The sequence below is a fragment of the Megalobrama amblycephala genome, linkage group LG1 (assembly GCF_018812025.1).
Source record: "Megalobrama amblycephala isolate DHTTF-2021 linkage group LG1, ASM1881202v1, whole genome shotgun sequence".
Taxonomy (NCBI): Eukaryota; Metazoa; Chordata; class Actinopteri; order Cypriniformes; family Xenocyprididae; genus Megalobrama; species Megalobrama amblycephala.
In genome coordinates this window covers 16230943-16291890 of record NC_063044.1, presented here as the reverse complement: position 1 = coordinate 16291890, position 60948 = coordinate 16230943, and the positions used below count along the sequence as shown (strand labels likewise).

The 60948-nt window shown below is 40.6% G+C and overlaps 1 protein-coding gene and 1 long non-coding RNA gene across 2 annotated transcripts; both read left to right on the top strand.

Moving 5' to 3' along the window:
- Positions 1–19495: 19495 nt before the first annotated feature.
- Positions 19496–27311, top strand: LOC125277500 (up-regulator of cell proliferation-like). Its single transcript, XM_048206247.1, has 2 exons — positions 19496–19595; positions 21602–27311. The coding sequence occupies exons 1-2, from the start codon at positions 19496–19498 to the stop codon at positions 26242–26244; spliced, it is 4743 nt and encodes a 1580-aa protein (XP_048062204.1). The 3' UTR covers positions 26245–27311.
- Positions 27312–30676: 3365 nt separating this feature from the next.
- On the top strand, positions 30677–32082 carry LOC125264435. Its single transcript, XR_007184081.1, has 4 exons — positions 30677–30864; positions 31028–31056; positions 31390–31462; positions 31556–32082. It is a non-coding gene; the product is annotated as an uncharacterized LOC125264435 (long non-coding RNA).
- Positions 32083–60948: the final 28866 nt, after the last annotated feature.

Genomic DNA, 60948 nt, shown 5'->3' with positions numbered 1-60948 from the left:
TGCGCGTACTCCACCCAAGGAAGCTGCTGACTCCAGGAGGAAGGATTCTGAGCAACCCGACATCGCAACATTCTCTCCAAATCCTGGTTGGCTCTCTCAGCTTGCCCGTTCGTCTGGGGATGGAACCCAGATGACAAACTAACCGTCGCCCCCAGTAAACGACAAAACTCCTTCCAGAATTTGGAGGTAAATTGGGATCCCCTGTCAGAAACCACGTCTACCGGGAGGCCATGGATACGGAAGACGTGATTAATGACAGTAACCGCTGTCTCCTTGGCAGTGGGTAATTTGGGCAAGGGGATGAAATGCGCCGCCTTCGAGAACCGGTCCACTACGGTCAAAATCACCGTATTGCCCTGTGAAGGAGGGAGGCCTGTGACGAAATCTAGCGCTATGTGGGACCAGGGTCTTGAAGGGACAGACAGCGGCTGAAGGAGTCCCTCAGGGGGACGATTAGAAGTCTTACCACGAGCGCAGACAGAGCAAGCCAAAACAAAATTGTGAACATCGCGAGCCATGCAGGGCCACCAAAATCGTTGTTTGACCAAAAAATTGGTGCGACTAACCCCTGGATGACAAGCCAGATTGGAATCGTGGCCCCATCGGATAACGTCTGAACGCAACCCCTCTGGCACAAATAACCGACTCGGTGGGCACCCGGGCGGAGGCGTTACCCCTTCTAAGGCCGTGCGGACCTTCGACTCGACCTCCCATGTGAGTGAAGAGACAATGAGTCTCTCAGGAAGAATACACTCGGGAGTGGACGGGCGCTCGGAGCGATCAAAAACGCGAGAAAGTGCATCGGGCTTGATGTTTTTGGACCCGGGACGGTAAGATAGGGAAAAATCAAAACGACCGAAAAAAAGAGCCCACCGAGCCTGCCTAGAGTTAAGTCGTTTAGCGGATCTAATATACTCAAGGTTCTTATGATCAGTCCAGACTATGAAAGTCCAACCAGTGACGCCACTCTTCCAAAGCTAATTTGACCGCCAGCAGCTCCCTGTTACCAATGTCGTAATTACGTTCGGCAGCAGTTAAACGGTGTGAAAAAACGCGCAAGGATGCATCTTATCGTCCGCTGCGGAGCGCTGGGATAGAACTGCACCTACCCCCACCTCTGACGCATCAACCTACACCACAAACTGACGTGAAGAATCAGGGGCGACAAGAATGGGAGCCGAAACGAAGCGGCTTTTGAGGTTGGAGAATGCAGCCTCAGCTGCATCCGACCACCTGAACGCCGTTGCGGGGGAGGTTAAGGCAGTCAGAGGAGCGGCTAGTTGGCTGAAATTGAAAATAAAATGCCGGTAAAAATTGGCAAAGCCCAGAAACCTCTGCAGGGCCTTGCGGGAATCTGGAATTGGCCAATCCACCACAGCCTTAACCTTGTCAGGATCCATGCGCACCCCGTCGGACGACACGATGTACCCCAAAAATGGAACAGACTGTGCATGAAAAACGCACTTCTCCGCCTTGACAAAAAGCCCATTCTCTAACAGCCTTTGGAGCACTCGCCTGACGTGTTGCACGTGTTCCTGGAGAGAAGAAGAAAAAATCAATATGTCGTCCAGGTAAACATATATGAACTGATCGACCATATCTCTCAACACGTCATTGACGAGTGCTTGGAAGACGGCGGGCGAGTTGGAAAGCCCGAACGGCATAACCAAGTATTCAAAGTGCCCTCTAGGGGTGTTAAAAGCCTTCTTCCATTCATCCCCCTCCCTGATGCGGACCAAATGATAAGCGTTGCGCAGGTCCAATTTCGTGAACAGAGACGCGCCCTGCAGCCGCTCAAAGGCAGAAGACATCAACGGCAAAGGATAAGTATTCTTTACCGTGATGTTGTTCAGTCCTCTGTAATCAATGCACGGCCACAGAGAGCCATCCTTCTTACCCACAAAAAAAAAACCTGCCCCCGCGGGAGATGAAGAAGGGCGGATGATCCCAGCTGCCAGAGAATCAGAAATATATTTCTCCATGACCTCCCTTTCCGGATTAGAACGTGAATATAACTTGCCTTTGGGCGGAGAAGACCCTGGAACTAAATCTATAGCACAGTCATAGGGACGATGCGGAGGAAGAGAAGCAGCCCGGGACTTACTGAACAGTTCCTTCAGGTCATGGTACTCCTGGGGCACGTTTGACAGGTTCACTGACTCCTCCTGCAACACAGAACGAGACACAGATGAACAAGCAGACAACAAACAAGACGCATGACGAAGAAGAAGAAGAAGAAGAAAGAGCTTTATTGCCAGGTATGTTGTTTACACATACTAGGAATTTGTTTTAGTGACAGAAGCTCCACAGTGCAACAGAGTAACAGTGACAAGACAAGACACATAATAAAAAGGAATAAAATAATAATATACAAATTTACAAGATAGACAAAGTGCAAAAAAAGCAAAAGACAATATATATTATAGACAATTGTATGTACAATTATGTGTGCAAATTGAGATATAAATAAGTGTTTTAAGTAAATAATGTGTAATAGTGTTGTGTGTTCCGTGTTTGTCAAGTGTTCATGAGATGGATTGCTTGAGGGAAGAAACTGTTCCTGTGTCTGGTCGTTCTGGTGCTCAGGGCTCTGTAGCGTCGACCGGATGGCAACAGTTCAAAGAGGGAGTGTGCTGGATGTGAGGGGTCCAGAGTGATCTTCTTTGCCCTTTTCTCACTCTGGATAAGTACAGTTCTTGGAGAGTGGGGAGGGTTGTGCCAATGATTCGCTCAGCAGACCGGACTACCCTCTGTAGTCTTCTGACGTCAGATTTGGTAGCTGAGCTGAACCAGACGGTAATTGAAGTGCAATGACAGTGTTGGCTCCACTCCACCACGGATCCCTGGCCCCACTCAATCCTGGACTTGTGCTTCACCAGCCACGGATGTCCCAGGACGATAGGATGGCAAACGGCCATCCACTCGCAGCGCGAGCTCAATCAGTCCGTTAAGAGTGGGAGGTAAATCCAGTGAATAGATCTCCTGCTGCACATGGTCGGCCAGCCCATGCAGGAACACATCCCACTGCGCCTCCTCGTTCCACTTACACTCCGCTGCCAGGGTGTGGAACTCAATGGCGTAGTCGGAAACAGGTCGAACTCCCTGCCGCAGGTCCGCGAGCTTGTGAGCAGCCTCCCGTCCCGCCACTGAACGGTCGAACTCTCGCCTCATCTCCTGCGACAGGGACTGGAACGAGGAGCAGCAAGGATGATCGTTCTCCCACACCGCCGTTCCCCATAACGCCGCTCGTCCCGTCAATAACGTCATCACTAACGCGACTTTAGACTCCTCAGAAGAGAACGTGTTAGGTTGCAGAGAGAAATAAATAGAGCATTTAGACAGAAAAGCTCTAGAAGCATCAGGTTCTCCACCATACCTCTCTGGTGCAGGAATACGAGGCTCTTGTGGCGTGCTGGTCGATGAGTGGGGAACGGGCGGTGGGGCTGGCGCAGTGGGAGATGAAAGATGTTGTACCTGGGTCGAAAGCTCGGCCACCTGCGCCACCAACGTTTGCACGGCGCGAGCAGTGGCAATCACCTGCTCGTCCTGCTGATCCATCCGTTGAGCGCTCTTGCTCAAATACTCCTGAAGATCCGACGACCTTGCTGGATCCATCTTGGTCAGTTCTTTCTGTCAGGGAATGAACACAGTCACTCACTCAGTGCAACACACACCACAACCACACGAGGGCGAGTAAGTGAACCCATGAACCGTGACAATGTGTTAAGCCCAAGCAACCGTGTAAATCTATTTGTTCCTCTTGCTGGGAGTGGTCCACTGATGAACGACTGAACTTTTAGTCTTCTAAGCATTTCAAAAAGTTCATTAAAATCCCTTTTAAGGAGTTCTGACTGCTCCTTCCGAATATCATTCTTCCCCACATGAATGATTAGTCGATTTGCAGTCTTATATTTCATCAGAATGCTCTTAAGTTCCCTGTTTACATCGAAAACTGTTGCTTGTGGAAGGCAGCATGTAGTTGTATCCCTGCTGCTAATGTTTCTGATAATGGAGTCACCCACTATCAGAGTCCTGGGCTCGGCTGCTCTCTGAGCTGAGTGCCGCTGTCTGCTCAAACTTGAGCGGCAGTTAGCATCGGTGTTATCTACTGGCTTATTTGATCTGTGTCCGATTATGTTTGGGGATTCCATACCCACATACATCACATCTGGAGATTCCTCACCCACATTCATTAACACTTCAGATCTGTTCTCCAGATGTATTGGCGGTGGTAGGGAACTAGTGTTTGGGGTAGAGGATGCTACTGAATTAATATGTGATACTCGTGACAATCTGATGTCTCGAGTGCCTTTGGGTCTCGCTCCCTGTTTGTGCCATTGATTAGTATGTTGATCAATTTCGGCACTCAGTATGGTCTGTTTAGGAGCATTAGATTCATGGGACTCACTGACTGTGTGCTGAGGATGTCCATGACGAAGCTCTGTTGTGTGTTCCTTCTGGTTTGGTAATCCCGCAAGTAACTTTATTTCAAGAACTGCAATCCTTTGTAGAAGTCTGTGGCAATTTGTGCAGCAGGTAGATTCTTCAAACAGAGGAGGCATATTATTTCTAATCCTTTTGGATGTAGGCAGCTGTGTTTTCCCTTCTCCAGAATGTAAGCTGATGGCTGCCGTCAGTGGGAGGCTGGTTGGATAAAAATTCCCCTTTTTTGTAGCAATTATTCCAGTTAAAATGTTTGTTGGTGCCAAGATTTGTCGTTTGAGCACTGTGCTGATTTGCTGTAGTTAAAATTAGGAGATAAAATATAAAAGCAATAGAGCAAAGCGCCGAGCTGTAAGCAAGAGCGTTCACTCATTTTTGAGTGAACTAACCCTTTAAGCTTGCTTAGCTTAGCTTGCTTTAACCAGCTGCTCTGTTAAGTCTTTCTTCGTCAGCTAGGAACCTGGGTGTGCTCTTTGATACCAATCTTTCATTTGAAGGCCATGTTTCTAGCATCTGTAAAACCGCATTCTTCCATCTTAAAAATATATCTAAACTACGACATATGCTCTCAATGAAGAATGCAGAACAGTTAGTTCATGCATTCATGACCTCAAGGCTAGATTACTGTAACGCTCTACTGGGTGGTTGTTCCTCCCGCTTGATAAATAAACTACAGCTCGTACAAAATGCAGCAGCTAGAGTTCTTACTAGAACTAGGAAGTATGACCATATTAGTCCAGTTCTGTCATCACTGCATTGGCTTCCTGTTAAACATTGTATAGATTAGTGTTGTCACGGTACCAAAATTCCAGTAGTCGGTACCGATACCATGAAAATTTTACGGTTCTCGGTACCAATTTCGGTACCACAGTAAAATCTATTGGAACTATTTTACTATTTTATATAGCCTATTTTAAAAACATTAAATATGATTTGGAGTGTGTGTGTTTGTGTGTGTATATATAGGCTACCTCAATGAAATACATTTTGAAATATAAAAAAAAAAAAAAAATAATTAAATGCTCAAACATCCAATGTGTACTGTTGAAAAAACGAGCATATGCTGGTAAGGTAGGTGCTGCTGGTCCATACTAGTCCTAAGCTGGTCCTGGACCAGCATAAACCAGCTCAAACCAGCATACCAGCTTCAAAACCTACTTTACCAGCATATGCTCATTTTTTCAACAGGGGTAACAGACGTGCGTGTTTATTTTAGCTATTCCGGCAGAGAAACAACACACTACAGCCTGTAAAACTATTAAATAAATATCGGTAAATAACTGTAACCTAAATAATAAGAAAGTTAAATATTATTTCAAAAAGCATTCGTTTTTTATTTCCACACAAAGACGCGTCATATATAGCCAAAGTCCCGTTATTATTTTGATATAGCCGCTTTGCGCTTTGAGAGGGATGTGGGACACGAGCAGGAATGAGACCATTTCTCTTTAATAATATCTTCGTTATCTCCTGATGTTACAAACAACTGACACTTGTTGTAAAAGGTCTGAAGAGCGAGTTTTATCCTCTGCAGGGGCAAGACATTCAGGCTATGTTTGATTTAGCGCTGCCAGAGAAAACGAAAGTAAAAATCACTGGTGTGTGAAACGCGATATATACAAATAAACTTGACGCGCCTAATAAAGTCTAATAACGAGCACAAACTCTGTTAAATAGAAACTGACGTGCAAGCAAAAAGGTTTCTGTCCTACGGTGTTTCTTCTACTTTACCACAGTAAATAATGCGAATAGCCTATAATAGGCCTAAATGTGAACGAAAGAAACGTTATAATCCCCTGCGTGAGTGAAGATTTGGGAAAAGAAACAGATTGTTTTGATAGATGTTCAGTGGAATAACTAATGGAATATTGTTAAATTCTCTGCTAATCAGGTGACCAGATCGCGATTCGGAAAACAGAATACGAAGCTTAAATGTATGGACTCACGCACCTCTCTTATTCGGCATTAACCAAAATGTTTCCATGGCTGCGATGTCACATTTAATTGCTAACCTATTATTTCTTCTGTAAACAAAGCTTTGTGCTTCACTCGTGTCATATTCAAGTAAATACTGCCAACAGCCTTATCAGTGGGTACCGAATATACCCGGATTCTCGGTACTACCGGTACTACAGAAATGCTGGTATCGTCACATTTTCAAAATTTCAGTACCGACTTGGTACCGAAGTACCGGTACTTTTGACAACACTAGTATAGATTTTAAAATCTTGCTAATCACTTACAAAGCACTAAATGGTTTAGCTCCCCAGTACCTGAGCGAGCTCTTAATGCATTATAGTCCTTCACTTCTATTGCGATCTCAGAATTCAGGCCAGCTGATAATACCTAGAATATCAAAATCATCCGCAGGTGGTAGATCTTTCTCCTATTTGGCACCTAAACTCTGGAGCAATCTTCCTAGCATTGTTCGGGAAGCAGACACACACTCTGACAGTTTAAATCTAGACTAAAAACGCATCTCTTTAACCTGGCATACACATAACACATTATCAATTTATATTTTCAAATCCGTTAAAGGATTCTTAGGCTGCATAAATTAGGTCAGCCGGAACCGGGAACACTTCCTATAACACCAGATGTACTCGTTACATCAGAAGAAGAATGGCATCTACGCTAATATTAGTCTTTCTGTTTATTCTGAGGTTTACCGTAGTCAACCGGATCCGGGCCGTATCCAGCTGAGACCGAGGACCGGTGCCTTGACACGACCACAACGCAGCCCTGAAGTATCAGTAGAGATCGAGTCAACTAGATCATCCATTGTGAAGGCCTCATCAACACGACAGCCAGTAGCACAGTTCCTCAACAAACCGTCCATACCGGCATGACGAATACGATCCTCAACTGGATGGAACTGAAATAAATACTTTGAATGTTGCGATCCTATCAGACTTATGATAGCAACCTGAATCGTAACAAAGCACTGTTCGCCAGAGGAGAACTGGCCCCACGACTAAGCCTGGTTTCTACCAAGGTTTTTTTTTTTTTCTCCATTTTAACACCTATTTGCCACTTGTTTGCCACCTGATGTCACCTGTTGGAGTTTGGGTTCCTTGCCGCTGTCGCCTTTGGCTTGCTTAGTTGGGGACACTTGACATTTGACTTGACATTTGATATTCAACAGTATTCTTGACATTTATTCAACAGTGCTTTGATCTGCCTGCATTGACACTATTCTTTAAGAGCTGCTGTGCAGCAAAAATAATGTACCAGTTATCACTGTAACGCTGCTTTGACACAATCTGCATTGTAAAAAGCGCTATATAAATAAAGGTGACTTGACTTGAACTCCCACAGTTATTGTACATGCACTCTTTGTTGGTTTGGTCACAACAGATTTCTGCAATCAATGTTTCCAGATGAGGGGTGTTGAGCAACTTCAGCTGCAAAGCTTTTGAGCTACAAAGCCCAAGTTCTCATACAATTTACACAAGCATGTTTCCCTATCAGAAAGCATTGGGTGCACTACCCAGTAGGGCCGGATCTGCAAAACAGAGAATAGGAAACTGATTTCCTTGGATTCTCTGCCAAGCACTTTTTGTGCAGGTTCTCCGGGGTGTCCAGAAGGAACCTCTTTTGCATCCTGACCTTGGCTTGTGTTAAGGTCTGCTTTTTCCACGTCGTCTCTGGTGTAAAAGGCTCTTACACTGTTTTTGAATGCCTCTTCCATGCAGACACATTTCTTTCTTGAGAAAGATTGTGGATTCCCTCCTACTGACTTCCATCACCTTCAGGTGAAGCCAAGGGTACTTTGGGCATATTTCTGTAGCCTGTATTTCTTTAATGTCACCAGGTTACTGATCAGTCTTCTTTCCTGACTACTACCTTCTTGTTGAATGTGTTGATGTAGGTCTCCAATCAATCATGTCTGAGTACATGACACAATCTAACATGTGGTATTTTAACAGTCAATTATTATGATGGCCTCTCTGTTGTGTCTGTCAAATGCCTCAATCGACATTATGAAAACAATGTCAAAATGAAGAGACATGCTTGTAGGGTAAACATGCCCATGGTGAAAAAATACTATAGTAATTTATAGTAAAGTTTTTTTCTTAACCATACAATAGAAAAGTACTTGAATTAATGTGACTCGACAAGGCCAAGAAACACTCCAAGTGCAAGGAAAGCCCCGTACCATGAGGCATTGATCAGAGACTTGTAGCTAACTAACTCAGGGGTTAAACTGGGATTTGTTGTGTGGGAGGGCTCTGTGGTTTCAGGGGTGCATGTGTAGGCGAAGACTACAAAATCGTATCATTTGACAAACTAAAATATAACAAGTTGAGAAGCACTGATGTGTATCTGATCATATCTTACGGAAACAACAGCTACAATGTTTAACATGAGAGTGAAAGGCATCTTAGAGTATGACGAGATTGAAGATTTACACAGGTTAGTGTCATAATTCACATGGAATCTGAGATCTGTTTAATGTCTATGAAAAGCCACCAAAAGAATAAGAATAAGAAAGATACTTGTGTATATAATAATAATACACTATAATGTAGTGTATATTGTAGTATAATATACTCTATAGTTGTAGAAAACATAGTACAGTACAGTATTGGTATTGATTATGAACCACAAACCTGCATTTGATCTGTTCCTGACACCTGATGAATATGTGAATGACGTTTATGATGTATTGATGAAGTTATCCCAGCAGGAGGCGCCAGATCTACGACATTTTAACAGAGCCAGAGATGCATGAAAACGGATGTAACAAGTAGCTCTTGAGTTTTCCTTTTTGATATAGATAGTGTGAGTTGTTAGTGTATTGTGCTGTATTTGTTTAAGTACATGAACTCTGTCTGGTCTTGGAGTTAAAGCTTAAAGTGGAGCGACTTTCTTCATCTCCAAGTAGGCTGTGATGTTATCACAGGATCAACAATGTTTAGTTGTTGTTAAATTAATTTTATTTTAACATAGGCTATGTCAGATGTTGTAGCTCAAAAGCGCACCAAATATGTCGGACTGAAGGAAAATCCTAATAATAGTAGAAATAACAGGAACACTTTCATCAACAGCACACATAAAGAAAATAAGTCGAGAGCAGGTTGCAGCCGAACATTTGCTTTCACTCACTTGCTGGTACAAATATGTGGTCTTGTTTCATTAATACAGTTTTTTCCCCTTATTTATACTAAAAGAATGGAAGTGAAATCTGACAACATATCCCAAAATGTGTACAATAAAAAGAAAATGTATACAAGACAAACTAAAATATTTGGTCAATTACAGTTATTAACTTTTTCATACAAAAAAATAAATTTGGAGTTTGGCAAAGAACACGCAATGGGCAAACAGACAAACACATTCTGACAAGGTAAAAGAGAAAAAGAAAGGTGAATTTGGCGTGAGTGGGGCGGAAGTCAAGCACTTTTTTGTCTTTTGTTGGTTTTGGGGGACGGTGTACATTTCAGTATTCCTCACACCTCAGTCATACGAAAATGCGTCACACCGCAGACTGAAAGTCTTCAGTCCTCCTCGGGAAAAAATAAAGTCAGGTTGTTTTTTTGTTTTGTTTTTTTGTTTAGCCTAACTTTCTGTTGGCTTTTATTCCATCATAATGCCGTCCCTCAGTTGTCTTTTTCTTTAAAATTGATGTAAGGTGTGTGTGCGTGCATATTAATTATGTAGAATCTCTCTGAATTTCTATAGTGGTATTTCTATAGTTTCTATAGTGGTATTCTGTTTTTATTGTTATTTTTATTTTTTATGCATTCCGTTTATATTCTTATGTATTAATTTCCTTTTTATGTAAAGCACTTTGAATTACCATTGTGTATGAAATATGATAAATAAATAAAGTTGCCTTGCCTAATCGACATATTTTCTGTTTTCAGTGTATAAACATGAACAGAATCCATATGATCTGTGGAGAGATTCGGACAGCAGGAGGATTTGAGTACAAACTTCCCTCTGATATACTGAAACAGACACTCAATGGAGACTGTGATCAGAGCTGGTGTACAAAGGTGACTGTTACACACACACACATGTTAGGTTTTTGTGATACAAACCGTACTTTCTATCCCCCTACCCTACCCCTACCCCTAAACCTAACCATCACAGGAAACTGTGCACACCTTTATTTTCTCACAAAAACGTCATTTAGTATTTTTATTAATTAATTTACATTGTGGGGACCGGTGGCTGGTCCCCACGATGTAGGTGAACTCAGGTTTATATTACATCGTGGGGACATTTGGTCCCCACAATGTAATATAAACAAACTCACACTTACACACACACACACACACACACACACACGATCTGATCTTCCTGTGTTCAGGACGGGCGTCTGTTAGCAGATTCATCAGATCCACACAAACTGAGTGATCCTGTTATTTCAGTCTCGTCTGATCGTCTCGTCACTTCTGACTGTGTGGATCAACTTCATCATGGGATTCAGTGTGATGTTAATGGGGTAAATGATTTCTGTTACTATAACAATTCACCTGTTTTCATTGTTTAAAAACAGAATTATGACAATGTTCTTTGGTTTTAACTTATCTTGTCTTTTATTCTTATCTTGGTAAGACTTTACAATAAGGTTCATTAGTTAAACATTTAGTTAATGTATTATCTAACAAGACCTGGTTATGGTTAGACTTAAAATATTTACAAAATAGATGTTTGAGATGATAACAGTATATACCATTAATCGTACCCAGGATGTATGTAAAAATTTACCTGAAAGAAAGAGAAAGACAGAGAGAGAGAGAGGCTTTTGACTTTTACAATCCCTTTATTCTACACAAAAACATGAATCATCTATATTTAATCACATTGACAAAAAAATAAATAAAAAATAAATATATGTATGTATATATATATATATATATATATATATATATATATATATATATATATATATATATATATAGTATTCTTAAATATCCAATATATAAAAATAAAATACATTACCAATTAAAAAGCAGCCCTCCATACTCATTTGTTGTAACCAGTGCTTCCTTAACACCCCAATCTCCATTGAAAGAAAAGATCATTATCAATATGTTTATAACACATATATTATATAACTACTCTTGCTTCAACTAAAGATTTAAATAAAGCAACTATACAAATATCTCTTCCTATATATTTTTCCTGATGAAATTTCAGAATTGCCAATTTAGCTTGACCTATTACAAAATTGGCAAGCATTGTTCTCGTAAAGATTTCCTGTGACAACTAGCCAACAACAAGCCAAATATAAATAAACTACAGGTGCTGGTCATATAATTAGAATAGTCATCAAAAAGTTGATTTATTTCACTAATTCCATTCAAAAAGTGAAACTTGTATATTATATTCATTCATTACGCACAGACTGATATATTTCAAATGTTTATTTCTTTTAATTTTGATAATTATACCTGACAACTAAGGAAAATCCCAAATTTATTATCTCAGAAAATTAGAATATTACTTAAGACCAATACAAAGAAAGGATTTATAGAAATCTTGGCCAACTGAAAAGTATGAAGATGAAAAGCATGAGCATGTACAGCACTCAATACTTAGTTGGGGTTAACCCTAACCCTAACCCTAACATTTGAAATATATCAGTCTGTGTGTAATGAATGAATATAATATACAAGTTTCACTTTTTGAATGGAATTAGTGAAATAAATCAACTTTTTGATGATATTCTAATTATATGACCAGCACCTGTATTAGTATACGGAAACCCCAATTTTGTTATTATTTTTTCTCAAAAGTACAAAAATAGGATCAAGTCTAGGGCAATTGCAAAACATATGAAAAACAGTATCAATGGTATCACAAAATGGACAATCTGATACAACATTTTCATCCACCTTTGCAATAAACTGATTTGTGGCTGAGATACAATGGATCAATCTCCACTGAAGATCACCACATCTTTTAGAAATATGAGTTTTATACACGTGAAGCTCAATAAGAGGATAAAAAAAGAGGTTCTTCTACACCATAATGCTCATAAACTGTTCTTGATATTTCAAACAATTCCCATGATTTTCACTGACACATAAAAACTACAAGACAAATCAGAAAACTTTTTAACAAAAGATCTCTGCATAAGAAATAATTGCTTATCAATACCTATTCCCCCAATATCTTTAAGGTATAGATCTGCCCACAAACAACCCAGAGGTACATTATTTTGAGCTATACAATAGTTTCTGCAATGTTTGTATCCTCATTGCCACGATCTTTGACTGTAGATGTATAAGCCCTTGACCTCCCTCTGCCACAGGACGGAAGAGAACCCCAAATTGACTTGCGTCAAATGAGTAACCTGTGACACGATGTATGACACAGGATTTAGGAGTATCGTAAGCTTAGACGCCTCAGGGTTCAAACAAATAGGGCTGGGCAACAAACTCAAGCTCCTCTTCTCTTATCTAGACTTCTAATTTGTGACCGGTGTTTTGTTTTGCTCTCTCCTCTTCTCCTCCATGTTCATCATTGTCATATAAACCTAGGATGGCTTGAGGGTGAGTAAATCATGGGATATTTTTCATTTTTGGGTGAACTATCCCTTTAAAGGTGCCCTAGAATCGAAAATTGAATTTATCTCGGCATAGTTGAATAACAAGAGTTCAGTACATGGAAATGACATACAGTGAGTCTCAAACTCCATTGTTTCCTCCTTCTTATATAAATCTCATTTGTTTAAAAGACCTCCGAAGAACAGGCGAATCTCAACATAACACAGACTGTTACGTAACAGTCGGGATCATTAATATGTACGCCCCCAATATTTGCATATGCCAGCCCATGTTCAAGGCATTACACAAGGGCAGCCAGTATTAACGTCTGGATCTGTGCACAGCTGAATCATCAGACTAGGTAAGCAAGCAAGAACAATAGTGAAAAATGGCAGATGGAGCAATAATAACTGACATGATCCATGATATCATGATATTTTTAGTGATATTTGTAAATTGTCTTTATAAATGTTTCGTTAGCATGTTGCTAATGTACTGTTAAATGTGGTTAAAGTTACCATCGTTTCTTACTGTATTCATGGAGATCAGAGCCGTAGTAAATAAATCCGCAATAAAGCAGTTAGTTATGTGTTTTTAATCATTTTATCTTATAATTCTCCGGCTACTGAAAACGTGCGACTTACCCACAGCATGTCACATTATCTCTGCTGTGGGCGGTCCCTATTTCACGTGATGCCATCACAGAGCAGACAGATGTCACTCTCCCCATTTATGCATCAATTTAACACTTTTGCACACGTTACACTTAGTAAATCACTCTGAGTATTAAAACAGACTGTTCACTGACAAGTGAATTAAACCTCATGTATTGTTACGTCATAATGAACTGATAAAGCAGACCACATGTACGGTGTACATTTTATGACATTCTCAAACCTCAGTCATACAAGGAAATGGTGTCATGCCTCAGACTAAAAGGCTTCAGTCAACGGACAAAACGGCATCGCGCCTTAGACTGAAAGGCTTCAGGTCTCAGGAAAAACAACATCAGGTGTCAGGTCTCGTACAATTAGGCATCAAACGAAACAGCCTCATACCAAAGGCTTCAGACAAAACGGACTCAGATAAAATAGCATCAGTCATAAAGGCATCAGACGAAATGGACTTAGAAAGAAGCAAATTGCCCCGCCTCAATGTGATGTCACGTGCATGCAGTTTTCTGTTAAATGTTACACTAAGTTGTATAAAACATAGGCTATCCCACTGAGATTATTTTGTAAATTTGTATTATTCACTAGTTTTATTTGTATGTATAAAAAGTTAGCAAAATAACACATTGCAACTAGCTTGAATTGCAAACTATCATGAACACATACGAAAATTAACCATGGTTAAGTTTGATAGGCTACTATTTGTATAACAATAATTTTACTACAAATACCATAAACTATAGTGTAGCAAAACCATGGTTAATTTGTGGTTACCATGGTTAACTACAATAACCATGTATTTTTGTTTTATTTGTAGTAAAACCATGGTTCATTTCTATAAGAGAAGTAAAACATCTTTCCAGCTATTTGAATTTGTTGTTTTAAGTACAGCTGCTTTGTGTACAGAGGTTACCAAGGAAACGGCTTTATTTCTGCTGTTCCAGCGCCACCTACTGTCAGAGAGTCGATTAGGCAAGGCAATTTTATTTATTTAGCACATTTCATACACAATGGTAATTCAAAGTGCTTTACATAAAAAGGAAACAAATACATAAGAATAAAAATGCAATGCATCAAAAATAACAATAAAAACAGAATACCACTATCTGTATGGAAGAGTCACATTTACATTTTCATTCAGCCTGTTACTGTTTTTCTGCTCAGATACTGCCACCTGCTGGTACGGAAAGGCATTTCATCTTTCGCAGGTGCAGAATGGACATGCTACTTGGCCGCCAGGTGTCGAGCGTCGGTTTGGTGTGTCAGGGCAACTTTGGACACAGGCGCTGCCGATGTGAGCCAACCCCACAGCCTGCTTTCGTCGCCACTAGTTTGTTGGCGTTGGCTTGGTGTGTGCCTGCCTTGAGGCTGTTTTGTCTGATGCCTAATTGTACGAGACCTGACACTTGACGTTGTTTTTCTTGAGACCTGAAGCCTTTCAGTCTGAGGCACGATGCCATTTTGTCCAATGACTGAAGCCTTTTCGCTGTATGATTGAGGTGTGAGGAATGTACACCACGATACCGATAGTGACATAGCATAAAAAGACAGTTTCACTTATCTTGATTGATTGCAAGCAGTGTGCAGTGAAAGCAGCCAAGCAAGCAGAGAGACGGAAGCTGCGCCTTATTTTAGAGTTGCCAATGGAGTCTGTAGAAATCGGATCAGCTGGTATGGGTGGGGTTGGAATTTGCGAATCAGCTGATAGCAGAGCTTGACCACGAGGCCAGCCTGAACGAATGCAGAATGCTTGATTTATGAATTTCACAGTTAGGTTTTACAGTGTATAATTTCTAAGTTGAACTGACTGAACATTTTTTCAGTGTACAGCAGAAGAACCAGAGAGATTAGGAAATCCTTTCTCCCAATGCACAAGCTTATACTTAATTATTTAGGTATTTTTAACATAATAATTTATGTTAAGAAAATAATGCATGGTTACCAACATAGAACTAGAGGGTTACAAGCACACTTGTGAATACATACATACATAAGCACATCTCGTTACATCGCAGGAATAACTTGTTTACAAGAGCAAATTAAGTTTACATCAGCTATTGAGTTATGGATTGCATTCACGCACAACCCATCATACAAAAGACAATCTATAAAAGATCTATAAACAATTATGCCGTTATAACTTCAGCATCCATCTCCGTGTCCTGCTGCACTGAACTACCGTCTCTGTGAGGGCGGGGGAGATCACGTGATCAAGGTTTCTGGACGCTGATTGGCTCAAGTAAGGCACCTTGTATGCGTGAACCCCGAAATACAGAGTGAGAGATTAATAAAGAGAGGTTAGAGGGACAAAAAAACGATGGCCTTTTTTACAGTTAACAACATGAAATTTTTGTTCGCTTTGTATTTATAATGATGTTGCAGCTATATGCAGAAGCTGTGCGCGCTCGTGACTCTTTAGCTCTGCCCAGGGCTGAAGCCCCAGGGCCCGCAGGTAGAGGGGGCCCGTGATTGGCTGGAGGAAATGAGATTGACAAGTCATAGGTGGTTGATTTGTGTCTAATAAAATAATAAGAAAAAATGATTGGAAAATGTGCCTGACTGATAAATCACCGTCCAATCAAAATCACTTTACAATTCGCGCCATGACATCGGGAAACGCCTCTTTGCGTTATGCTATCGCATGTAGACTAGAAAATGGGAAATTGGCCTTTATTGCTTGTTAAGCCTCGCTGGTGTTCAAAATGACAAAAAAGTGATAGTGCTGTGCAAAAAAGGAAAAATAAGCTTGAAAGGGAGAAAAGGGATGCTAATCTTACAGCAAAAATTCCAAAACTAACTAACTAAATAAAACATCCGAGCCAGTGGAAGACCCCGCGTGCAGCGGCAGCTCATTATCTTCACCCACCGACACCGTCGCCGATCTGCGTGCTTTACACGTTGAAGAAGGTGAGATAGCAGCTGCAGCAAGTTATTATTCTTATAACGAGTTAAGCCCTATTCGGATGGTAATTGTTTCTCATGAAAACGTAAGGTGTTTTCAACATAAGGGACGAGTCGATTGATTTTATTGCCGTTTGAATTCAGAATGTCAGTGTTATTCTCTCATCATCATCATCACCCGTGTAAAAATCCCGAATTAACTTCCCTACTGTTTTTTGACGAACACCAATGTCGTGTGATTTGTCTCCACTATCTGCCTTTGAAGCACATCCTTTCAGTTGCAGTTCTGGTGCCGCCATCCGTACAACTCGACCTCGACACATTCACATCACATGTTAACACAGCGGAGTTACTCACGGGACACTGCACTTATTCGCAATCACAAAAGGTCTTTATTTGCATGTGCTTTAAAGCCCTGCCAGTTAAACATGTCATTCGTGTGCTGTTCTGAGATGCGCTTTTTCTGACCCCATACACCCGAAGCGTGCACACACACTTAAGCCTGTCAAACAGCACCTGACTATGGACTTCATCTTTCGCGTCTGATTGCGCTATAATACTGTCAAATACACAAAAGGTTTACATAAACACAGTTGGTTATGTCTGAAGTGAGTTGAGAAAATGGGACGCGTGCAGGTCTTAAAGTGACAGCATCCTAATAGTTAACATGCGCGGACCCTTGTCCTTAAAGGGATAGTTCACCCAAAAATTAAAATCCCAATTTCATTTTTGGGTGAACTATCTCTTTAAAGTATTCATGGTAAAGTAATCATTGAGGAAGTATGACTGAAGTATGACAAATATTTTTGCTGCTTTTGGCAACCTGTTTGTTTGGAGTTCATATCCGGAGTTAATGCATTTGTTTTTAATGTGTTAAATAGCATGGAATATTTAGTGTGCTTGTGCTTATATAAAATGATTTGATAAAATGAGATTTGTAAAAATATAAAAATAATAACAATTAAAAAAAAAAATTCTTGTGTTACAAGACACTGTGGCAATCGGATGAAAGGGGGCCCTTGGTGTTGCTGTAGACCCAGGGCCCAATGTGTTCTTAATCCGGGCCTGCCCAGAGCTACCCACAGCACTGACGGCAGACACACCTCCAGGAGCTCAGCTTTTTTCGGAAAGACTCTGTACAACATTTATCTTTTAGAAATATGATAAAACTAAAGAGTTTTCAGAGATTAGCCCCTTTAATATGGCTGTCCACCTTGACTGTATGATCAGTTCTATCTTTGACAGCTCTGATGAATTCATGTCTCCAGTCATCAATTGTTGTTTTATGTAAAATTCAAAACTCAAAAGTAACCAAGCCAGTTCCCATCTGTCATGATCACCAGTGAGAGTGCCCTATCAGCCACTAGAGGGCACTCCATCTTGGACTCTTGTTTTCACCCCTTGGACTACAATACCCATACTCACTCCTGGACTCATTACCTGATTGTCATTGCACCCAGCTGTTTTGTGTTTGTTCATTAGTGTCTGTCTATTTAATCTCAGTTGTTTCTGTCCTCAGTTGTGGTTTGTTGTATTGTTACGTGCACCGTTTTGTGTCTCTGGCTTTTTGTTTTTTGTGGACTGATATTCTGGATTATGACCTCTTGCCTGCCTTTGGAATTACGTTTCTGGACTCCCCAATAAATACTTATGCTGCATCTGGATCTCAACATCTTGTTCTTGTGTGCCCGTGACACCATCCTCAAGTTCCTTTTCCTGCAACACACGTGACAAACTGAAAGTAACAAATAAATGGAAAATAAACTCTAATATCCTAAAGACTGCTTTTAATATTTTTTTCAAAATCATTAATATTATTTTAACAGAAAAGACCTTTCTGGATAAATAGGTTACTGTGTGGCTGTGGTAGTTTGTTTTGTGTTTGTACAGTTATAATGAGATCCTCCCGTGGTGCTGGATGATGGTACGGTCCATTGAGATAAAGGAGAGGGTGTTTTCCTGTAGACCTCAGAGAAGGGGGTACATTCCAAATACAGAGTAAGTGATGGCATTTTTTTCTGTCTGTTTTTTTTTTGTTGTTGTTTTTTTGTTTTTTCATAAAATCACATTGCTTTAGGTTATTATAATTTGATTTTGTCTTCCTGGAAGCACCCAGTATATATGTTTCAGTTTGTTTCAAAAAAAAATATACATTTTATCTTTAAGATTATTTCTCTATACATTTAAAACAAATCAGTGAATTCATGTTTATAAATTACTATACAGAAAAGCAAATGGCCAAGTGTATAGCTTTTGTCAAGCATGTGATTTTTGTTGTGTGCAACTGTACATATTAATAGTTTATCTCACTAAATAAAAAAAAAAAAATAGTAAGCACTAGTTAGGAAAATGTGATTAAAAGTATTATTCATGAGTTTTCTCATCTTATTTCATACTTGGGTATTACATATGTGAAATGCTGAACAGAAAGTAGAGTAGTTGTGAAGGATTGGGTGGAGTTTGGCAGTTCATTCCACCACAGAGGAACAAGTCTGAACAGCAATGTTTGAATGGAGAGGGCAATTAAAGATACTGTATTTGATAAACAGTTTAACCACTTTAGCATAAAATCTGTGTACTAAACACCTGCAGTCCTGAAGCTCAAAAGTCAGCACTGCATCATATGGAAGACATCACAGTGATAATTATTTTTATTTTTTATATTTATTATATACTGTGTGGATTCCTCTATGTCAAACAGTATGGCTCTAACAAAACCGAGGTTATGGGTTTGAAGCACAGAAATGATTGAACTGATAAAATGTATACCTTGAATACAATATAAGCCACTTTGGATTAAAGCATCTGCCAAATGCATAATTGTTATTCACACACAGAGTCTGATACTGTAAACGGAAGTCTAAGAAGCACAAAGTCCAGTGAACATGGATTTAAAGCAGTTTAAAAAGTGTCCAAATACTTCTGGGGACCACTGGATATGATTTACTGTTTTGTTATTGCAATATCTCTTGAAATATGCAGGAAATGTCTGAACATGAAGACACCCTCTGTGATGAAAGCAGTGATAGTGCTGAATCAGACAGCAACATGGAACAACCACCCTCTCTAGAAAAAAGTGAGTTAGTTAATAATCATTTATATAGTATGTATAACAATTTATGGGTAAATATTATTAATGACTAAATAGTAATTGTACTTTAGTATAAATTGAATTTATGTTAGTGGAAATAAAAAAAATGCTTATGTTTATTCATTTAAATTAAATTGACAATAAATAAAAGTACAATTTGATAAAATAAAATTTGATAAAATGCAATAAAATAAAATTTGATAAAATCAAAGTTTATACACTGATGAGTCAAAACATTATGACCAGTCACAGATAAAGCGAATGTCATTGAACACCTGCTGCAGGCCGCATATTAAGTTCTGGGTAAATTAGATGGTAAGCAAACCATCATTTCCCATAATCAACATGTTGGCTGCAGGAGAAATGGGCAGGAATGAAGATCTAAGTGACTTTGACAAGGGCCAAATTGTTATGGCAAGGTGACTGGGTCAGAGCGTCTCTGAAAGCTTTCCTGTAGCTCAGTGGTTAGAGCATGGCACTAGCAATGCCAAGGTCATGGGTTCGATCCCAGGGATTGCACATACTCAGATACAATTGTGAAGAATAATGCAATGTAAGTCGCTTTGGATAAAAGCGACTGCCAAATGCATAAATGTAAATAAAACGGCAAGGCTTGTGTGTCGCTCCCACTCAGCAGTGGTGAGAATTTACCAACAGTGTCTGAGGGTGAACAAACCACAATCTGGCAAAACCATCAATGAAGGCTATCAACGATGCATCACACTCAGCAAGTAATGGGAGCAATGGTCAAGAAGATTCTTCAAGCAGTGGAAGAAAGTCACCTGGTCCAATGAGTCCCATTTTCTTTTAAGCCGAGTTCAGACTGTGCGATTTTAGCCCCGATTTTGGCTCGCCGGCAGGTTTTGTGAAATCGCAGACAAATGCCCGGAATCACAGGCAAATCGGTGCTCTGTCACGCGAGTGACAATCACGCAGTGTGAATGAGCAAAGACGCGATCTGAGAGAATCGTCGACGAGTCGCCGACACCCGTGAGATATTTGGCATGCTAAATATCTGGACCTGTCGGCGATTCAAAATCCTGCTGTGTGAAAAGTGTTATGACTGAAAACTACATCGGCGATGACCGACAGCCAATGAGAGAGCAAGATACAGAGCAGCGGGGAGTTCGGGGAGGAGTTATAGACCACAATATCAGCAAGCATGGCTTTGTTTCAGATAAACATTACAATTCTATCAAACAGAAACAAAACACAAACATTTGCTTGACCATCCGCAACAGCAGCACATTGAAAAGTTATGTTTTTAGCTCCAACTCTCGTTGCAGAACATATCCTCCTCCATATTCTTCTTTTTCCCCCCTTGTTTTCGCTGCAAAAAGGCAATTCGTATTTCAGGCAATTTGTATTTCAAGCTTCTTGTGGGTTACTATATTTAATAATAATCCCAGTCTCACATGAGAACTCTGGCCACACTCCGGAGCAAAAGGGGGCAGTAATGCACCAAAACGCTGGATGCCAACCGCCGTAAAACAAGAAGAAGAAGAAGAGAACTCCGGCATGATATCGCGTTGTTTCCTTGTCACGTCTCGCGTGTGTTTGGTTGTGAAACGTAGTTTGCGTGCCAGACAGAGTTGTGGCGATTCTTCCTATTGTAAAGTCATGCAGTGTGAAACCTTCTATCGCCGATCCATCGTGCAGTTTGAACACAGCAGTGACTGAATGCTGGCCAAGATAGTCATGCAGTGTGAAAAGAACAGTGACCCGACTACTTTGAAAATCGTGCAGTCTGAACTCGGCTTTACATCACATATACGTATGTACATGTTCACCGTTTAGTGTGATGTGATGGCTCCACAATCACTATGGGATGATGACAAGTCTGTGTAGGGAGTGTGATGCCCTGGACAATGTTCTGCTGGGTGTTCATAATGTTTTGGCTTATCAGTGTATATTGCAGAATTCTAAGAAAATGGTCATAATTGCAAGGTGACTGAGATGGCAGTAATGTCTCTTTTTTTTCTTATTTACAGAAATCATTAAAAAACTCCTGCAAAACTTGGGTTTGACAAAGTACTATAATAAAAAGATCACCTTGAGTAATGTGCTGCAGATTGGAAAGGACAGCATCACGGATGAGGATGCCAAGACAGTTTTAGATCTGCCATGGCTGATTTTGAAGAGACTAATGATGCTAAAAACAACAGCAAGGAGTATTAAGTTTTCCTCACAACATAGGGCAGATGATGATGATTCAGACTGGGAGGATGATGATGATGATGATGATCAGGAAATCTCTGAATCAGATGGTGCTCAAGTAAACCCTTTAGACATTTTTACTGCCCTATTTCTTTGTTCTGACAGTTTTCTTCAGCAGGAAATGATTTTAAAAATGTCCATGTGTCAGTTTGCTGTACCATTGCTTCTTCCAAACAGTCATGAGAACCAGATCACACTTATGCTCTGGGCAATGAGAGGCATTGTGCAGCAGTACAGACCACACTCACTGACAGATGCAAGTGGATTTGTGGAGGAAAGAATTGTTCTGTCAGACTTGCCATTAGTGTCTTTTGTAAGACTAGGTAGATGCAACATTTCCAAGTCACATATTTTGAACAAGTTGCTCAGCAAATCACAACAGTCTACTGATATTTTTATACACCATAACCTGGATTGTGGTGACATCCCAAAGAAAATTGCAAAAGGTTTGGTTGAGATTAGCTGGTATTTTCCTTGTGGTAATACAAACATAGATGTCTTTCCTGAGCCTGTAGCTATTGCAAACTTGAGAGGTGACATCCAGAACTTTGAAAAACAATACTCCTTCCTTTGCAAGACATCCACCGCAGTGTTTGTGTTCTTTGAACACGAGCTTCCAGATACACGGTATATTTCAGTCGCCAGTGAGGATTTGAAGCATCAACTGTTTTTGGTGGGGGACTCAAGCAATCAATATACAAGAAATACAGCTAAAAATCTTAATCTGAAAAAACACAATTTCATATTTAAAGAGAAGCAGAATGAAGCAGACTTTGTTAAGAAAATTCGGACCAAGATGGAAGATGCAGTTGAGAAAAACCAACACAGAATATCAGTTGTTCATATGGCTGAGACTGCACGAGAGTTGGGGATCAAGGTGGATGAGGATGTTGAGGAATGTCAGAGATCCAAAAAAAGGGCAACTGAAATCACATCAAAAATTACAGATACAGAACAATTCAAGAAGAAAGAGATGCCATTGCAGGGAGAGATTTTAAAGATGTTGGCTAAGTTAGAGAAGGAGGAATGCAGATTGAAGAAAGCAGGGGATCAGAATATTGAGATGTACAAAGATCACATTCAGAATGAAAAGCTGAAACTGAGAAAGCAACAATATGAAAAAGACACGTCTGCTACAATGAACTCCTTTATCCAAGCAATATCATGCCCAAAGGTGGAAAGATCTTATTTCCTAAAATGGATGAAGATGAATCTGGAGAATCTTTCTCGCGAAGTATTGCCTAACCTCAGAAAGAAATATAAAGAGAAATGCAGTGTAAATGTTGTCTGTGAAGACAAGGAGGACATTGCTGAGCTTGACAGAAAGATTTCAAACAGTTCTTTGGGAATTGAACACTTCATTCGTGAGATGGGTCAGCTTTATGAGGCGTCAGTCTATCACTCAAAACAAGAAAACTCCCAAAACAAACTGGAGCACTTGCCTCAACTGTGTGCTGAACTACTTCTGGATGGCTTCCCTCTAGAACTAATTGACGGAGATGCTTCCAGTATACCTGTAGAGTGGGTGACTAGTGTGTTTTCTGAATTAAATGCATTAGTGAAGCCTAACAATAAGATTGTGGTGGTCACAGTTTTAGGAGTCCAGAGCTCAGGAAAGTCCACCATGCTAAACACTATGTTTGGAGTTCAGTTTGCTGTAAGCAATGGAAGATGTACCAGAGGAGCATTTATTCAGCTTATCAGAGTGACAAACGATTTCAAACCAGTACTCAACTGTGATTATTTACTAATAATTGACACAGAGGGACTCAAATCCCTTGAATTAGCAACACTTGACAACAGCCATGAGCATGACAATGAGTTGGCTACACTTGTTGTTGGACTGAGTGATGTTACAATCATCAACATCACCATGGAGAACTCCACTGAGATGAAGGACATTCTACAGATTGTTGTCCATGCCTTCATCAGGATGAAAGAAATCGGTAAAAAACGCAAGTGTTTGTTTGTACACCAGAATGTTGGTAATGTCTCAGCCCATGATTCAAACATGAGAGATCGCCAGTTTCTGTTGAAGCAACTGAATGAAATGACTCAAGCAGCAGCCAAAATGGAGAACAAATTGCAGTTACAGAACTTCACTGATGTAATGGAGTACGACACTGAGCATGGTGATCACTACATTCCAGGTTTGTGGCATGGAAATCCTCCAATGGCACAAGTGAGTACTGGGTATAGTGAGTCTGTGTATGCACTTAAAAGACATTTAATTGAAACCTTCAGATGTTACAAGTCAGGGAGTATTTGTGAATTTCTTGAATGGACCAAAAGCTTGTGGAATGCTGTGAAATTTGAGAAATTCATCTTCAGCTTCAGAAACAGCATGGTGGCTGATGCATACATCAAACTGTGCACTGAGTACAACAGATGGGACTGGGCAATGAGAAGGGAAATGCACACATGGACATTAGAAGCTGAAACAAAAATACTAAACCATGGAAAATTTGAAATCCCTGATAAGTGCACCATTGAAGATGTCCACTATGTTTTGGTGAAAAATGCAGAGAGTGAGCTCTCAAAAGGTGAAAAGGGAATTATTGACCAAATCAAAGCATACTATGAGCAGGGAGAGGGTCACGTTGAACTTGTGGAAAGATATCGGCAAGACTTCATAAATAGTGCCAAGTTTTTGAGAACAGAGATGTCAAATTCTATAGAAAGAAAACTTAATGCAGCTTGTTCACGTCGATATGCAACAATCAAGGTGGAGAGAATCAAGAAGACATGCATGGATACAATGGAGAAGAAAGTGCTAGATTTGCTTGAAAACTGTCGGAAAAACAATTCAGACATGTCAGATGAAAAACTGGATAAAGCTTTCGAAAACATGTGGAAAGACACTGTCAAGACACTCTCATGTAGAGGGCTCCAACAACAAGATATCATGGACAAAACCTTAAATAATTTGAGGAAAAATCTTGAACCAAGAGGAAGTTCAATGGCTGAAAACTTGGATAAAGTAAAAGATTTAAATGCATATAGCCATGATAAATTTGACCTGAAAATCAACATAGACAGTAAACATTCTCCAGATTGGATGAACAGGTTTCAAGAGATGTCAGACAGACTAATTGATGATTGTAGAAAATACGTGGAGGAAAAGCGTGCAAGCAAGGTTGATTATGATGACACATACATTAGGGAAATTCTGAACCTCATTGATGAGAATCTTAAGGCTCATGAAAATCTCAGAATCACAGAAGATGTTGAACTGTCTCTTAAACTACACATCTGTGGCTTCACTGGGAGAGAATTTGAAGATATTCACTATCAGTTTATCCAGGACAATGACCCACTCATAGGTTTGGAAAGGTTTAAACAAACATATCATTCTGGATTCATAGACCTTTTCCATGAGCGGGATCAGTGTCAGAAAAAAGCTGATGAATTCCTGAATAACTGTCTGAAACCTGCTGTGCAAACATACATTTCTGAGATCTTGGGCACAGAAATGGCTGAAGTGATGCTGACCGGTGAACATGCATTAGTTTTTGGAACAAGAACAGCTTTTCAGTATTCAGTCTTGAAAAATCTTCTTGATGAATTTGAATTTAAACTATATGCACATTTTAATGTGGATTATGAATATTTTGTGAAATTATTCATTTCTAAAAAGGTCACAGAACACTTTTCAACAGAGAACAGAATGTCGAAACTGGAGGAAAGTCTCCTCGGTGTGGTCACCAGAGAAATAATGCTGGCCATCACAGATTCAGAGCAAAGCACAGAGACTAATGACATTAGGAAATTCACACAGAGTATTTGCAAAAAACTTGAACACAGGCTTGTGTTCCCTAAGGATGCAGTGGATGCATTCCTGTCACTGAGCAATGTCAATGAGCAACAGTTTGCAAAAATGTTGAAAAGTTCTGTGGAGGAAATGGACCAGTCGTTGAAGAAAAGTTATAAGGCAACAGATATTCAGAGCATACTGGAAAAATTACAAACCAAACCAGAGGATGTGTTGTTCAGACGGGTGTGGGGATGTGGGAAACAGTGTCCGTTCTGTAAAGCACCATGTGAGGCAGGTGGAGTCGCTCACACCAAACACTTTGTCTCAGTCCACAGACCACAGGGTCTCAAGGGCTACATACATCGCTGCTCTGGAAAATTATTAACTGCCATCTGTTCATCATCAGTATATAGTGAATTACGTTTTAGTTGCACTGACACAAAAGGTAAGTGGCATCCATACAAGAAATACAGTGACATCTATCCAGACTGGGAAATCCAGCCCGACCCCAGCATTGAAGGTTCAGCCTACTGGAAATATGTGATGGCAAATTTTAATGAGCAGTTTGCTAAAGAGTACAATGCGAAGCCTGCAGATATACCTTCATCCTGGAAAACCATTACTAAGACCCAAGCAGAGAAAAGTCTAAAGTGCACTAATTAACTAGCACTTCTCTGCTTTCTGTTTGAGTTTGTGTGGTGCATGAGCAGATACTTTAAACCTTTCAGTTTAACATTTAATATCAACGTATTATATTGTTCATTTTATTCAGAAACACAGCTTATCACATCTCTATGCTGATGATACTCAGTTTTATCTTACGGTTAAAACAACAACTGTTCTGTGTCTAATCGGTGTGCATGTCAAGTCATTAAATGCTGGATGAATTTGATAAAACTTAAATAATGGATTTTGGCCAAACAGTTCTGTCTTTTGGCATTGTTAATCAGCTTGGTCCTCTCTCTTCTAATGTTTTTTCGATCCCACATTGTCTTTTGATAAACAGATCAGTGCCGTTGTGAAAAGCAGTTTCTTTCTATGAAGGACCTTGAAACTGTAATTCATGCTTTTATAACATCAAGTTTGAATTACTGTAATTTATTCTGTCTGGGTCAGCCTAAAATCATCTCTGGATCTGTTGCAATTGGTGCAAAATGCGGCAGCCAGATTATTGACTTGTCAAGTTCTGTGTTTATTTTAAGATTCTGCTTTTTGTTTTTAATGCTTTACATGGTTGTGCTTTCCAGTATATTTGTAATCTCCCTACCTGCATCCTACGTCTAGATCTCTTTAGTCATCTATTCAATTTCTCCTCTCAGTCCCTTGTTCACATTTTAAAACTGAAGGCGACCATGCTTTTGCTGTGGCTGCTTCTAGGCTCTGAAATAATCTTCCCCTCTACATAAGACCTTCCCCTTCTATTTCTATGTTTAAATCCTCTTTGAAGACCCATCTTTGTTCTTTATGTTTTAATTCTGTTTGAGGGTATACAATTTTCATTTGTACTTTTGTTTTTTTTTGTTTTTTTTCTTGATTATGTATGTTTTAAGTTTTGTTTTACATTTGTTGAACAGCTCTTTGGTTTCATCATCTGTTGTTCTTAAATGTGCTTTATAAATTAAACTAACATGTCCCTAAAATAAGCTTTTACTTTGAAAACAGAGGAACAAAAACATGTGATTCCATTAATGGGTGGCAGTAGTTTATTTTCTGTAAGCTTACATGTGACTGGTGGAGTAATTAAACTAAAGTATACTATACATTATTTTCTGTAGTGTGTTGTCTTGACATATTAATGCATGCTGTGCTACTATATAAAACTATATAAGGCCTCTCTTATAATTTTTCATAATACAAATGTTGTTCATTGTTGTAGTTACTATTTATCACATTTAATATCTTACAACAGCCAAATTTGCAAAAACATGTGTAACAGATTTTTCAGTAACACTTTATTTTAAGGGTCCAGAATAATACATTAGTTAAGCATTAATTAATGATTAACTTGTTCTCAATTAAGCATTAGTTATGCATGAACACACTAGTAATTAATGATTAACTTTATATTGTAAGGGTCAAAATTTTGCATTAGTTAAGTGTAAATAAATTAGCAATTACACATTAACCTGTTTACAATTATGCATTAGTAAAACACACACACACACACACACACACACACACACACTAGTAATTAATTATTAACTAAGGGCTTATTAGCAATTATTTACAATTTATTAACATTCGAAAGATACATATTTATGGTCTAAAAATTAAAAATAAGCTATTAATTAATGATTAACTGAATGTACAGTAAGTGACTTTTAGCCATTATTTACCACCCAATTAGCCATATATTATTTATGTGTAGTAATGTAATTATACTTCTGATTGACCATCTATTAAGTTAACTGTACAATAAGCTAGTAATTATGTTTAATTAGTGCTGGTTTTGCAGTTATAAATTGCTAAAATAGTGTAATAAAGACAATTTGACCCCCTATTCTAAAGTGAATTTTATATTCTCATTATTGATGACACTTAATAAGTGATATTCAACTTTATTAACCAAAATAAGGCAATAATTAAGGCTAACTGCCACCAATACAGTACTAATACAGGCAACCTGCCCCTTCTGTATAGGTTCTTACTCTGTCTATTGTTTTATAGTCATTTTTGTTTAATAGTCATTTTGTATTATACAGTTTTAGAAGAAATAATAATACAAACAAAAAGTTGTACTATACAACATTTAGATAAACATCTAATACATTATATCAATTCTTCATTTTTTTTCTTTCTTCACAACCAAAAGAATAAATCCTTTTCCCTAAGAGAATCTGTATTTTTTTCAAAATATCATGGAACAGCATTCCAAGAGGGCCATCTCTGTGTGCTTTTCCTCTCCAGTAGGCCCACTGAATAATGGAGATGGTCTTTAAATGTTGCTGAATTCCTGTTCCCTCTCAGTCTCCAGACTTCACTTTTACAAGCTGCCCACAGTCTGTGTGTGAGCTCCTGTTGCCGGATCTACGAACCACAACTGATGGTTCATAGGCAAATGATTGTAGCCATGGTCTTTGAGGCAGTTGTATGCTCGCCAGTGGTCACTTGCAATCGTGATCCCACATTTCTCATGCTTCTTAATGTGTGGAAGGAGATGGATAAGTACAACATAATTAGTATTAGCAGCCTATTATAAAACAAACAAACAAAAAAATGTATTATAAAAATATAAGGCTATAATAAATAACAAATATCAGTATTCTTTAAAAAATAAGTTGGAATCATGCAAACTGATGACTTCAACAAACGCAAAAACTATTGATTGACATCCTCTGATAGGCTTTGTTACAGTAGGAGTGCCTTAAACAATTTCTAAGGTTTCATAAAAAAAGTTCCCTATGGAGAAAATGAAATAGGCTACTATGAAATTAGTTTGTTATGATTTGATCACAGCTTATCTTGCCATGAAATCCTCCATAGACCAGCAAACCAATGAGAACGCAAGATGATGATGACGTTCCATAACAAAAGCGCGAAGGCGCAAAAGCTGCTGTAGTAGGGGGAGGTTCAAGATGGCGCTCTAGCAACATGTGAGTTGATGTGCTCTGCAAACTCAAATGGTGAAAATGACTTTTGGTGCCGTCAGAAAAAGACTATATAACTTTCTTTTAACGTCTATAGCAATTTATAGACAAATGTCCTTCTAGTAAATAGTGACACAATGGGCAAGTCCAAAAAAAGAAAAACAACTATGGCAAGCCGTTTTGACTTTTATTCACATCTCAGGATATGAATTCTTGATATCAACAATTCAGTTCTTGATATCAGGAATTACATTTCCACTAGTAACAATGTTAATTCTTGATATCAACATTTGAATTTCCACTAGTAAAAACTAGAATTCTTGATATCTGTAATTGTATTTTCACTAGTGAAATGTCACCATAGGCTGCCATTCAAATTCAATTGTTGATATCAAGAACTGATTTCTTACTAGCTGAAATTCCAATTTCACATATCAGAAATACAATTCTTACTAGTAAAAATATTTTTTTATATCAATAATTCAGTTGTCACTAGTTGAAATGTCAGTTCTTGATAACAATTGAATTGCTACTAGTAACAATGTTAATTTTTGATATCAATAATTTGATTGTCACTAGTGACAATGTTAGTTTCTGATATCATGAATGTGATTGTTACTAGTAAGAAAGCCATTTTAGATTTTAGAAATTATATTGATATCAGAAATACATTTTCAGATATCAAAAATGAACATTGTTACTAGTAGCAATTCAATTGTTGATATCAAGAACTAACATTTCAACTAGTGACAATTTAATTCTTGATATCAAAAATTTGCATTTTACTAGCAGCAATGTAATTATTGATATCAAAAATTACTTTTTTTACTAGTAAGAATTGTATTTCTGATATGTGAAATTGGAATTTCAACTAGTAAGAACTCAGTTCTTGATATCAACAATTGAATTTGAATGGCAGCCTATGTGTCATGGTTCATGGATTCATTTACTCGCCCTTGTGTGTTTGTTGTGTGTGTATGTGTGTGAGTGAATGATTGTGTGGGCGTCACCCATTATGGTCTGATTGTGATCTGTTGCCAGCCATGTCTTGTTAGTGCGTGTTATATATTGTGCGTGTCTACATGCACTCTTAGCCCGGATTTTATATTTACTTAAACTATTTTACAATATACTTAAAATATTTAAGTTTGATTGCATACTTATAAAATATAAGTATATTCTACTAAATTGTGGATGTAATTTGAATGTGTTAATAAATTTAAGTTAAATGCACTTAAATTAAGTTTTTCTCCTGACCACGCCTCTTACACATTGGTTTACGGCAAGTAATGACGCCATTTTGTCGTGGTGTGTGTGAATTCAAGGAGCTGTTGATGAGAAGTTGGAACATTTGTTTTGGCAAGTTCTACAGACATTTTTTTCCAAACATTTGCCTTTTTATCGTTTCTCCCCCTGAGAGACTGTTTGTGAGCAGTGAAAATCATTTGTTAAAGTTTAAACGACGGAACTGTTTTCTCCGGTTAGCTAGTGTTCTCTCTCGTGTGCGGTGGATCACCGTGCATGAACCCCTGATCGGCGAGTTCGACGCGCGTTATTTCGTCGTTTGTTTCTTTTTCACACGAGGAGCTGTTGTTGGGCGTGTAAACTTAGTTTGAACCTCTGGCTGTCGGCGAACACCGCGGCCGCGCCCGCACCCGCGCTCCCAGCAGAGGAGGGAGGATGAAGCGCGAAAATGGTGAGTGCAATAATTTAACCACCGTGTTTTATTTCGACACGGCTATTGATTGAAAGATTAAGTTAAAGTTAATTAACGAGTTGAAAACAAAAACAGATGGATATACTGTTTTATCTAGGTTCGTAGCTTTCTTAACAACAGACTATCTTGTTTTGTGTTGCAGGTCAAGAAGAGATGCTTTGGATTAGAAGTGTAAGTATTGCCCTTATAACTGTGAAAAAGCTCAGCTATTTAAACATTATAGGCTCAAACAATGAAGTTATACAAGAACAACAATTTCCTTGTTTACATCTGGAACATATACATGTACATTTATATCACACGTTATGCACAATATGTACACTTATACAGCCTTCACCAAAAACTCCGTATCAGCTGTGTGTCATGTGGGTTTACTGAGACCTGTTCTTTGGCTGATTATTTTATTAATCTGCATACTGCACAGTGCACAGTGCACAATTACATGTAAACCATAAAATCTGGTGCCATAATCAAGACTTTAACTTTAATGTTTGCTCCTCACAGAAAAGTTGTCAACGATGAGCCTGACATCAGCCTGATGGTACTTCAATGGCCAGCTCTTTCTACAGTAAACCAGGTATGTATTGATGCATGGAGTATTTGATAATACCATTATCTGATGCATTATTATATGATAATGTCTTTGTCGATCTTTGTCTTCCTCTACTAGGTTGCAGCTGACAAGGACTCATACAGGCAAACTTCAGTGAGAATCGTCTGTGTTGATCTATAAAGTGCTCAGCTAAACCCATCATGAGTGAAGATCTCAAGACTTCTGTGTCCTTTTTTCTGACTGATTTATGCCCTGCAACTGGACTACCCTAACTGTATGAAAAATACTTTATATTTTATTCAGCAGGTAATGCTCAACCTAGGAAAATGTGAGCTGGCACCTAAAATGGAATACTGCCACTATTGTGAACTCAGGAGTGTGAACAAACCATATAGTTTTGATGCAATTTGTTGTGATTCTGAGATAGACTATTTATGTGCTTAACAATAAGCTGATTTGTTAAAACTATTTTTTTCACGTTTTATAAGGAAATGTTTTCAGGACATAAAATGTTGTTGTATTTGGAATTGAATTAAAATAAAACATAAAATTGAATTAATGTACCTTTTATTTGCTTTTTTTCTTAATTTTGTAGTAAAATAGAAGTTGCTATAAATTAACTTGCTTAGTACATTGAACTTAACTATACTATGTGTAATAACTACAAAGTAATTAATATTACAAAACATTTTAAGTTAAATGAACTTGAATTTTTAAGTTCACATTACTTAATCATTACTTAATTTTTTTAGGGCAACCAGTTTCCTCAAATTTTTTAAGTAAATTCAACTTATCCGGGCTAACAGTGTGTTGTCTTTGTCAGTTCGTTGCAGGCTGGTGTCGTGCTCTCCCTGGTTCTCGGATTTCTGGACTGTCATCGTGTGCCCTGCTTTCTGGGTTGGATTATACTTGGTCTCTGATACCGGTTGCAGCCCTGCACCACCCAGCTCGTCACCACTCAGAATGTCTCAGCCTCTGCATAGTCTTTCCATTTGGAGTGAAGTTATTGTACAGTGAATTCTGTCTATAAATATTGTTATACTTGCACTTAGATCCTCTGTCTGTGTTCATTTCCTGACAGAACAAACTGACCATAATGGATCCAGCAAGGTCAAACGGATCTTCAGGAATATTTGAGCAAGAGCACTCAACAGATGGATCATCAGGACGAGAAAGTGATGGCCACTGCTCGTGCCGTTCAGGCGTTGGTGGCTCAGGTGGCTGAGCTTTCTACCCAAGTTCAACATCTCTCATCTCCCACTGCGCCAGCTCCACCGTCTGTTCCCCACCCATCCGCCAACATCAACAGTCAACAAGAACCACGTATTCCTGCACCAGAGAGGTATGCTGATGGCCACTGCTCATGCCGTTCAGGCGTTGGTGGCTCAGGTGGCTGAGCTTTCTACCCAAGTTCAACATCTCTAATCTCCCACTGCGCCAGCTCCACCGTCTGTTCCCCACCCATCCGCCAACATCAACAGTCAACAAGAACCACGTATTCCTGCACCAGAGAGGTATGCTGGAGAACCAGATGCTTGTAGAGCTTTTTTAATGAAGTGCTCTATTTATTTCTCTTTGCAACCTAATACATTTTCTTCTTAGGAGTCTAAAGTAGTGTTGGTCATGACGTTACTGACGGGACGCACGGCGTTGTAGGGAACAGCGGTGTGGGAGAACGACCATCCATGCTGCTCCTCGTTCCACGCCCTGTTGCAGGAGATGAGGCGGGTGTTCAACCGTTCGGTGGCGGGACGGGAGGACGCTCAAAAGGTCACAGACCTGCGGCAGGGAATTCAACCAGTTTCTGACGACGCCATCGAGTTCCGCACCCTGGCGGCGGAATGCAAGTGGAACGAGGAGGCGCAGTGGGATATGTTCCTGCATGGGTTGGCCGACCGTGTTCAACAGGAGATCTACCCGTTGGATTTGCCCACCAGTCTCAACGGACTTATCGCGCTCGCGCTACGGGTGGATGCAGAGCGTAAGAGCCCAGTAGCGTGCTTCGAAGAACTGGAGGAAACGGGAGCCAGCGGAAGTAACACGGTCAGTCCCCCGTTCGATCATGAACCCATGCAGGTGGGTAGAGTTTGGCTCTCCCGGGAGGAGAGGAAACACCGGAGAGAGAGGGGACTATGTTTATACTGTGGTAAGGCAGGACATTTTCTGAATGAATGTCTCGTAAAGGACCGAGCCCTGACAGTGGGACTGAGGTTACTGTTGGGTGGTCTTTCCTTGGATCAATCCTTGTCTGCGATGCTCCTCCCGGTGAGACTGCAATGGGAATCGGGGCATCACATCTGCCAGGCTCTGGTGGACTCGGGGGCGGAGGGCAGTATCATGGACCACGATCTGGCCGCTTGACTGCACATTCCCATTCACCCTCTCAATCATGCCATATCTGTTCACGCCATCAACGGACAGAAGTTTCCCCACCATCACACACGCCACGGAGCCCTTAACCGTCATCACATCCGGTAATCACTCTGAACAGTTGTCATTTTTCGTTTCCAGATCTTCAGTCCATCCGGTCGTCTTGGGACATCCGTGGCTGGTGAAACACAAGCCCAGGATCGAGTGGGGTCAGGGCTCGGTGACGGAGTGGAGTAATCACTGTCATGCATCTTGTTTGTTGTCTGCTTGTTCTTCTGTGTCTCGTTCTGTGTTACAGGAGGAGTCGATGAATCTGTCCAACGTGCCTGAGGATTACCTCGACCTGAAGGAAGTGTTCAGTAAGTCCTGTGCTGCTTCTCTGGCAGCCGGGATCATCCGCCCTTCCTCGTCTCCCGCGGGGGCAGGTTTTTTTTACGTGGGTAAGAAGGACGAGTCGCTGCGGCCATGCATTGATTACAGAGGACTGAACAACATCACGGTAAAGAATACTTATCCTTTGCCGTTGATGTCTTCTGCCTTTGAACGGCTGCAGGGCGCGTCCATTTTCACGAAATTGGACCTGCGCAACGCTTATCATTTGGTTCGCATTAGGGAGAGGGAGGAGTGGAAGACGGCATTTAACACTCCTAGAGGGCACTTTGAATAATTGGTTATGCCCTTTCGGCCTGTCCAACTCGCCTGCCCTGTTCCAAGCACTCGTTAATGACGTGTTGAGAGACATGGTCGATCAGTTCATTTATGTCTACCTGGACGACATATTGATATTTTCCTCTTCTCTCCAGGAACATGTGCAACATGTCAGATGAGTGCTCCAGAGGCTGCTAGAGAATGGGCTTTTTGTCAAGGCGGAGAAGTGCGTTTTTCATTCCGTTTTTGGGGTATATTGTGTCGTCTGAGGGGGTGCGCATGGATCCTGACAAGGTTAAGGCTGTGGTGGACTGGCCAATCCCAGATTCCCGTAAGGCCCTACAGAGGTTTTTGGGATTCACCAATTTTTACCGGTGTTTTATTCGCAATTTTAGCCAACTAGCCACTCCTCTGACCGCCTTAACCTCCACCGCAACGGCGTTCAGTCCAGGGAGCTGCTGGCGGTCAAATTAGCTTTGGAAGAATGGCATCACTGGTTGGAGGGTTCGGGGGTACCTTTCATCATCTGGACTGATCATAAGAACTTAGAGTACATCAGATCCGCTAAACGACTAAACTCTAGGCAGGCTCGGTGGGCTCTGTTTTCGGTCGTTTCGATTTTTCTCTATCATATCGTCCCGGGTCTAAAAACATCAAGCCAGATGGTTTATCTTGTGTTTTTGATCGTTCCGAGTGCCCGTCCACTCCCGAGTGTATTTTACCTGAGAGACTCATTGTCTATTCACTCACATGGGAGGTCAAGTCGAAGGTCCGCACGGCCTTAGAAGGGGTAACGCCTCCGCCCGGGTGCCCGCCTAGTCGATTATTTGTGCCAGAGAGGTTACGTTCAGACGTTATACGATGGGGCCATGATTCCAATCTGGCTTGTCATCCAGGGGTTAGTCGTACCATTTTTTTTGGTTAAGCAATGATTCTGGTGGCCCTGCATGGCTCGCGATGTTCACAATTTTGTTTTGGCTTGCTCTGTCTGCGCTCGTGGTAAGACTTCCAATCGTTCCCCAGATGGGTTCCTTCAACCGCTGTCTGTCCCTTCGAGACCCTGGTCCCACATGGCGCTAGATTTCGTCACAGGCCTCCCTTCTTCACAGGGCAATACGGGCAAGGCGGCACATTTCATCCCCATGGCCAAATTACCCCCTGCCAAGGAGATAGCGGTTACTGTCATTAATCACGTCTTCCGTATTCAAGGTTCAGGCTGATCGCCATCGGCTGAAGCCTCCCGTATACGTCGTCGGTCAAAAAGTGTGGCTTTCTTCCAAAAACATTCCGCTCCGCTCCGTATGTAATAAGTTGGCACCCAAATTCATTGGCCCGTTTACTCTCACCAAGATTCTTAGTCCGGTGACAGTCCACCTCAAATTCCCTCCAGCGTACCGTAGAATTCATCCCGTGTTTCACGTATCTAAAATCAAACCTGTTTTTCATTCTAACATTAATCCGCCGGTTCCGGTCAACAGGTAGGCCCTCCGGTGGGGAGAGGGGGTCACGGTTCGTGGATTCATTTACTCGCCCTTGTGTGTTTGTTGTGTGTGTATGTGTGTGAATGAATGATTGTGTGGGCGTCACCCATTATGGTCTGATTGTGATCTGTTGCCAGCCATGTCTTGTTAGTGCGTGTTATATATTGTGCGTGTCTACATGTAGTCTTTGTCAGTTCGTTGCAGGCTGTCCCAGTGTCATTCTCTCTGTTTGTCTCTCCCTGGTTCTCGGATCTCTGGACTGTCGTCGTGTGCCCTGCTTTCTGGGCTGGATTATACTTGGTCTCTGATACCTGTTGCAGCCCTGCGCCACCCAGCTCGTCACCACTCAGAATGTCTCAGCCTCTGCATCGTCTATCCATTTGGAGTGAAGTTATTGCACAGCGAATTCTGTCAATAAACATTGTTATACTTGCACTTGGATCCTCTGTCTGTGTTCATTTCCTGACACTATGGTGACATTTCACTAGTGAAAATACAATTACAGATATCAAGAATTCTAGTTTTTACTAGTGGAAATTCAAATGTTGATATCAAGAATTAACATTGTTACTAGTGGAAGTGTAATTCCTGATATCAAGAACTGAATTGTTGATATCAATAATTCATATCCTGAGATGTGAATAAAAGTCAAAACGGCTTGCCATAGTAATGTGGCTTAATGTAGGTGATATTGGAAGAGCAAATTCACTACACCGTATAAAGCAGTCCACTATGAACACAATTAATAACACGTTAAGCATTTTCCTAGAAAATAAAACACAGTTATGAAGAAAACGCTTAATGCACTGATATTAAAGGTGCTAAGGAGGATGTTTTTTATATACAATTTTCAATATTACTTGAAACTGTCTTTACTAACTGATAAAAGACTATTTATTAGGTGCACTGAAAGTAATTATATTAATATGCATCATCTGTGCACGAGGTAGGGCCTTAAAAACATCAGCCAATCGATTGGCCCTCTGGCTTATCAATCACTGCTGTGACGTTACTTGTGAGAGACGTGCACGGATTGGCCCTCTGGCTTGTCAATCACTGCCATGACGTTCCTTGTGAGAGAGGAGCGGCTGCGCGCTCCAGTAACTTTCCACACTCCACAGGCGCTGCATGCAGTGTTTTTGTCAGGAGACAGGAGTAACAACTGCAGACTGTAGCTGTGTCCCAATTCAGGGGCCACGCACTTCGAAGTGCATGAAAGAGGTGGGGTTTTGGAGTGGAGGGTTGCCAGGTCTGCGTAACAAAACCATCCCAAAAGTAGTGTAATCACAGCACAAGTGTAAAAGTATCCCAATCCCAGACATGGCAACAATGAGCCGAGCGTTGTTACATGCCTAGCGGCTGTGTGACAGACAGAGACAGTTGACGTTTATGTGTGCATTTTAAAGTTTTATGACTTTCTATTGGGTTTTGACATGCTTCACTGCCGGCGACGATGGGACACTGGACCAAAATATGTATGGTTAAACTATGTAATGTTAGTTTTATATCGTTAGCAACTAGTTAACCTTGTTTGTTTTTTATGTTAAATTATGTTAAATTTATGTTAACTGTGAAAATATATACATTCATATTTATACATTTACTCTGTATTTAATCTGAATTTAAAGTACAGTACTTTAGGATTTTATTCAACTACTCCATCTCAGTTGTTGTTTATGATGTTCAACCTAAGTTCTGTTGTAAACAGTTGTAAAGGTACTTTATGTAATGTATAGAACGATGTATTTTAATGTAAAAATATTTAATTTACATGATGAAAAAATGATTGTATATGTATAATGTTTCATGTAAAATTATAAGTTGCATAAAATAAATAAACAATGAACAGAATAAATATTTTATTTACAGACGTGAACATGCGTAAAAAAAATAAATTATCGAACAGAAATTATAGTAATAGAAATTACTCTGGCTTATTTACAAATAAATTACTTTACAAATATAATGTATACAACTTATGCATTTCATTTTTAACTTACATCACAAAAATAAGCTGTACAGAAATTAGGCTGTTTCATTGACAAAGTGACATTTAAATAATATTTATATCGACACATTTTATGCACTATTCTGTTCTTGACAAAGTGGGGGGAAAGCAGCCTTTGAAGTGCGATTCACCGCGGCACGAGGAGGGATGACGTAATTCGAGAGCGACTTCAAGTGCACCCTCTCCGTTTCCCCGCGGAATGAAGCACCGATCTAGACACTTCGTGGTCTACACTATCCCACAATACATTGCGCGCCAGTGACGACAGGAGTTCTGTGTGAATTCACATAAATGTAAGCAATGCCCCGTGTTCACCAATATCTAAATCAAACTGTAATATCTGTTTTTCATAAATACAATATTTGTCTCTAAGATGGAGTGCAGTTGAATAAAATCCTAAAGTACTGTACTTTAAATTCAGACTTAAATACAGAATAAATGTATAAATATGAATGTATATATTTTCATGGTTAACATAGCCTAAATTTAACATAATTGAACATTAAATAAAACAAACAAGGTTAACTAGTTGTTAACGATATAAAACTAACATTACATAGTTTAACCATACATATTTTGGTCCAGTGTCCCATCGTCGCTGGCAGTGAAGCATGTCAAAACCCACTAGAAAGTCATAAAACTTTAAAATGCACACATAAACGTCATCTGTCTCTGTCTGTCACACAGCGCTAGGCATGTAACGACGCTCGGCTCATTGTTGCCACGTCTGGGATTGGGATACTTTTACACTTGTGCTGTGATTACACTACTTTTGGGATGGTTTTGTTGCAGACCTGGCAACCCTCCACTCCAAAACCCCACCCCTTTCATGCACTTCGAAGTGCGCGGCCCCTGAATTGGGACACAGCTTGTGAGTTACCTGCGGTGAGTCTGACATAATGAATCCACTAACACGACACAGCGAATGCCGGCGGTAAACACTCGTGTTCCAATACTCGTGCACAAGTTTTGGGAGGCGTTCCTTTGAAATGAGCTGTGAAGGAGGGGGGCTGTTCTTTCTCATTTCAAAAACTCAGTAACAGTCTTTGGATTCTCAGTCGACGAAAAAATCCTCTCTATCACCTTTAAATGACCAAAAAAATATAAAGACAAGCAGGTCAGGCCGAATATGAAGACAACGCGCTTTCAACATTCATCGTTTTCCACTTATAGAAAACTGTTATAAACGCTAACATAAAGATATTGTCTTTCCACTTTGTTTACATTGCCCTTGTCTTAGCAGATGCTGTTGATGGCGTTAATATCCAGCGACGCGGCCGTAATGCATTGCTTTCAATCAGAATTGACACATATTCGGGTATAATTTTGTAATCATATCAAATGTTGGTATATTTTCAATTTATAATCATCCCAGTTACTTTGCACAGGTCAAGCTACAAGAGTTTAAAGGGGAATCGTCTTTTGTGCAAGAAAGGTCTATTAATAAATAAAGTCTTGAACAAACAAGAGTGCAGTTTCATTTAGCATGTATACAAAAATATACATATGTATACAATTCAACAATTTCATCAAAGGCAAGTGTATGTGCATATAGGGAATCGAATTGTCCAGCACAGATGTTTGAGAACTTAAACAGTTCAGGAATTGAAGGAAAGCAGTGTTATCTTTTGTTGAGTATAGTTACAGATGATGAAGAAGTTGATGAGGTTGTTTGTTGTCCTATGCTTGAATGTCTGGTCAATTTCAGTATTTCACACCACATGAACCAAGGGTGGCTTCAGCAACACAGTGTGTATGTAAACATGAAGAGGTAGCCATAGTTGATTAGTGAAAGCTACATCACAGCAAAATCCTCTATAAAGGGAAAACAATATACCAATTAAACTAAATACATTCCATGCAAAATCATCACACTGATACAAATATTAAACTTACGTTTCAGCAGGAAACAAACAGTTTCACAAACATGTGGTAAACAGGTAGCAAACAACCATGAGGCACCATCAAACAGACCCTACCATTTACTCTACTGTTTCCTGTTATATACCATAATGAGTATGCTCCATCTCCCCCTAGAGTCCAGGAAGAACATAGAAACCATAAATACAATAAACCTTGTGACAGGCAGTGACTGTTACAAATTTGAACAGCATAACGAATGAAAATTAATCAATGTCATTTAGGCAGGCTCTTGAAGCGAGTCATTCTATTGACGCCAGAGGAAAAGGCACTAGAGGGCGCTTTAGCGGCTGTGTGTATGATGAGAAACACTGGAAATTAAATTTAGCATTTTTACATATTAAAAAACATGTTGTATATCATTTATACTATTTTTCTAAAAATAATAATCTTGCATGAAGAAAATTAGCTTGTATCGGCTAATTCTATTCATCTAAAATACAAAGAAACCGCATTTTCCATATTTAATTTCTGGTTTAAAAAAGGAAAACGAATGGACGCAAAAGTACATGGACCAAAATAAGTAATGTTATTAGTAGGCCTATATGAAAACAAAACTATTTTAATTGAAAATATATACATTTTAACCCCATTTTTTGGCATGTTATCAAGCTGATGAGGTTTATTATTAGTACTATTAAATTATCTATATTTTTATTAGTCATAAAATTATGAATCTGCAACTTGTCAGTAAAGGTAACAAAATTCTCAAAGTAACAGAATCTTTTTTTTTTTACCACAGAGTTTTGAAAGAACTATATTGTATACCATATTATAAGGCAGAAAACACATTGAATTTAAATGATATTAAATGATACAAGATATATTTCTGTAAAAAAAAAAAATTTTGGTGTAAGAAACAAAGAGATTAATATTATAATATAATTTGCAGCGTGAGGATGATCCAGAAAACAGGTGAGTGAATCAAACTGAGAGAAAGAGATTCTGGGTCAGCCTCCTCTGTCGCTCAACAGTTGTAAGATGTGAATTTTTGACTTGCATGGGTTCGTTGGCTGGTTCTGGATGGCTGACGGATTCTGGCTGACTGAGAATGGATGGGAATAGTGGCTGGCCCTGGTGCTCTTCGAGACACAGCTGCATACGAGTGGCAAATCTAGACAGTTGGATGAATTTCTCGAGCCCAATGGAATCCTCGTATGCAGCGAGATGCAACCACACACGTGGATCTAGCCCCTGACGATAGGTTGTGATCAAAGCTTGTTCATTCCAACCACTTGCAGCAGCGAGAGTTCGAAACTGTAGAGCATAATCAGAAACAGACATAGCACCTTGTTTTAGTTTACATAATCTCTCACCGATCGTTGAACCCCACGCTTGTTTTCCGAACACTTCCTTGATGTGTGAAATTAAGCTTGACAGAGACTGTACAATAGGATTTTTCAGTGTCCAGAGCGGCTCCGCCCAGCGAAGCGCTTTTCCATCAAGTTGAGAGATTATGAAAGCCACCTTAGAATTATCGTTGCGATACAAGTGCAGTTGCATCTCCAGGACCAGTGAACACTGCTGGAGGAATCCGTTGCAGTCCTCCGCTGAGCCAGAGAAGGGCACTGGTTTGGCAATGGGACTGGCGGTTGCAACGGGTAAAGGAGACACAGCGGGGAATGCGGAAGTGGTCGCTTGAGGTGCAGAAGTGCTGGTTAGCATGCAACGAAGTGCATCGACCAGGTCTTGAAACGGGTCCGCATGACTCATCTTGGTTGTTTGAGGGTGTTGGTCCGGTCTTCTGTTACACACAGAAGGGGATGGAGACACAGGTAAAAAGTATATAATGTTTATTGAACAACCAGAGAGTTATAGCAGAGAGCAGGTAAGTGAATGCAGATAAAGTTCTTAGCAGATGGTTATCAAGGCAGTGATACTTGTCTTGATCTTCTCTCCAGGATTCAAGGATGGCGGGCAGACGTGGAACACATGACACACGGAGACACTCACTGAAGACACAGAGAACACGAGGGATCTTGGAAGACAATGGAGACAGGTAAGTAGTCCTTAAGGTAAGCATAACAGGAAGTATGTCTTAACGAGACCAAACAGTGACTGAGTGTTCTGAAGTGTCTTTTATGCTGCAGTGGTGATGAGTGCTGATGAGTGTCAGGTGTTGCTGGTTAATACTCAGGAGAGGGAGTGCGATGTGATTGGTTGAGTTAAAAGCCTGGCGTGTCTGTGACACTTTCATTTAGCATGACTTTTATACCATTGTGATTTATGGTGCTCAGTAAATGTTAGACAGTTTGAAAAGTGTGACAGCTTACCCCACTCTCCCCTACTAATTCTTACGAGATTCGGATGTGCGTCTACTTAAAGTGCGTCCAAATATGCCTACTTACCTACTATATAGTAGGAGAAAACAGTATGTGAAAGAAGTAGTAGGTTCGAAACCTCGGTATTCATAAAAGAGTAGGCGAGAAGTTCCTGGATGGCCTACTGCTTCCGCCCAGATTATCGAGTGTTTATTTGATGGATACTTTTCTATTCCAGCCTTCCCAGAAGGCCACGGGAGAGGATACGTCATAATCAAACATGGAGGAGAAAAGCGAGGCAGGTGTTTTCATATGTGAGTATTGAAAACGTCTCGGGTTATATCTGTAACCCTGGTTCCCTGAATAGGGAACGAAACACTGCGTTGAATGCTTTGGGAACGCCTCTGCATGATTGCATCGTGAAGCACTTGTGAAATTGAACCAATAGGGTGACGGGACGTCAAAGCGGGTGATGTCATGGACCAGGAAACTATAAAGCACTCCTTAGAACAAAGAAGCAAGAAGCAAGAAGCAAGACGCTCACAGGCGTGCAGGGAGTATGGCTAGGCGACACAGCGTCTCATTCCCTATTCAGGGAACCTTTCATGGGAACATTGATGCTGAGTTGAGTGCTTTGGGAACCCTATCCCAACTACGCCATAATTCCAAGTGACTGTCTGTTAACCTTAAGACAAGAGCACCGGGGACCCCGGAGTGGAGCCCAAGTCAAGGTTGTAAAACCTAATAGAGGCATGCTGAGAGGACCACCCAGCCGCATCACATATCTCATGGAGGGGTCCCCCAAGGTCAAAGCCTTTGAGGCAGCCATACCCCTAGTAGAGTGTGCTCGGACAGCCAAGGGTGAAGGCTGTCCAGAGGACTCATAAGCAAGAGAGATGACCTCGACCACCCACTTGCTCATTCTCCTAATCCGGATTAGAAAAAAAGGAGGAGGACAAAAGGCCTGCAGTACAATCGGACCTGGAACGTTGATGGGGACCTTGGGTATACAACCAGGTCTAGAATGAAGTAAAGCCCTGACCATTCCAGGCGCAAATTCCAAACATGTGGGAGCAACCAAAAGTGCTTAAATATCTCCAATTCTTTTGGGATGATATTGCCAACAGAAAGATGGTTTTAAGAATGAGTAATCTCTCAGACACCTCCTCTAAAGGTTCGAAGGGAGCCTCAGCTAACACTTTCAACATAATAGCCAAGTCCCAGGAAATAAACCGAGAATTTTTCTTGGACAAATTGCAGCACAAGACTGATAGAAGAGTGGAATGGGTCCAACTGATGTTGTCTACACCATGTAGAAAACAGCTTCCATTTATATGCGTATAGCTTTCTTGTGGAGGGAGCTCTGGAGTGGAGTATGGTCTCCCCAACCTTGGTTAGGAGACCGGATTCTAGAAGCCTAGCCCCCTCAGAGGATGAATTATTATGCCGCCCCCTTGAGACAGAAGGTTCTGTCTGATCAGGATCTCCATGTGGGGGCCGTCTAGAAGAGACACTATGTCTGAAAACCACAGAGGGGCTGGATGAGACAGAAAGTGCCACAGTGGGCAGTGAGATGTTTCTTTCGAAGCAAACAGGTCGACTTCTGCATGACCGAAATTCTTCCAGATGAGCTCCACCAACTCGAGTCTCCATTCCCTAGGCCTCGGCCCCTGGCTCGACAGGATGTCTGCCCCCACATTTTGATGCCCAGGGATATGAGCTGCTCTCAGTGAGAGGAGCTTCCCCTGGGCCCACAGGATCTGATGGGATAACTTGCACAACTAGCGAGACCTCAGACCCCCTGGTGGTTGATAAAGGAGACCACCAACACGTGATGGCCCCTCAGGTCTGGGAGGAAGTATTTGAGAGCTCGAAATACCGCCGATTTATGTGCCAGGAAAGTAGATGGTCCTCCCACAGACCCTGAGCTGAGCGATCATGTTCACCCCCCCCCCCAGCTTGTGAGGGAAGCATCCGTTGTTAGCATTACGCAATGACAAGGAGCCCCCAACACAGGTCCTTGGGACAGGAACCAAGGCTTCTTCCACATGACTAAGGCACGAAGGCATCGCCACGTGACCTTAATCGTGCAAAAAGGATTTCCCCTCAAAGAAAACCCCTTGGTCCTGAGCCACCACTATAAGGGTCTTATGTGCAACAGGCCACAAGGTATCACATTGGATGCAGCTGCCATCAGACCCAACAGTCCCTGAAAATGTTTTACAGTGAGTGACTGGCCTAATTTCACCCCATTCACAGCTGAGAGAATGGAATTTCCATGAGCAGGAGACAGGCATGCCTGCATCGTAGTGGAATCCCAGACTACCTCTAGATAGTTGGTAGTTTGAGTTGGAAGAAGCACACTCTTCTTTGCAATGAGTCTTAGCCCTAACCTTCTCATGTGAGACAGACTGCCATGTGTTCGGACTGAGCTAAAATCAACCAATCGTTGATATAATTCAACATGCGAATGCCCTGGAGTCTCAGAGGAGCCAAAGCTTCATCCACGCATTTTGTAAAGGTGCGGGGTGAAAGAGCTAGGCCGAAAGGAAGAACCCTGTATTGATAAGCTTCGCCCCCAAAAGTGAATCTGAGGAACTTCCTGTGCTGAGGATGGATGATTACATGAAAGTACCCTCCATCCTTCTTTATAACAATGAAGTACCGGCTGTAAAACCTTGACAGCTTGATGGGGGGAGAACCCCTATCTATTTTGCAAGAGCATCAGAACTTCCTGTTCCAATACTAGAGACTGCTAGGGGTCCATCACTGTAGGAAGAAGTTTCCATTCTGCCAGAAATTCTACTAAGGGAACCAGTCTCTCGAGACTGGCCTCTGGTGTTTTTTGAGCATTCGACTCGGCGCCCTGAGGCAGCGATCCGGCAGGGAACAACCGACTCAAATGTCGCTGCGCCCTGAAGCACGAGGTGGCAGGGTTGGCAGAATGGGAGGGGCGGATACCATGTAGTGTGATAAAGGACCCTCTTTGGAGGTCCCACGCCACTGGACCTCTTTAAGGCCTTCTTGGCAATAATGACAGTCCTCAGAACTGTCTACCCCATGAAGACTTCAGTTGTGTTACCTGTCCCCAAGCACGGGTAGCAACGATTTTTAATTTTTTTTTTTAAAGTACATTCAAATAGAAAACCATTATTTTAAATTGCAATAATATTTTTAAAATATATATATTGCTGTTTTTGATTAGATAAATGCAGGCTTGATGAGCATAAGAGACTTATTTTGTAATGCCACATAAGCTAATAATTATCAAAAAAATTCACGTCACCATTTCACCAGCCTACACATAATAGGCCTGTAGGTGGCGTTTTGGCTTCATTAGTTATGATAGTTTCATCAGATACTAAACGGTGTATATTAAACACTAAATGAATTGAACATTACCATTAATGTGACTTCTCGCTTTGTGGTCAGTTAACATCCATTTTGTCAGCGATGCAATTTAATTTATAAAATGAGACAAACAGCAGAAATCGCTTGTCTGTCCATGTAATTTCCACTTCACGTTGTCTAATTAAATTTGAACTTGTCATGCCAGACAGATCACGATTGGTTGGCGTGTTAAACATGACTAACTGGCATTGGTGATTTATGTAATATTTTAAAATATATAATAGATTTTTAATTAAATCGACACAAGCTTCCGTCGAGCCATAGGCACTCAGTGAAGGAACCATATATGGCTCGAGAGAAGTTTGAACAGACTGTGGAAAATCAGTCAGTTGCACATGCACGCAACACATAGCAATGCGTTATGGCAACGCCTCACACTGACGAATTTTCCGACTTTTGAGCGATTTGTTACTATTGTACACATTGTCATGTTAATTTTAATTCAAATGCATTTTGTTTTATTGACCACAATATTATCATTGCTCTTTGCCCCCGAACATTAAGCATGAAATATTTTGAATGGGACTCGACTGGTCTCGTGAATGAGTCCGAGTCCTAATATGCACGAGTACGAGTCAATTCCAAGTCAATATGCACACGAGTCCATGACAAGACCGAGACCGTTACAATATGGTCTCGAGACCGAGTCCAAAACCGAGTCCGAGTCTCGAGTACTACAACACTGTTATTAGGGCTCAAGTAGGGCTCACGGTCGCTGGAGGATTACATTGAAGAGTACTTGGACATTGCATATTGTTCTGATCTGCCTGACTGTGCATTGATTGACTTTTTCTGTGATGGCGTTAACCAACCCCTTCAGAATAAACTTAGACAAGAGGGGCCGCGTTCATCACTTACTTGCTTTTTGGATTATGCGTTGTTGTCTGTTGGATCTCCCTTTACTGTGGGTGTTGCGAAGGAATATGACACCACGCCTAATCATGTAATGGCTGCCGTTAAAGAGGACATTCACAAGATGGCGTCGACCACCACAACAACACCAGTCCATATCTCCATTGATTTTCCTGAGCAAAGTCACGTCGCCGCTGATCGCCCAGAGTCACCTCACGTCTCCGCTGATCGTCTAGAATCATGTCACGTCTCTGGATCTGTCCGGGAACGGAGAGGGTTGCGTTCCAGTGTGGCTGATCCACCGCTGTCTTCAGCACGAGCGGCTGGCATTCCTAAACCTCCTAAACCGGCCGCAACGCTCTCAAGCCAGCCGCCCGCTTCACACTCAAGCCTGTCGGTCGCTTCGCTCTCATCTGTGAACCCCTTGATCTGAGCCGCCACTCTGACTCAAACAAAAGAGATTGTTTATGTAATTGACAGACAACACCAAATAAGACACATGATAACATAGAGCGCTGCTGAAGACACAGAAGCTGGCGTTCTTTGTTCTCAGGAGTGCTTTATAGTTTCCTGGTCCATGACATCACCTGCTCTGACGTCCTGTCACACTATTGGTTCGATTTCACAAGTGCTTCATGACGCAATCATGCAGAGGCGTTCCCAAAGCGCTCGACGCAGTGTCAACGTTCCCATGAAAGGGAACCAAAAACATGGTTCCTTGTGTCAAAATCACATTTGTTGAACTATTGTAGAGTTATCTGTTGAAGTGTTGAAGGTGTAAAGACACTAGACAGTATACTGCCCTACAAAGGCAAAGTGCAGTAACTACGCAAACACTGAAACTGAGAAAAATGCCTTTAAAGTTTTTACACCAGCCAGTCAAACACGTTGTAGGTAGATTAGTGGTAATGCATTCATGTAATGCCTTCCTAGGAAGAAATTTTTTATAGATAAAAACCATGACCACTGATGTGACCTTTGACCTCCAAAATGTAGATACTGCACTCTGCCTTTGGATGACCTTAAACAACTAAAACACCATTGCAAAAGCAAAGTGCAGTATCTACAAACTAAATGTGTTCATCCAACTTTATTGTTGTGTTTCTTACTACACGTTGATTGTTTTTAATAACTTTAATATTTTATTTTTTGATGTTTGCATGTTGTGAATGTTAAAATTGCTCTGAGGACTGGAGTAATGATGCTGAAAATTCAGCTTTAATCAGAGGAATAAATAACATTTTACAATAAATCCACATAGAAAACAGCTATTTGACTATTTTTGATCAAATAAATTCTGCCTTCCTCTTTCAAAGACATTAAAGAAGTATTATTTCAAACTTGATCACCAGTGTGTAAAATAATGCATGTGAACTAATTAGAAAATGATATATTTTAGACACTTTCCTAATACGGGACATAGGCTACTTAAATATGTTTAGTTATGCCATGTTTAGTATAAGTTTGCGAATGATATTTCGAGTTTTATGAATAATTTTCAAATGATTGTGAAATTACTGAAGAAATCCTAATAACAGATACACAAACATTCACTCTTATCTGGCATGCTGAAACAACGTTAATGTTTCTGTGTCCATTGTGTGACGAATAACGTCATTAAAATATGAAAAATATGAAAAGGTCAGAAGTGCATGCTTGTAAATGAATGTCCGTCGTTTATTTATTTATTTTTTAATCAAACAGTAAAAGTGCCACGCTGCTCAGTTTCTGTGGACAGTAGACAGACAGACAGACAACGCTAGAGAGACTGAGCACACTAAGTTTTTTTGGCTGAAGTGGGTCGGCCGCGCCCGCGCGAACAATTCGTCTGGGTTGACGGAGGATACAGACTACGTAAATTTACTTTAATTCATTCTTCACATATATTTACATCGCAATGGGCCGGCCCACATTGTCCAGCGGCCAACCAGGAAAACTCTCGGTACTCCCGATGGCCAGTCCGCCCCTGATTACGTTGAGTGTATAATAGCCATCAATGGAGCAGCGCAGGTAGGCTAAAATATCGGTCTAATTTGCTAGCAGCTAGCAAGTTAATGTTAATTGATTATAAAGCTGTCATTTGCTTGGCTAGGAGTTAATATTTTGCTATCTTCCTTTCTCGTCTTTGGATATTTGCGTTTTAACGCGAGTTTAACCATCATGCCGCAGCTGTCAAAGCCGGGAAAACAAAGCTAGAACGCAGTAACATCACTTACTGCGGTTTGCCTTGGTATTAGCTTCAATTTTGTAGTTACTGCAATTTTGACACCCTCGTTTCTCAGAAACGGGACAATTTTGAACCGGGATACTTTGTCACAAGACAGAACAGATGTTACAAAGCCCATTTCAAGCCATAACTCATTTTTGATCAAATGTGTAGTTACTGCGCTTTGCCTTTGGACGGCAGTATAGTATAGTTGTGATTTTACTGTAAAAACATGTTTTATTATGTACAGCTAACAGGGGAGCTCTAGTAAGTACACGTATGCCTCCAGAGGGGATTTACATAAGTTCTAAACCATATACATCATAAAGACTCTTACTAAATGTTTATTTAACATCTGAGAGGAAAAACTTCTATGAGTATTGCAGATGATAAGCACATCACAACATGAAATAGACATCTGAGTGATGTGTGTGTGCTATTACGTAGAATTTACAGTTGTCAACACTGCTTAGATTGCATGTACAGGCTACATTTACATTATGTAAGTAATGTAAATAAACAAATCTACATGAAGTAAACATAAGTTATCTATTTTATTTGTCTGTTTGTACTGTTGATATATTAAGGAACATTTGTGTTGGATAAAAAGCGAGTTAACACATCATCAACTACATCAACGTTTAAATGTAGATTTGAGCACATAAATCTCAGAGGAAACTTGAATCTTGTCTGGATTTTACAGGGAGAGATGATCACATGTGTTTATCCGTTGGAGAGAGACTGATGAAGGAATCATGCCATCAAAGGCTTTGAGTGAGTATATTACAGAAATGAATACAAAGTCTATTTAAGTCTTAAGTTGTAGTTTATTTTAATTATTGTGATTTAAACAGAGTTATTACAGCACTTTTCTGATTCTTGATGTCTGTACATTTGCTGCAGAGCTTTTGTGGTGGAGCAGGACCTGTGAGGCAGGGTGGCAGCTGCGGAGATCGAACCAGCAACCTTCTGCTTAGCAGCTGAGTGGTTTAGCCCACTACACCTCAAAAATAATAAAGCTACAACAAAAATTAGCAAGCAAAAATATGAAATGACAAATGGCAAGAAACAGAATACTGACATGAATTGCAAACTGTTTGGTAACACTTTATAATAACTGCACGCTATGAAGCATTAGTTAAGCATTAGTAAATAGTTAATTAATCATTTATAAAACATTAATAGACATTAGTAAGCAGTTTATAAATACAGCTATAAATGCTTTGTTTATAAGCATAATGTGTTTAATAAATGTGTGATTCAGGTAATTATAAAACATTTAGATGTGGTTACCTACGGCACTCGGCCTGCGGCCTCGTGCCTACGGACGAATCACAGCGTGCTGATATACAGCCATATCGCACGGCTACGAGTGTGATATTGCGTTTATACAACAGTTCGACGGCACGAGTGTGTAAATAAATAAGAACAACAACAGAGTGTCTTTAAAACCCTCTTTTGTGCAGCACTACTTCCTTCCGCCACGGATTCAAATCTCAATTTGACAGTTGGACCAAGCCTCCGTTACTAATTCTAAAATGTCACTTCAGAACTAGTAACGAAGGAATGTTTAAAATCTCAAGTTGTCAGTTGAACCAAGCCTCCGTTACTAACTCTAAAACGTCACTTTAGACCTAGTAACGAAGGAACGTTGAGTCGCTTCATTGAAACACATTGAATTTTCTACAGTATTAGAGAGAGAGAGAGAGCGCGCGAGAGAGAGAGAGAGTAGGCTATTACCTGTGTCTGGTATATTGCATTACATTCATTCTTCAAGTCGATGTCCATAATATTACATCCTTTATACAAGTCCATTTGAATGTCCGCTGAGGTAAGCGATCTTTGTATTTGTTCTTTTTTTTCAGCTTTGGGAATTTTCCATCCATAACACCACAGCGCTAAAACAACTTCCTTTTGCAAAAGTTCCTTTCAATTTAAAAGTCTCTTGTGACTCACTGACTAATTCTCCTGTAAAGTGTTGCCGCCATCTAATGGGGTATTAATGTAATGTTCACTCAATCCATATTACTTAATGGACATATTTATATAAAATAATATTTATTGAACAACATATAAGCACAATTGTACAGTTCAGTTAAACATAAAGCACTAGTTATTAAAAAAAAATAGGTCACCATTTACGCTGGTATGTGGGTTTTACAAATATTTAACGAATGAAAAGGATTTTAAAGAGCTTGTGACAAAACCTCCTAACTCCATTGGATCCTCAAACTGAGTTTTCTTTACTCAAAAAAACATGTTTATAAAGTTTAATGTTTTACGTATTTGAAGCGGAGAAGAGTCTGATATGTCCCGTCTAGTTGTAGCCAATGTGCTATATAAGGATGTAACGTAACGTTTATTATTATCAAATTTAATATAGCACAATTCGACTTGCTCTGGAACAAATAATAGATTAATAAGACCAAAGATTGCCCGTTCTATGTACTCAAATTGAATTATGTCTCATGTTTAACCACTATAAGAGCCAGCGGCAAATCCCTGAGGCACTGGCCGAGATGAAGCTGATCTCGGCGGTTACAGAAACACTGAACGGCCGCTGACGCACTCGAGATCGCATCTCCGAAAACGTCAAAACAAATTGTAAAATAGGCTCTGTTATTAAATATGAGTCACATATTTCAGGTCTAAACAACTACATTCTCGCCTAAAAAACTATTAAAACTACAGTTCGTGGTACAAGAAGTAGTATTTGTAAAAATTACGGTTGATTTGATCGGCCGCCATGACGGTCACTTCAAGCGGAGTGATACAAACGGTGAAAAGGCAGTAGGAGTGCTGTTATCACTGAAATATCGCATGGCTATCAGCCAATCAGATTTGAGAACCAGACAGAACTGTTGTATAAATATATATATATATATATATTTTGTAAAGAGAAATGGAGCATTCTCTTCCAAACAATTTGATAAAGATTTGATAGACAAGACAAGTAACCTAGCAATCGACGCAAGTAAAAACCACATGTGCGTAAATGAAAAGATAAAGTGCGTCAAAAGAGAATATAAATACAGGGGCCTTTATAGCTCTCTGGTTAGTTGGAGTAGTAGTAGTAGTTGTGTAGTGTTGCTGAAGAAAGAAAGAGCATACAAGCAAGCAGCAAGAGGAAGTCTTCGCCAGACCACAACCCTCAGAAGATCAAAGAAGACACCTGATTTTCTTAGAGAAGAACATATACTGAATAGAGAAGAGGGTAAGCTTTAAAAATGTAATTATTTATCTGGCCCATGGAACTTCCAGCTTAGCTGGCATAGAGTGTGTATTTAGCTTTTGCCTTTGCAAGAAATAATAAAATGAGAATGGGGACTGCCCTCAAACTCTGATAGTATTGTCTCAGTCTGTTTATTGTTGTAGAGTGAGAATCCATTTGGGGTATCAGAAGTTGACTGTCTGAAAAAGATAGATTTTTATAAAGATATCCCGACGGACTTTACAAAGTCAGTCAAGGTTGCCAACCAGTCGCAACAGAGTGGGCCGTGGGAGTGCATTAGCAGGCATAGCTGTCCTCTGAGGGCGAAGAGCCAGCTGTGGGGCACTGAACGGGAGGATAACCCACCCCACCCTGGTAGGCTTGGTTGATATCTGAACCGTAGGCCTAGGAGGTACGGTAGTGATCAGAAGTAGACTCTGAGATAATATAATCTAAGAAGAAAATATTATATGCCTACCTGACTCCTTCTGAATCTATAAAGGTAAACCTTTTACAGGAGTTGAATAATATGAAGAGAGGAAGTGTCTCGTGACCAAGATAGTGTTACGTGGTCACGGCAGAAACCACCCAGGGGGTGATGCGGCACAATATACATATATATATATATATATATATATATACATATATATATATATATATATATATATATATATATATATATATATATATATATATATATATATTATATTTGTTGTATTTTGGCACTCCTGTAATCCAGTGTTGGCACTATTATATTTTATATTTTCAGCAATGTTTACACTTTACAGAAATTAATTTTTATATCAGATTGCAAAGACTTAGTTTCATTTTACTGCACAGATGTACAGGAATTTTTATTTTCAATGACATTTCAGAGGTTTATTTTTAATTTTATATCAAGTTACCTGTCGTAAAGTTTCATTTTTTGCTTGAAATAAATATTTCTGTATATAAATATGTTCTGTAGCCTTTAATTCTCCTTTTTAAAAGTGTTATGAGGCATCAATAGTCCTCATTTTAGATGAGCTCACAAAAATAGTTAACTGAAAACTACTACATGTTTTATAACTACCTGAATTAATCATGTATTACAGTAGGAATATGTGTTAATAAAGCATTTATTAATGCACTGAGTAACTGTATCGACTCAGACGAATGATGATCCATTTGCAGTTTATTCAGAAACAAGGGCAGTACAGGAATCATAAACCAGAATGCAGGCAAAGGGTCGTGGCAGGCAGCAGACAGGGTAAACAGGGACAGGCAGAGGTACGAGACAGGCGCCAGACAGGGATAAACGATAACAGGCAGGTCAATAGGCAGGCAGCAAGAATCGCAGTCCAGAATAACAATCCAATCGATAACAGGCAGACAATTGTAATAAATGCTCAGAAATGATAACCATGGCTGATCAAGACTTCTCAATGAACTGTAGTGAGAGTGCGTGTTAAGTAGTGTGTGGTAATGAGGTGATTGGTGGCAGGTGCAGGCGTGATCAGTCTGTGGGTGTATGGGAAACGTAGTCCGAATGAAACTAATACTCCGGTGAGGGCTCCCTCTGGTGGCCCAAGAGATCTGGTGCAGAGGACCCAATGATAACAGAGCCCCCACCCTGCGAGTGGCTCCTGACGTGAGGGGCTGAACAACGTCGGGGTCTACCTCTGAGTCTGGGGGCCGGTTTCTCCGGATGCGTCTTGTGGAACTCGTCAGTGAGTGAAGGGTCGAGAATGTCCTTAGCACTGACCCAGGATCGTTCCTCTGGACCGTAACCCTCCCAGTCGACCAGGTATTGCAACACCCCATTGCGACGTCGTGAATCGAGCAGGTCCCGGACCTGGTATACCGTCTTGTATGAAAGCCCAACGATGCCCCCTAGAGGTATCTTTATGTATGTATCTTTTATTATTGCCTGGACAAGTCGGGACATGTCAGTATCAGGAGGCATTGCATCGGTGGGAAAGCTGACTTATTCTTTGCACCAGAATTTGTACATCTGCATGTTTGTTGTTCCTGTGAGTGAATGATTAAGAAGTAAGTTATTGTTTTTACATTCTAAGCTGTTCAATTTAGATATTTGCACATTCTGTTATAGTCATTAGTGAACTGTACTAGTTTAATAATGATCGTTATATTCTCATAATGTGAAGCTGTGGTTTACCTCATGTTTGATACTTTATAATTTATTTAATGATACTACTACTGTATTAAGGTTAATTTTTCTTTATGTTATTTGTAATTCTGTTTATATCAGTAAATTTATATTGTATTTTGTTTTCTTTGTTCATTGTAGACCACACATACCCCTATGGGCAAATGCCTATAATGCTTCATACATGCAGCTGTAATTTGAATAAAATTCTTCAAATTGGACCCGCTTTCTCGCTCCAGTTTCTCTAACCGGAAACTCCAACCACCATTTCTACTAGTGCCTAAACGAACCCTTAGAGCGCCCCTTACGCTCGCACAGTCTCGTCATCAACCAGCAGCGGTGGAGGTCTCTGGTCCTTGGCCGTGGTGGTCCCCTGACCCTCCCTCGGACCATCAGCGGGTTTCAGCAGAGAAACATGAAATGTAGGAGAAATACGATAATTAGCAGGGAGTCGTAAACGGAATGAAACTGGAGTAATTTGTTTAATAATTTTGAATGGACCCACATACCTAGGACTGAGCTTCTTGAGCTTCGACTGCCGGAGGCGAAGATCCTGGGTGGACAGCCAAACCCACTGACCAGGGGTGTACTCAGGTGCTGGGCGACGGTGGCGGTTGGCTTGTACCTCCTGGCGGCGTATGGCCCGTTGCAGGTGAATGTGAGCTTAATTCCAGGTCTCTTCACTTCTGCGTAACCATTCGTTGATGGCTGGCAGTTCATACGGTTCTCCTGACCAAGGGAATAGCGGAGGCTGGAAGCCGAGAACACACTTGAATGGTGTGAGTCCTGTGGCTGGTTTCTGGAGGGGATTTTGAGCGTATTCAGCCCACATGAGATATCGGCTCCAGTCGGCTTGGTGGCTGTGACAGTAGGTATGGAGGAACGAGCGAGTTCCTGGTTCAACCTCTTAGTTTGACCATTAGACTGTGGGTGATAGCCGGATGTGAGACTGATGTTGACATTGAGCAAGCAGAAGAAAGCTGACCAGACTCTGGAGGTGAATTGTGGACCTCTGTCGGACACTATGTCCTCGGGGCAAGCCATAGAACCAGAACACGTAGTTGCATAAGGCCTCAGCAGTTTCCATAGCCTTGGGTAATTTGGGTAGAGGGATTAACCTGCAAGACTTCGAGAAACGATCTACCACAGTCAAAATGGTGGTGTTGCCTTGGGAGTTAGGGAGATCTGTGACAAAGTCAATGGCTATATGTGACCAGGGTCGGTGAGGAATGGTAAGTGGTTGAAGTAGTCTGGCTGGTGTGAGAATTTGGTGGCGTTACAGGGGTTGCAGTGAGTGACAAAGTGCTCTGTATCTTCAGATATGGAGGGCCACCAGTACTTAGTTTTGAGTATTTGTAGTGTAGCGGTGATGGGTGACCTGAGCTGGGACTGTTGTGAACCTGGTGTAGTAATTTGTCTCGGTGTTGCTCGGGGACATAGACGAGTTTGGGCGGACATTCGGGTGGTGGTGGAGTTTGTGTGTTTGTCAGGTTGATTTCGGTGGAGATGTCCCATTGAACCGGCGCTAACAGGAGACTGGTGGGAATGATGGTCCCGGGTTTCTGGACTGACTCTTCCTCTTTGTGTATTCTGGATAACGGTATTCTTGGAACCAGGACAGTAAGTGACAGAGAAGTGGAACCGTGTGAAAAAGAGGGCCCATCTGGCCTGACGAGGGTTCAAATGCTTGGCTGATTTCAGGTACTCAAGGTTCTTGTGGTCGGTGAGAACAATGAATGGGAGTTGAGACCCCTCGAGCCAGTGTCGCCACTCCTCCATGGCGGCCTTCATGGCGAGTAACTCACAGTTTTCCACATCATAGTTGCGTTCAGCAGCTGATAGTTTTCGTGAAAAGTAAGCACAGGGATACATCTTATTAGCGGGTTTGTGTATCTGTGATAACACCGCTCCAATGCCTGTGCTGGAGGCGTCCACCTCCACGATGAACATTTTGCTGGGATCAGGGTGATGAAGGATGGGTGCTGTGGTAAAGCAGTGATTGAGCTCTTGAAACGCTTGAGAGGCCTCGGGAGTCCATGAAAGTGACGAAGAGGTCCGACGAGTCATCAAAGTCAGAGGTGCAGCTACAAGACTGAAGTTCCTGATGAAGCGTCTGTAAAAGTTTGCAAACCCCAGAAAGCATTGTAATTCCTTGAGTGTCTGAGGCTTTGGCCAGTTCAGTACAGCTCTGACTTTCTGATCGTCCATCACCACTCCCTCCTGACTGATGACATACCCCAAGAACGAAGTCTTGGTCTGGTGAAACTCACATTTCTCTGCCTTGGCATATAACTGGTGCTGAATGAGGCGACGTAAGACTGCTCGAACGTGCTGGACGTGTTCCTCCATGAACTTTGAATACACCAGGATGTCGTCAATATAGACCACCAGCCACTTGTCCAGCATGTCCCGAAACACGTCATTGATCATGGATTGGAAGACAGACGGACTATTGGACAGCCCAAACGGCATAACAGAATATTCGTAGTGTCCAGATGATGTAGAGAAAGCTGTCTTCCACTAGTCCACCTCTCTGATTCAGATTAGATTGTAAGATGAACGTAGATCTAGTTTGGTGAAGTACTTGGCTTGGCGTAATTGTTCCAGGGCTGCTGGGACAAGAGAAAGAGGGTATCTGAACTTTACCGTTATGTCGTTGAGTCCCCGATAATCAATGCAGGGTCGGAGACCACCGTCCTTCTTCTTGACAAAGAAGAATCCCGCAGATGCTGGTGAAGTGGAAGGACGGATAAATCCCTTGGCGAGTTCTTCCTCGATGTATTTCTTCATAGCGTCTGCCTCAGGATGAGACAAGGGGAAGATTCGGCCCTTGGGTGGTGTGGAATCAGGAAGGAGGTCAATAGCGCAATCCCAGGAGCGATGTGGAGGTAATTGTGATGCTTTGGCTTTGCTGAAAGCTTCATAGAGGTCGGCATATTCCTCAGGAAGTCCTGGGACCTCGGGTCTGGGTGTGGTGACAGACACGGCATGCAGGGGGATGAACGATTTGGGCTGAATGCAGTCCTGTTGACATGACGCACACCACTGAATTATCTCTCCACTTCTCCAGGAGATGCTGGGATCATGACGCCGTAACCAGGGCAGACCCAGGATGAGGGGATGAACAGGTGAACTGATGACATAGAACTGTAAGGTTTCTTGGTGAAGTAAGCCAGTTTGCATTTGTAAGTGGTTGGTGATGTGTGTGATGCGACCCTCTCCAATCGGGTGACCATCTAGCGCCTCCATTGCCAAGCGAGAAGTACAGGGTGTTAGAGCAAGTTGGTGTTTGTCAGCAAATTCCCTGGATAAGAAGTAGCCTGCGGCTCCCGAATCTAACAATCCATCCACCATTATCTTCTTACAGCCACTGATTATTTTAACTGGCACTTTAACACACTGTATAGTCTGAATTGGCTCACTCACCATCTTAGTGCTGCTTGCTGCTGGTTTCACTGGACAGAAAGACTTGTAATGACCTGACTGACCGCAATACATGCATAGATGGTTCTGGGCTCGGTGTTCGCGTTCTGCAGGAGTCAGGTGAGTGAAGCCTAGCTGCATGGGCTCAAGATTCCCCATGGATGATGTGGTTGCAGGGGCTGGAATTCGTGCAGGATGGCGTGATCGTATGGTTAAATCCATGAACTCGGTCAAGGAGCGACCCTCGTCGTGGCAAGCCATTTCAGTCTAAAGTGCAGGGTTCAGCCCACGGCGGTATAGGAGTTTAAGCGTATCTTCAACCCAAACGGTCTGTGCGGAGAGCGTGCGGAAAGTTAGTGTGAATTTGGCAGCAGTGTGTGTGTCCTGGGACAAAGTGAGTAGTTGTTTACCTGCACTTCAGCCAGTACTGGAACGCTCGAACACCTTTCTGAAACGTTGCATGAAGTGCTCAAATGAGTGAAAACTAGAACCATCAGATCCCCAAACGGCCGTCATCCATTCCAGCGCTTTACCAGTAACAGGGAGCAAACAAATGCAATCTTACTGTTCTCTGTGGTGTAAAGTGCTGGCTGTTGATTGACAAACAGTGAGCATTGCAGTAGGAATCCTTTGCATTTGTTAGATGTGCCATCGAATTTCTTAGGGAAAGCCAGTCTGGGACTCACAGTGTTGGTAGATTGTTCTGCAGGTGGGCTGGTAACTGGCAGCGTGGCTAATGGCGGCGTGGCTGGCTGAAGATTGAGGCCTTGCAGAAAGCACACCAGATCCTCCGTCAGCGTTGTTAAATGCGTGAGCTGGTGCTGATGTACAGCCAGCTGGCTGGCTTGAGCTGATAACTCCGTAGAGAGCTGAACAATGGCTGCTGGATCGCTTAGTGGCGAAGTCTTCTGTAACAACTAAGATGAATGATGATCCATTTGCAGTTTATTCAGAAACAAGGGCAGTACAGGAATCATAAACCAGAATGCAGGCAAAGGGTCGTGGCAGGCAGCAGACAGGGTAAACAGGGACAGGCAGAGGTACGAGACAGGCGCCAGACAGGGATAAACGATAACAGGCAGGTCAATAGGCAGGCAGCAAGAATCATAGTCCAGAATAACAATCCAATCGATAACAGGCAGACAATCATAATAAATGCTCAGAAATGATAACCGTGGCTGATCTTCGCAATGAACTGTATTGAGAGTGTGTGTAGTCCAAATGAAACTAATACTCCGGTGAGGGCTCCCTCTGGCGGCCCGAGTGATCTGGTGCAGAGGACCCAATCGTAACAGTATATCTGTTACGATAACTGTGTCTGGTAACACTTTATTTTAAGGGTCCAGAATAATACATTAGTTAAGCATTAATTAATGATTAACTTGTTCTCAATTAAGCATTAGTTATGCATGAACACACTAGTAATTAATTATTAACTTTAACATTTCAAGGATCCTGTATTATGCATTTGTTAAATGTAAATAAATTAGCAATTACTCATTAATTTGTTTGCAATTATGCATTAGTAAAGCACACACACACTAGTAATTAATTATTAATTCAGCATATAGTAAGGGCTTATTAGCCATTATTTACAATTTATTAACATTTGAAAGATACATATTTATGGTCTAAAACTAAATATAAGCTATTAATAATGATTAACTGAATGTACAGAAAGTGACTTTTAGCTATTATTTACCATCCAAGTAGCCATATACAGTCATGCTCAAAATTATTCATACCCTTGGTAAATATGACCAAAGAAGGCTGTGAAAATAAATCTGCATTGTTAATACATTTAATCTTTTATTTAAAAATCTACAAAAATCCAACCTTTCATTGGAGAATAATAATTTTAAATGGGGGGAAAATCTCATTATGAGAGAAATGTTTTAATACACATTGCTCACAATTAATCATAACCTTTTATTCAATTCTTTTTGCAACCTCCTTTTCCCAAGATAACAGCTTATTATAGAAGAGTCTTCTTCTATAATGCCTGATGAGTTTGGAGAACACCTGACAAGAGATCAGAGACCATTCCTTCATGCAGAACCTCTCCAGATCCTTCAGATTCCAGATCCATGCTGGTGCTTCTTCTCTTCAGTTCACTCCACTCATTTTCTTTAGTCAAGTCAAGTCAAATTTATTTATATAGCGCTTTTACAATTGGTAATTGTTTCAAAGCAGCTTTACATATTAGAAGCACAGAAAAAAGAGAAGTGGTTAAAAATAAGCTGTACAAACAAGCGTGGTAATATGTAACATATACAAGATGGTGCTACATTAAGCCAATGTCGGCTGACTCCCAGGGGTGGAAAAAACCCCCTAGGAGAAAAACCCAGCGTGCTAACACTGGGAAAAAAAAAAAAAATTCTTTATGGTTCAGTTCAGGGGACTGGGATGATCATGACAGAAGCTTCATTTTGTGTTCAGTGACCCATTTTTGTGTTGGTTTTGATGTTTGTTTTGGATCATTGTCCTGATGGAAGATCCAATCACGGCCCATTATATGAGTACTAACAGGGACAGTCAGGTTTTGATTTTTGATCTGTTGGTATTTGATAGAATCCAAGATGTCCAGGACCTCCAGCAGAAAAAAATAGGCCCACAACATTAAAGATACAGCAATATATTTCATTGTACACATAAGGTACTTTTTACCCGTGTGTGCACCAAACCCATCTTAAGTGTTTGCTGCTAAAAAAGTAATTTATTTATTTATTTTTGTTTTTATTTTTTTTTGCTTCATCTGACCATAGAACATTTGAAAAGTAACTGACACTACTGGAACTTCAAACAGGATGGGTTCTTTATTAAACTAACATAAAATGCCAAATATTGTTTCATAAAAAAAAAAAAAAAGAGCTATCCTTTTACTCTCAAACAGGGAGAACACTGCATAATAATAATACAAAAATAGTAATAAGACAACTCACATTAGATGTTTTTGTTCAGAATGAGTATTTTAAACAGAAAGGAAGAGACCTTTAAACAAACAAATAAGCATGCAACAAAACAATGAAACAAGCAAACTTCAGAGATGCAGCTTCAGCCAAGCCTTAATTGTAGCTATGCTGCAAGGGTAGAAGCTCATCGTTTTCTTTCATTTCTTCAGTTTTTTGCTTTGTTGAAATAGGCAACAATGAATTGCACCTTTTTGCAAATTCAAGGAGCGTATCCTTCCTGGTAAAAACCAGGATCTGCAACTGCAAGCTCTGCAATTGAAGCCATTGAAGCAATAGTTCCTCTGTCCACCCCATGCTGATGTAAGGCTGTAGACATTGTTCCAACTTTTTTGAATGTCTTCAGCACTTCTTTGTACCGTCTGACCACTTCCTCTGGCTTTCTGGCTGAAAATGAGACTAAATAAACATTTAATAAGAAAAGGCAATAAAACTTTCAAGACACCAAAATGGAGTTTTTAGTTCCTTCCCAAATCCATCTCTGGCTGCTCACTGTAGAATTAAACTTCCAAAATCTTACACAATATGAGTAATTTAATGTGAGCTGAACAGAATACTTCTTTTGTGTGGGTGTTTGAATGGAGATTGCAGTTTATTGATT

Excerpts from the sequence above, each read along its gene's own strand:
- LOC125277500 (XM_048206247.1), top strand. The coding sequence starts at position 19,496 with ATGCAGGAAATGTCTGAACATGAAGACACCCTCTGTGATGAAAGCAGT. Across the intron at positions 19,596-21,601 it reads ACCACCCTCTCTAGAAAAAA|AAATCATTAAAAAACTCCTG; the intron begins GTGAGTTAGTTA and ends TCTTATTTACAG.